The sequence below is a fragment of the Arachis hypogaea genome, chromosome 15 (assembly GCF_003086295.3).
Source record: "Arachis hypogaea cultivar Tifrunner chromosome 15, arahy.Tifrunner.gnm2.J5K5, whole genome shotgun sequence".
Lineage (NCBI taxonomy): Eukaryota > Viridiplantae > Streptophyta > Magnoliopsida > Fabales > Fabaceae > Arachis > Arachis hypogaea.
In genome coordinates, this window is record NC_092050.1 from 4,946,072 (window position 1) to 5,018,160 (window position 72,089).

Genomic DNA, 72,089 nt, shown 5'->3' on the forward strand with positions numbered 1-72,089 from the left:
AAAATGAAATGTAGGAATATAGAAAATAGTGACAAAGGTGTTTGCCTCAAACTAAGCCACACCAGGTTAATGTGTGTGTGTGTGTTTTAATATAAAAAAAAAAAAGAAAAACAAGTAGATTTGTTGATCTCTATACACTAAACATGAATTTAACTCATGTAGTGGAATATAAGAATTCATATATAATTGTGTGTATTTATATAGATAAATGGTAAGTTTGTTAGGTAATACTTAAAATTGAGAGTTGTTAAATTTATCTAAAAATAACTAATGTAATAGTTGGCTTATTCATCTAATTGCCACAATGTTACAAGGTAATGACTTTGTGAGAAGATGGAAAACCTGTCACTATTTTCAAATTATTATTAATAAACCATTACATTAAAACATATCAGTGATTTTTAATCAAAATAATAGAGATAAATATCAAGAAGGAAAACATAAATAATGACGCAATATTGTTAGCATGTATCATTTATATGTGATATAAAATATATATCAAATAAAGTTTAATAAATTTGACAAAAAAAATTAGCTAATTGTGAACGATTGACAAAAGGAAATTCCATCTTTAAATAAATATTTTTATCAAGTATACTCATTGTTATGTATGTAATATTTAATTCTCTATTATCAAAGTCACAGTTCTAAATTATTGTTCATAAATCATAATAACTATTATAATCATTTAAATTATTAATTATGGTATGGTTAGATACAAGATTCATCTCCTACGTAATTTATAAGTCATAATTAATTTAAATTGATTAAGTAGTTAATTTATTTATTTGCTATTTTAAGCAAATATAAAAAATTTATTTTTTTTATATATAGAGTAATTTATTATTAACAATAAACAAACTTTGAAATACAAGTTATAATCATATATGAAAAAAACACTTTTTTAGTGTCTATTTATTTATTTTTAACGACAATAAAAAATTAAAAATAACCGCTAATATATTTACTAACAATTAGATATTAGTCTTTTTATATTTTATTGCTAAAAAATTTTGATAGTAATTATATATTTGTCGGTAATAAAAACTTTTTAATATTATAAAAAATATATAATTGTCACTATAAAATATAGTAATAATGGTAAATATATAATTGTCGCAAAAGTATAAATTAAACAAGACATGTAATATAATGACCATTATATTATTGCTACTAAAAATATTTTTGTTATAGCGGGAATTAAGCTGTGTTGAGTTAGTGTCTTCAAGATACATGGATATAGAAATAAATATACCAAAAGACATAGATACAAATATACATATTTTTTTTATGTGTTTGACGATAATATATAAAACACAACAATTTAATTCAAATGTCAATTTTATTCTTATTAATTTTCTTTCATCATCTACTATCAACACTAACACCACCACCACCAAAATTTTCTACCACCACCATTATTGTCATCACCGATTTTTAACTTTATCACAAAATACTATCACTTTTATTCGTTCACCATTTTAACAAATTCAATTTTTTTATTAAAGAAAACCTAAAATAGGTTAAAATAAATAAAAAAAATGAAAGGGAGACAGATAATAAGCAATGTGATTGTCAAAACGAACATAGTGAAAACGGATAAATCTAAAAAGAGACGATGACCAATAACAATAATGAGCGCGGTGATGCAAAGAAAGGAAGATAAGAAGAGAGAAGGAGATGAAGAATAGAGAAGTAGCAACAACAACGGTGTGAAAGAGGAACACGATAATAAAGGGAGAAATAGAAGTGATAGGTGCAATGATGCAAAGTGAGAAAAAAAGGAAAAGAAATAGTAACATAAGTGATAACGTGAAAGAAGGACACAATAATGGCAAAAAGAAGAAGAAAAAGGAAAAAGAGAGGAGAAAGAAATATAAATATTGAAAGGAGTTGAAAAACAAAGAAAAAAATAAGAGGGAGTAGCGAATTAGGCTTAAATTAAATAAGGGACAAAATTAGAATTTTGAAACAAAAAAAGATAAAAATATAAAAAATTGTGTCTGAATGTCGTAACTTAAAAAAAAATTAAAAATACATATATTTTGTATGTACTTATGTATTATCATATTTATTAAAACTTTGTGTCTCAACAAATAAATCCTGGATATATGTCATTGTGACTATGTCTTTGGGGTACATATCTAGGGATGGTAATGGGGAGGGTCGAAATAAAAAATGCCTTCTTACTTCCCGTCCCTGCCTCGCAGATTTATTTTCCGTTCTCGTCTCGATCCTTGTCGTGGGAGAATATTTTCCAATCTCTATTTTCTACGGAATTTCATTTTATGTGAGGACCCTATTTTCTATCTAATAATAATTTATATAAAAATTTTAATAAAAAATTCACAAAATATTATTACAATATATAGATAAAGTATTGTCCAAGATTATAAATCTAAAAATATAAAATAACACACCATAATCATAAAAGAAAAGACTGAAAATGTAGACAATATAATATTAATATTATAAAAAAACAATTTTTAAATTCGAATTATGTTTTTCAATATATATATATATATATATATTATGTAAAATGAATAAAAAATTTATATTAAAAATAAATTATTAAAAATATTTAAATAAATTTAATAATTCAGAAACTAGTAAAAAAAAACAAAATCACTCAGATTTTTGCACCTGTTTTAAGAAAAATTTTACCCTCCATTTTTATCTTCATAAAAAAAAATTCTCCACCTTTAAATTCTCATTTAAAACGGTCTCCACACAAATTTTGACATTTCAAAAAATTTCGCCATCCTTATACATACCAACCAAACTCACGCTAAGGGACGCAGTTTGCACAATGCAACAATTATACCTGGCTCTTATCATTTGATTCCATTCACGTTCATACACCTTGTGGTAACCGGATCTTAGAGTGACATATTGACCAGACTTTGCTTGGAAAAGTAGAAAGCCTGCTTCATAACAATAGTAATTAAGCCATCAAACAGAATGTTACACTAATATTTTACTCAAATGAAAATATTATTTATATATTAAAATTAGACATAAAAATTAAGGTAGAAACTCAAGTGAAGTCGACTTCACATGAAGTTGATACTTGAAAGTCGTTGGATAAAAATTTAGTCAAATCAGTCAAATTATCTAACGACTCTCGGATATCAACTTCACGTGAAGTCGACTTCACCTGAGTTTTCACCTTAAATTAATAATAATATAATTTATATTTTAATATATATTTTACACTAATATTTAACTTTAATAACTAAATATATTATATATATCTAATATGATTATTTACTTAAATAATCCTTAAATAAATCAAATAAATAAATTGAAGCTTTAATTTTTTATGTCCACTTATGTCCACAAATTAACTATTGCATGCATATCCCGTCCTCATTGCTAGATAAAATGAATCTTTTTTATTTACAATCATTGAAGATTTTGATTATCTAATTTGAAATAATACAGGATTGAGTGGCGCACAAAATCTTAGAACTTATATTTTGAACTATTGCTAGCATGTATATTGAACATGCTCAATAGTGAATATATAAAGCTTTCTCAATTATTAATAAACTTTCCAAATCAGTTTGAAATGGCCGACAATAATATGGATAAAAAATTAGCAACTTGAGGGGATGGTGTATTTTTATATATATTGAATAGAAATTCAACTTGTTTGAATTAAGAGATTCACGCAATTGTGCCATTTAGATGCCGCCGATTTGTATAGGGTTTGGAATTTTCTTAACGCAACCACTTATTTTATTCATAAATCATAATAAGTAATAACAAGTTTTGCCAACCAAGTTTTGTTTAGGTGTTTAATCGGAGGTTATCAAGGGATTTTAATGGGCTGGTTTTAATTTTGGGTATCAGAGAGAATGTACGCAATCGAATATTTCATATGGTAAAAAAAAGGTAATAGCACGTTTAATTTACGAGTGCTAAGAGATTATCAGTTAGTTATTATAAATATTTTTAATAGTGTAAAATTTTATCACTACAATAATATAGATTATTTTTTAGGATTATATGTGTCAAAAAAATTAAAATTTGTCAAAAAAATTAATTTTGATACTATTTTAACTATAAAAAATATGTTAATAAAAAATTTGTCAAAAATAATATTTTAACATATAAATAATTGTAAAAAAAAGCTTAAATCTTATTTTGATAAATATTGGTTGTTAAAAATAATTTGTTAGAAAGATTTGAGAATATATTTTTTTATGATACTTATTAACTGCCAAAAAAACTATTTATTTTTATGTTTATTGACCATAAAAAATTCTGAACAGAATTTTTTAACAAAGAATGAGATGAGATCTTGAAACTGAAGTATAAACTAAAATTTTGAAGATGAAAGATGAATAGAATGATCTCAAACTGAGAGCAGTGTGATGCCAAAATTGACGGAGCTCAACAAAAAAAAGAAATAGTAGAGTAAATTAAAAATAAATAAGTGTCAAAATTGAGGAGTAATTTTCTACGATCAAATTATTCATCAAAAAACATAAAAAAATTGATATTTATAATATTTGTCAATAATATATATTAATTTTTATATTTAATTATAATTATTAAAAAAATATATTAAAATAACTCTTTTTTTATAATATATTTAATAATATAAAATTATTTATTTTTTTATTTAATTAAATACTAACTAAATTTTAATAAATAATTTTTTTTTTATTTATAGCCAACAAACAAATAGTACTGCTACTAGTCTACTCATACTAGTGTGAAAAATGATGGGTGTTGGTAAAACAAAATATAGTAGAAAAAGGAAGCTTACGGGCAACATCCTAATTAGGCACGTTGGGTTTTACTTTTAATTTATTTTCTACAGTATGAATGACCATGACCATTTTTACATTTTTTAAACTTGCAAAACTTGTACTATAGGCATTGTGGGGCCTCCATGTCGACATGGCATAAGAATAAGAATTTCAGAAAAGTGAAAAAAGACTCACAAATATAAATTGGGGGTGATGCGCACGTGGAGGTTGCGCACATGGATAAATAATACTAGCATTAGGTATAGTCAAATTACTAAAAATAGGAAAGAGAAATTTCAAGTCAAAGTCAAATGTGCCATTTAGTTCTTAGTTGTTGTGGTCATCGGTCAGCTTCAAAGCCTCTGGTTTCTTATGTCGGACTTTTCCCTCCTCATCATTGGTGCTACTACCATTTTTAATAATATATCAGCATTTTAATTATTCCTCTCAACTCGTAAGATTTATAAACATAATTATTAAATTGTTTTTTTCTCTGCTTTTTTTTATTTCAACATAAATATCTATTAAATTTGTATAAAAAATTTGGATTCGATGAACAGATACGATTCATTTAAAAAAAGTAAATTCAATTCAAAACTTATTAATTTTAATGTCAAAATATACTTTGTAAATAATAGAAGTAATATTGAAATGCTTACATTAATAATAATAATAAAGTGTACAAATAAAGAAAACTAGACATCTAAAAAAAAAAGAAATTACTTAAGCAAATAAAATGAAAAATAAAACTAAAAATTGAATCAAAAGAACCAAAATAAAAATAGTATAATTTGTGGTGTTGAATGAGTCCTTGTCCTTCTGTTATCCTCTAATTATCATATTTACAGGGAAATAATTCTGAGCTGACACTCTTTCTTTGACAGTTATTCCATCTCATCCACGTTCTCCCCATTACTTATTTCTCAAAGATAAAAATACCCACGTCTTTACTATAATTTGATAGTCAAATAATGCCTCATGTTCATAGTAATTAGATAAGATTGTATTTACATATGTACATTTTTCTTTAAATCTTTCTACTATCATCACTCATCACCTTATTCCTTACTTAGTCGAACGTCTTTTAAGTTTTATCAAACATATTGGTGTCGAAACCCACCAATTGACGTCGACATCTTTTTAGTCGAATTTCAAGTTTTGTGCCAACAGTGTTAAATTTAAATTTTAAAATTTTTATATTAGTTCAAGTATCAGCTTGTAAGTGATTATTTTTGCAATTTATTATTGTATACATATGTGTTTATTATATAATGTATATGTTGTGAAAATCGCTTTGTACGTTGTGTATATATATATGAGAGAGGACTAATATAAGCACGTAAAAATTCGCACAGATGTCTTTCATTCTCTAAGTGCGAATCTAGGTATGCTGCCTAACAGACATACACCAACTTTTGGGGAAATTGTTTATAAGTGTGTGCCGCTGCTGCACCTTCGAGTGGTTATTATAACGTGCCCCATTATTCTCTGTTTTTAGTTTATATATGTTTCCTTATTTTAAATGATTATTTTTGTGGTTTTGGATCATTTGAAGTCCAAGTAATACAGTTGGAGAAAATAGCTAAATTTGTAAGGACCTTCTATCATTGCCACGGTTAAGTTTCCTAAGTTGCCCTTATTGTGTGGCATCGACTGTTATTGTTCTAACATGGTGCACCTTGAAGTTTTTACAAATTAAGTCTAATTCTACGGAGAGTTAAATTTATCTGTAAATATTATGGTAAATTTTTTTCTATATAGCAGATAAATTTTTCAAAATGGTTTTTTTTAATATGAATGTTTAAAAATTAATTGTGAACTTCACTTGAATTTTGTTCAATTTCATTAACACAGGGTGTCGATCAAACTTGTATTATAGATCTCAATTCAGGAGTAAATACGACTCTTTTAAGAAGAGAGGTCAACTTAAGACTTATCGACTTAGTGACTAAATAAATTTTCTACACAATAAAAAAGACTAAAATTTTTGTATTAATAATAATAGATTAACATAACAACTACTTAAAACAAAAATGAGATTAAACAAACTTAAACATAGAATGAAAAGAAAAATAATGAAAAATGCTAGAATTCTGAAAATAAAAGAAGTAATGAAGAACAAAGCTAGAAATTGAAATAAAATTAAAAGAACTAACCTGAAAATGAAATGTTAAACAAAAGAAATGAACAATCAAAGAAATCGACTCGCTTAGACATAGAGTATTGATCAAGCTTGTATCAATGATTTTAATTCGAGGAGCATATATAATTCCTCTAAGAAGAGAGCTTGACTGAGACTTATTGACTTAGTGTCAAAATTAAATTTGCGCAGAGTGAAAAATTACTGAAATTCTTGTATTAGTAATAATAGATTTATTCATACTTTGTCCCAAAATAAAGCTAAATCCAAAAAGGTTAAAAGCCCACCAAATAAGGGTGGTCTCATCTACTTCTACCCCACTTCTACGTGACGATGGTAGTTTAGTTTTATTGAACTAAATAAGTAATTAACTCCTAAAATATCTCCCACTTACTTAAAAGGGAGATCTCAACAACTTTTCTAGAAAAACGGAACGGTTATCCACCATCAAAGGTGGAACTACACTAAAAGGTGGTTATCTATTTTACTATAAATATACTGACACGCTTAGGTATATTCAGAACCCAATCTACTAAAAATCTGTCTAAAACCTTTGCTAAAAGTATCGGAGTCACTTATAAATACCACCTCCTACCTCCTCAAGAGGAATTCGGACGGCGGTACCTCGACTCTAGCATAAGTGAGACACTGCCTCCGAATGAGCTTGGACCTCACATTCAATCCCAAACCACCGTTTTAGGTAACCTCCGGACTTCATGGTTTTTTTCAATTTCATGGTTTTTTTCTCGAAAAGGATTTTCCTGAAGGAGATTTTAGCGAGGCACCATAGTAAAGGTTAAGGATAAAAAGAAAATCCTTAGTAGTAAGCTGGCTTATCTAAATTTTTTTCTCCTTTATTAATAATAATTCATTTTCTACAACTTTCACATTCAAACGCATTAATTTAAACTAAAAAAATCGTGAAAATTATTGTCCGACCGGAATGGTCGGCAAGATGAAGCGACGAGGTACAAATTAGTGTAAGAAATTATATAAGCAGTTCGTAGTCTGACCTTAAACGAGTCAGACTTAAAACGAAATGTAAAAGTAACTTGATAAAGTCCGGCTACTTGAAGTCGGAACTCAAAAGGAAAAATAATACTTATACGTGAAAGGTCTAGAAATGACCGATTTATTTTGCCGATGTCTTTTCGAACATAGCAAAAAACATCATAAAAAATTATCAAAACAATGGAACTTTTTATTAAACTAACAACTGTACCAATTAAGAAAAGTTGTTTAAACACAATTATTCATGCCAAAAACCACGATCAGATAGCGAAAAAAAAGTTTTTAACAAAAAATAAAAGTTATTCAAACTACAACTATTATAAAAAGTTAAATTGTTCACAAAGACCTACAAGTCAGGCCATTCAAAGCTAGAAATTATAGAGGAAGGAGCTGTTCACCAATAATAGCATCTTTGGGCTGAGCAGAGAAGGTCAGGATAGATTCAAACCGCGACAGACCAGAAGTTGGGAGAATTGTGGAAGGAAGTGGCTCACCAACCAATTTAGAAGTGGAAACTTGGGAAGTCTGTCTGACTTGTGCCCCTGAGGTCTTTGGATTGGCCATAAGAGTGTCCTCCTCATCATCAAGGGCAGAAATAATTTTTCCGTCAACTACAATATTGTCAAGGCTTATGAGGGTGAGATCGACCATGGGAGCAAAAACTTGGAATTGAGCCTTTAGATTCGCCACCATCTCATTCATGCCTTCGGCTATGGTTTATTCAAGCTCCACATATTTGTCTCGGGATTTAGTGATCTCATCCACCAAGTCGAGCTTCTCCTTGAAGATTCTGGTGTAACTCTCATCGGCTTTCTTCTTTAACCCCTCTGCCATGGCTGAGGCGGGCTCCGCCTGCTTTACTGTAGCCCGAGCTTTGCCGAGGTCGGAAATGCGAGATTCCCTTTCACCATCCTACTCATTCTTTGACTCTCTGAAGGATGCCACTTTAGCCTGTAAATCGTTCAAAGTGCACTGAGTAGCACCAAGGGAAGTCTTCTCAATGTCTCTTAATAAAGCTGCGCAAATCCTCGGTAGTCCGAACTCCACCTTGGGCAAAAACATGAAAGTGGATCTTTATGGCAACATCATCCATGCTAATAAAGCTGTGGGGAAGGACGTGTTTTTTACTCCAAGCAATAGCCTCAAAACCCTGCTCATAAATACCCAGCGATTTCAAAGTCTTACGCCTCTTAGGCTTGGGCTCCAAAGAAGAAGATGGAAGAAGAATTGTCTGCTTTATCGAGCTTGACGGAGAAGGAGTTGGTTTGGGAGTTGGATCATGAATGATTTTCACTGAAGATGAAGTGCCTGAGTCTGACCTAGAAGGGGAGGAGAGGTCGCTCACTTCATCGGCCTCTCTCAGTTGTAGGTTTTGAACAACGGTATTCTTCTTGATAGTTTGGAGAGTTTTCATGATAGCCGACTTGGGAGCCATCTTATCCGCACGACGTCAAAGTCAGAATAAATTAGTCACTTACAAAAGTAAAACAAGCAAAAGGTGACTACAAAACTTAAAAGGCTACCTAACTCGGATTGAAGTTGGCTTGGGTTTCCTAAGAACCTATTAGTGTCCAGATAAGGAGCTTGACCCCAATACTCTTGGAATAGACCGACTACCTTCACCTCGACCTCATCTAAATAGTGCAAGTTATATTTGACTATTATAGGACTCTGCTCCAAATACAAAGGAAAGAGTGGCTCAGCCCTTTCACGCAGAAAGAAAGGTCGAGAACCCTCAACTGCTCAGATTTTGAAGAAATAATTTTTAAAGTCATGAAAGGAATCGTTGAAATTGGTGAAGATCTTCCTTTTCTGAATAGCTCGGAAGAAAATTCAGCCTTATTTCTTAGAGTTAAAGGGTTTGGTAAGAACGAATAAATAAAAGAAGACCTTTAAAGAATGGAGGACGTCAAGATCCAGACACAATAGCTGGTAAATCTTTAAGAAATTCCAAGAATTAGGGTGAAGTTAGAAAGGAGCAACATTACAGAGCTTAAGGACTTCTATCTCAAAGTCAGTAAAAGGAATGCTAACCCCCAACTTTGTGAAAAAACACTTATACATGTACATAAAGTTACGTTCCGACTTGTCAAGTCGGGAAAAATAAATTCTCTCTTCAGGATCGGCAACTATAATCTCGTACTTCCTCTCATCCTCTCGATTTTCACTCAACCTATGATGCCTATGAAGAGTCTCAACATACTCATTATCAATAACGAAAATGGGAGTAAGCACAGATATATCTGTCTAAGTCAGGTCGGAAGGTACTTTAGAGGACATGTTGTGAATTACTGAATGAGACATAAAAAACTATACCTACAAATACAACAAATATAAGAAAATCGTCACAATAACTCGGGATACCAAAGAAGCTACTACAATAAGTCGAGTCATCAACAACAACAACAACAGTTTATAGAATTTCATAGACACAACAATAATCACCATCATATTATCAATACAGAAATGGTGTCATCTTTAATAACTAAAATGACACTAGTTAGGGGCAACATAAACATAAAGATCCCACATTCAGATTCATTAGCAATAATAACAAACAAAGACCAAGGCCAAAGCAAAATTTCCAAGACTAAACCTCATTTTTAAAAGTATTTGCCAATGCCGATAAAAACAAAAAAGGTATCACCCGTAACGCAAGAAAATGACACCAGTTAGGGGCAACATAAGCATAAAGATCCCACATTTAGAATTCATTAGCAACAGTAACAAACAAAGACCAGGGCCAAATCAAAATTTCCAAGACTAAACCTCATTTTCAAAAGCATTTGCCAATGCCGATAAAAACAAAAAAAAGGTATCACTCAGAACGCAAGAAACAGAGAATAGAAACTCCAAAAGGATAAGACAACCAACATTGAAGAGAGTGCGATGTAGAGGCGGTGCACGACAACAGCAAAACACGAACGTTCCTCTCCAACGTGCGAGCAAATCTTCAAGCCTCAAGATGAAGAAATCTTGAATACAAGATAAAGTACACAAAAGGAAGTTGAATGGATATGGAAAAGAAGTTGAAGAAATGGCCCAATTGTTTCGAAACAAGAAGCAAAAAAGGAGATAGAAGAAGAATTTGAGTATTTATAAGACACAATGGGCAAAAGGGTAAATTCACGCCCCTCATTAATGACGTGCGCAATTCCCAAAGAAACTGCAAATATAACGTACATCGTGCCATAAAGGAATACAACATTTCAAAGTTTTTGAAAACACGTCGAGTATCTGACCTACCAAAAGCAGTATACCAGACGTGGGAAACTGAACTACAAATGCTCGAATCTGACCTCATAAAAGCTCGAGCTCAAGTAAGGGCACTGTTCATACCATGGCCTAAAATAAAGCCATGCCCAAAAAGGTTAAAAGCCCACCCAATAAGGGTGGCCTCATCTACTTCTACCAGACCTCATAGAGGTCAGGTGTGATGATGGTAGTTCAGCTTTACTGAGCTAAATAAGTAACTAACTCCTAAGATATCTCCCACTTATCTAGAAGGGAGATCTCAACAACTATTCTAGGAAAACGGAACGGTTATCTACCATCAAAGGTGGAACTACACTAAAAGGTGGTTATCTATTCTATTATAAATACACTGACACACTCAGGTATATTCAGAATCCATTCTACTAAAAACCTGCCTAAATTCTTTGCTAACTTAAATATCAGAGTCTCTTGCAGGTACCACCTCTACCTCCTCACAGGAACCTCGACTCCAGCACAAGTCAGACGCTACCTCAGAAGGCGTATGGACCTCACATTCAGGCATAAATAATTGTTTCAAGTAACCCCCAGAACAAGATTGATACAACAAATACTTGAGATGAAAATTGGACTAAATGAACTTAAACATGCAATGAGAAGAAACGAATTGAAAATGCTAGAAAACTGTAAATAAAAGAAGAAATGATGAGCAAAGATAAAAACTAAAATAAAATTAAAAGAACTAAATTAGAAATGAAATGTTAAACAAAAGAAATAAACATTTAAAGAAATAGACTCCTAACACTCACATGCACTTGTCCATAATCTTTCTCTGTGTCAGTGTGATTGAGACTTTTGTAGAGTTTTAGTGTGATTTTGTGGTGCTGAATGGAAGTCCATTTTTAGTTTCCGAGCCCTCTATTTATAAAGAAGAAAAAATTTTTGGTTTATATAAGCTATTTTGGTAGTTACATAGGATCACCCACGTTCTTCTTTTTACTTGCTCTAAGGACATATACCCAAGAGGAAGTGTATACGCGACAACCACAAGATTTTGAAATAGGTGACTCAGAGATTGTGTGTAAATTGACTTGGTCGCTCTTTGAGCTGAAATAAGCATCCAGATCTTAGTTCAATATACTAAAAGTAGCTTTATATGTTATGGGATTCTCTTCTACTAAGGCTGATGTCTCTGTATTCTTTAGACACACCAAAGAAGCTACACTTTTACTTGTGTATGTGAATGCGTTATAGTCACTAGGACTTCTCAAAGAGTAATTGTCGCGTTGGTACATCATTTGTACTCTACCTTTTCACTTGAAAATGTGATATTTTTAAAGTACTTTTAGGGATTGAAGTTGTTAAAACACCATCTAATAGTTTATTGTTAACACATCGAAGTACATTGATGATCTACTAAAAAAGGCCAAGATGGAAAATTCAAAAGTAGCGCCTACTCCCATGACTTTAAACCTGAAGTTAATTTCTACAGATGGGACACCTTTTGAGCATGTAAGTTTGCATCGATCCATTGTAAGTACCCTTCAATACCTAATCTTCACCAGACTTGAAATTGCTTTTTGTATCAAAAAAATTTGTCAACTCATGCAATGTTTTCTTGACAAACATTCGAAGATAGTAAAAATCATTCTCAGGTATCTATAAGGGATAAGATCCTTTGATTTACACCTTAAAAAACCTCTTAAACTTAGCCTTACAAGATATACCAATTCTGACCAGATTTCTAATATCTAAGATAAAAAAATTACTACTAGATACTATGTTATGTTTGACCAAATTCTGTGTTTTGGTGCTCTAAAAAACAAATTGCAGTCTCTTACTCTAGCACGGAGGCTGAGTACAAAGGCATTGCAAGTGTAGAAGCGGAATTGTTATGGGTTCAAAAATTTCTTGTTGAAATTTACATTATTGTACCCACTCCGAATATATTGTGACAATACAGGTGTCATATTTATGTTTGTGAATTTTGTTTAGTATTCTTGATCAAAATATCTTGAGATTGATCTCTTCTTAGTTCGAGACCATATTACTAAAGAAAGAATATATTTTCATCATATTTTAAGGGATGTCCAAATTGCTGATGTTATGACTAAGTTCATTAAATTTTGCAACAAACTCAATCATTGAGTTTAAGAGAGGATCAAAGGATAAAATAGTAAGAAGCTAGTTAGAGGAAGTGAGTAGTTAGTTAGAATTTGTTAAGTGAGTTATTAGTTAGTTATTACCGGTCCTTGGTATAGCAAGTTACAAGCCAAAGTGTGTATGTATACTCTTGTAAATAACTAAAGCTAAGATGTAGAAGGCAATAGCGGAAATCATAATAAATTTCTGGCAAACACAATACTAATGTGATTACTGTGTTTTGGTGACCTAACAAACCACCCACAAAACTCCCTTCCTAATGCATATTTCCTCCCCTTCTCTCTCCCTCCCCATTGCAGGCCCATCCCAGCGCACACTCCCCCTTCCTCTCCTTCCTTATAGCAGTCTCCTCCCTTGATGGTTGAGGTTGTTGATGTTAAAGTTGTTGTTGCTGCGAGTGGTGGTGTTGAGGGAGGGAGGGAAAGTGTGCGTTACAGAGAGAGAGTGATAGAGGTTGCGATTGCTGTTGTTATTGATGTTGAGGAAGGGGGCTGCGATAGGGAGGGAGAGGAAGGGGGAGTGTGCATTGGAGGGCTGCAATGGGGAGGGAGAGGGACAAGGGAGTGTGCGTTGAAGAGGGGGCTTTGGGGTGATTTGCCAGGTCACCAAAACACGGCGACCACGTTAACATTGTTTTTACCGGAGATTTATTCCGGCGAGCTCGATGACACGATTGTCAAATTTTAAAATCTTTTAGGAACTATTTTGTCAATAACAAAATTCAGGTACCATTTGTCAGCGCCAAAATCTTTCGGGTACTGATTTGGTATTTACTTCTAAATTTGAATTTGATCTTTAACGTTTTAAATATTCTATTTTTATCCCAAAAAAATTCAATTAGATTTAATATGGTTCTATGTTAAATTTGACACTAATAGTTAACATAATAAGTGACGTGGGTGTTAATAATATTATTAGTTAAGTTATATCTTCTTACATGTGTAAAAAAAAATATAACTAGAATTTTTTTGTAATACTTTTTTTTGTCAATTTTTTTGACAAAACTTTAAATCTTAACAATCAATCATAACACTTCAAAATCAAAAGAAAAATGTTTATATTAATGATTGTTGATGAATTAATTTTACTTATATTTTGAAATCAAATACCATCAATTGTCAAATTTAATGATGGGATAATATTAAATTTCTTTAATTTTTTTTGGGATTAAATATGATATTTAAAATGTTAGAGATCAATTCGACTTAGAAATTAAAATAATCTTTTGTTTTTTTTATTGGCTTTACTTAATTTCTTCTAAATTCTAAGAGTGATAACTTTAAATTTTTCAATATTTCGAATTATTGACAAATGTAATTTCAAAAAACTACTACACACATAAAAAAAATTAGGAACAAAAAATTATATGATATTTTCAAAGACTTGGTTCAAAGGACAATTGCACACGACATTAATATTTTACAGTACTATTGTTGGTAAACTTATCCATCAAAATAACTTTTGAAGATACTAGATAAACTTTTATTTTTTCTAGTTTTCTTTGTATATATATATATATATATATATATATATATATTTGTGAATACTTTTGTATATATTAGAAATGATGTTCTTAAAGTAAATTTGTCATTTTACCTTAAAAAAAATGGGTGTTAGAATTTGATTGGGGGAGAATGTTTTCCACCCACCACCTTCCAGGAACAAACACACAAAAAGCAGAGTTACTGTTAGATTATTGGAATTGGAAATTAAATATAAAGATGGCGGGGGCCTCTTGCGCACATAGCTTAATGGGGAGTTATTGACTTTTTTGGATGACACTTATCCACAACATGCCATCACAATTTGCAATTTGCAAACCTAGCTAGCTAGAAACATGTCCACAACCTCTGTATCCAATTTAGCCCATCACGTCTCTTTCAACCCCACTCCATGTTTTTCTTTTCCTCACTCCTCACTCCTCAACCATCTCTCATCTTTATCAATTATTCTTAATTTTCTATTTTAATTTTTAACTTCTACAACATATATATACTCGTAAAATTAAATTATTCAAAATACATTTGCTAACCTAATTTAATATATGAAGATTTATTTTCTCGGTTTTTAAGTTTTACTAGTAGTATTGGTCAAGAATCAAGATGAAATACAAGAAAGAAACTATTGAAAAATAATTTAAAGGTAGAAAACGAATTTGATAGTAGACAAAATTTGCGGCACAGAAAGCGACAAAAGCAGGAGAAGCAAGTTGTGTGTGGTGTCATGGTGTGTGCACATGAGAGAGACGAATGACGTCAGCGACGGGACTTATTTAATTAGAGAAAAAACTGAAAATATTAAGCACGTGATAAAAAGACCACCAATGACCAAACTGTGCCTTGCAATTTACACATGCGAAGCTTCATAGAAGCTTAGTTGGCGACCATCGTAAAAATAAAAATTAAAAAGATCTATGGTCGTACATAGTGATTAAAAAAGTTTCATGTCCAAGTTCACGAACCTTGCACTCCTATATATACCCGTCTCCTTCTTCCCCTTCAAAATTCGAATATTCAATACCCACAATTAAAAAAAAAAAACCTAATAACACCTTCCTTAGCTATCTCTCCTCTTTATTATTTCTTCAGCAGATTCAGTTATAACTGAAAAACAAACACACTAACAAGAAAAGAAATGTGCGAACAAAGCAGTTACGAGGCCGATTTGGCGCTACTGGACTCAATTCGTCGCCACTTGCTGGGAGAGTCCGACCCTTTTATATTCGGAGCACCGAATTGTCATTCGGGTAGCACACCGGTTTTCTGCAGGAGCTCCAGCTTCAGCAGCTTGTACCCTTGCCTGAGCGAAAATTGGGGCGAGTTGCCGCTCAAAGAAGACGATTCAGAAGATATGGTGCTCTACGGCGTTCTCCGCGACGCCGTGAACGTCGGTTGGGTTCCTTCTCTCGAAGCCGGATCACCCGAATCCTTCTCTTCGGGTTACTTACCCGACGTAACGGTTAAATCAGAGCCGGATGTATTTCATTCGGTGCCAAGCTTGCCGGAGCCTGTCATCTCCGCCGTCGTAGCCCCGATTGAAGAGAAGCCTACGCCTGTTCCGGTTCCGGCGAAGGGGAAGCACTACCGCGGAGTGAGGCAGCGACCGTGGGGGAAGTTCGCGGCGGAGATTCGTGACCCGGCGAAAAACGGTGCTAGGGTTTGGCTAGGAACATTCGAAACCGCCGAAGACGCTGCTTTAGCTTACGACCGCGCCGCGTACAGAATGCGCGGGTCGCGAGCTCTGTTGAATTTCCCACTCCGGGTAAACTCCGGTGAACCCGACCCCGTGAGGGTGACGTCTAAGCGGTCGTCGCCGGAGCCTTCATCATCGTCGGATAGTGTATCCACGACGAAGAGGAGGAAGAAGACGGTGGGACCGAGGGTACCGGTGGTGACAGGTCAGGTTGAGATGAAGACGGGGCAAGTGGGGAGTCAAGTGGCGCATTGTACACGTGGCGAGCAGTTATTGGTGAGCTGAGTAGTGCAACCACTCACTCGTCACTATTCACTAAAAATAATACAGTTGGGCCAAGATAAAAAAGAAGATGGATTGAGAATTTCAGATAGTGACTAAAAGAGTTGCAAGGAAACAAATGGGATAAGTTAAAAAGCCATGTTTGGTAGAGAGCAAGTAGGGCTCCATTTTTTTTCTTTTTGGGTTTTGTAAATACAATATTTGTTATTTCTTTGTTCAACATTTTGTGTATGAAATCAATGAATCGCCTTACATTGCATGAAATTAAAGCCTTTGTTCCCTAAATAGACAAAAAAATACTAGTATTAGTTCGTCTATAAGGCAAGTGGCAACTCTGGCAAGATAAAACTTTTCCGTTTTAGGTGATTGAATAGTAATTAGATAAAGTAGTCATAGTATCCGATAAATACAAAATGAAAAAAAAATGAAGAGGGAGAATCACCAAATCAGATACCAATAATTGCGAGGGAACCCAATTTGGATGGAAGTAACTGAGTGAGGTAGTGCTTACAATTATGCGTTCCGTACCAAAGGCTTTACTTGAGACAAAATTTAGGAAAATAAGATGCCATTCACACATTATGTCGAACAATTACAAGTGTTAAGGACGAAAAAATATAGACAAAAAAAACAAGAAGGAAAAATAGCATGTACAATAGCTCTCTGAACTCATGATCGGAAATAAATGCGAGCTCTAATAATTCTTCTATTCTTAAATCTTAATTACGTCAGTATTTGTTTCCACTTGCATTTGGTTTATTTAGATAATAAGTTAGGAGCATTTGGTTTGTTAATGGAATTTAATTATTTTCATGTTGCATTGCATTTTCTTTTTCACCTTGAAAAAAATTACATACAAAATCTTAATTTTATGATTATAAATATTTGATTAAAAATACTACATGCACATAAAAAATTAGTCACTACATGCACATTAAATATTTCACTTGATTTTTGGGAATTTAGATCGGATGTCGAATCAAGTTTGTATCAATATCTCAATTTGGGGAGTACATATAACTTCTCTCAAAAAGAGTGAACTCGACTCATAAATTACTTAGCATTGGTGTCGAATTGACAGGTGTCGAAATATTTGTGACAAATTATAGTGCAAGAGAATAAATAGAGCTAAAAATAGACAATTAACAAAGTAAAGAACGTGAAAATAAAACGATTGAAGAAAAAATATCGTAAAGATAGAAATAAGAGATAATACTCAATTTGGTCTCTGAATTTACATGCAAATCTCAATTTAGTCCCTAAGGTAGCGTTTGTTTTGAGGTATTAGGACAGAGACTGAGAGACTGAGACTCAGTATCATCTTTGTTGGTTCAGAGACTGGTACTAAAATTTTTGTCTTTGTCCATAAAATTTCAATATTTCAGTACCTCCAAAAAGTGAGGACATAGGGGACTGAAATTTTTAAAGACATAGACTGAAACTTTAATAACATTTTATACCTAAAATACCCTCATTTTAATTAATTAATTCCAATTTTATCTTTTGTACAAATTAAATTAGAGTTTCATTCTTATTTTAATTTCTGTCTTCCACTTTACACCAAACAGAATGCTGAGATTTATTTCTGTCTCTGTCTCTTAGTCTATGTCTCTCAGTCTCAGTCTTTTGGCCTCTGTCTCTCCACCAAACACTACCTAAAGTTTTAATTGTCTTTATTTAGTCTCCAAACTTTGTGAACATAACTCAAGTTAGTCCTTGAAACAATTTTCAACGTACAAACATTAATGGAACATTGTCGTGGACAGCCGGATGCCACACTAAACTTTGTAAAATGATGTCGTTTTAGTTTTGGCACTCAAATAATCCAAAAACAACATCATAAGTGGTGTTTATTAAAATTTTACTTAACAAAATAAGTGATACGATGCCGTTTATGAGCTATTTGAATGTTAAAACCAAAACTGCATCATTTTACAAGTTTTAACAAGACATTTGACGGTTTATATCAGGGCTCCATTAATGTTTTTGTACTAAAAGTCGTTTCAGTGATTAATGTGAGGCACGTTTATAAAGTTTGGAGACAAAATAGAGACAATTGAAACTTTAAGAACTAAATTGAGACTTGTGTGTAAATTTAGGGACCATATTAAATATTAACTCTAGAAATAACAAGAGAGAAAATAAATAAACTAAACAAAGAATATAAATGAAATACTAAGGGACTTCAAGTTTAAAATAAAACAGAAGGAAATTAAAGTGCTTAAAAAGAAAATCAAAGTAACAAAAATAATTAGAACTTAAAAAGAAAAATAAAGAAAATAAATAAAGTGAATAAAAAAATTGATTTCAGACATTCATATGCATTTGCATTTTATTGATTTTCGTTGCATTAATATAACTGAAAATTTGCAGAGTTGTGTGATGATAGTGTAGTGTTTCGATTAAAGTTTTTAGATTCTTTTGAATTTCTTTTATTTATAGACCACAAAAAGTAAACTGCAGAATGCTCCTTTCTCACACTATTTGACTCCCTCCTTTTTTTCAAGGTTTTTGTGATCCACAATTTTGTCTTGACCACGAAGAATTATAACTCTCAAGTTTAAAATTTCGCATTCTTTCTTACTTTGGTCTCCAAATTTCGTATTTTATATAACACTTTTAGAAAAAACCACCTGTAATTAGCGCATTTCAAATTTTAGAGGCTTCCGAATTAATTCATCTTATATTTGACATTTTACTTTTTTATGATTGAATTTTTATGATAAGTTAAAACTTCCAATATAAATCAACTCTTGTGCCATATCATTTTGACCTGCACAATATTTCGACTTTTATGGGTCGGTCATATGCTTTATTCTAGTCGAATTGTTTGTTCTGTTAACTTTTATACCAATAAAATATATATGTTATATTTAATTCATTTTTAATATGTATTATTTTATATTGTATTATATTATTTATATAAATAATTAATTTAGTAATTATTTTTAATGTTTCCTAACATAGTTGATGTTTGATTTGTACTGAAAGTTATTGTAACCACCAAATTTTTCTCCCAATGGCAACATACCATTAAATGGTTTAAAAGTGTTTAGTTGTATCCAGCTATATTGACATTGGATTAAGATTAATTTTTTAAATAATATTTTTCGTATACTGAAATCAGCTATTAAAATTAGTTATTAATGTATTTGTATATAAACGTATATGTGGTTTAATTTTTTTTAATATATATTTATATTTTAACATATATTTTATATTAATAATTAATTTTAGTGTATACGTAACATAGTCATTTTCTAAACCATAGTGTTTCGGATTAGCTGTAGTAAATTAAGACAAAAAGTACTCTCTAAATTTTATAAGGATAGTGGCGGGATATTATTCTCCACATATAAGTGATTTTTCCATACAAGTCATTACAAGTCATTTATATTCACGCGTGCACATTTTTCTTCGTGCCGTTATTGTACGTTCTTCTTATTCTTCTTCTTGCTGTACGTTCTTTGTTATTTTTCTCTTTCGTTATCGTCGACCAACACCACCTCTTCTTCCTCTCCTCTTTCTCCTTCTTTTTCCTCCATTATCAGTTATCTCGTTGTTGAAGATAATGAATAATTCAAATTCATATTGTCAATTGAATCATAATGAATTTATTATTGTTTTGAATCCAATCAAGTGACTGAGGCGTGGTTTGATTCTAGTTAATATTTTCATTAGTAGTTTATGATTTTATAGGTGAATAATGTTGTTTTTGTTTGTGAAATTTGTTGTTCATCGTTGATGGTTTGAATTGAATGTAATGTAAACATTTTGCCTTAAAAAAATATTTTTTTGTATTTGTAGCAAATTTGGGTGTAGCACGAAGATATTTGGGTGTATTGTTTAAGAATTTTTGGTGAACGTGTGCTAATAAGTTCTGCATAATTCAAAACTCTTCTACTCCCTCCTTCTCATCTTTTGCTTCTTCTTCTTCTTTTTCATCATCATCATCATCTTCTTTTTTTTCTTATTCATCTTTTTTTTCTTATTTTATCTTCTCAAGTTTTTTCTTGTTTTACTCTCTTAACAAGAATAAAAAAAATAAAATAAAACAAAGAAGATGAAAAAATACATAATGCTATAAAACTACTTAGAAGATGATAAACTTACATTCATTCAATTGAAAGAAAAAAGGAAATAAGAAAAAAAGAAGAAGAAAAAAATGAAGCATTAGAGGAAATATTTTTTCGTATTTGTAGCAAATTTGGGTGTATTGTTTAAGAATTTTTGGTGTATGTGTACTGATAAGTTCTGCATAATTCAAAACTCTTCTTCTTCCCCCTCCTCATCTTCTGTTTCTTCTTTTTTTTTTATCTTCTTATTTCATATTCTCATAATTCTTTTTAGGAGAAAAAATTAAATAAAGAAAAAAATACATAATGTTACAAAATCAATAGAAAAAAGAGGAGAAAAAAATACAGAAACAACAACAGTAATAAAAAAATAACAATAAAGATGAAATACGTGAAGAAAAATAAGAAGAAATACAAAGAAAAAGGAGAAGAAGAAAAAATAAGAAGAAAAAGAAGAATGTAAGATATCAAGAGGAACGTAATTTTCACGCGCATGTTATGAAAATAAATTTTAATTTGTTGGATTTGGATTAATTTATATCTCTTATATGAAAGAGAAAATTATATGTATAACGGTACCCGAGATATATTTATAAGCACTATTTAATTTCCACAATGCAATAATAAACACTTCTAAATGAAAAAATTTAAAATTATCAATTTCCTTTAAGGAACAATCTGTGAAGAATATCCTTCGTAGAATGTACTCGTGTTTATCGGGAGTTGACATAGTTCGATTAAAAGAATGACAACGACTAAAGATTATAACTTTAATTATTTGTAGTTGACGTTAGTGATCTTATCCTATTGAGCTAATTTAATTCTGGAAATATAGGACTTGTCGATCTCTCACCACCACTGATCACACAAAGCATTATAACTATAATACTAACTATTAATTGCCATATGCATTGCTTATTTGCTTAATTGAAATTAATAATTTAAATAAGTCATACGATGAATAATACAATTTGGCGTATCTCCTTGTATTCATCAATGTAACTCCTATCACATTTTTCACAAGCATTTGGCTCTCACGCTCAACTTATTGTCCTTTTCTTTTTTACTTTTGTTTTTTAACGGCGGCGAAGAGTCTTAGTTCATACTTTTAATTATTTTTTAAAAACATAAAAAATTAAAAAAATCAAGTTTTTTTCTTAATTATCGATTAAAAAGATAATTTAGAAAAGAATAGTGTTAGAGAGTCAATGGCCTAAACGTACAATGTGTATAATGGGCTAAATTTTGGTCCATGAATAAAATGAACATCACTCATACTATCTAAAATAACTATTCGGATACCAAGGATAATAAACATCTCATGTCATAAAATTACTTATTCCAAAAATTTAAGTTGATTTGGAGTTTACCAAAGATTGAATCCTTGACCTTTCGAATCTATAATTTTAATACCATGTCATGAACTCACTCATTCCAAAAGCATAACCTTAACAAAACAATGTAACACTAATGATCATATCTCTAATACTTTCTAAACTTCTATTATACGCATTGTACGCTTAGGCCATGGACTCTCTATACTTTCTCTTTAGAAAATGACATAGGAGTCTCAATTTTTTTTTAATTACTGATGAGAACATATTGTCTTTATGCATATTAAACAATGTACCGGTTCGGATGGGCAACCTTACATAGATCAGATTATGTGTATCTGTCAATTCATCGTTGTGATTAAAGGGCTATAGCCCGCGGTTTTCGACGCACGGACGAAAAAAAAATACAGCATTTAACTTGTGGTTGAAATTATTATTATAAAATAAATATAAATTAAAGATAACTGGACAATCTTGTCATAAAATTATATAAAATTAAATAAAAATATTAAGTATATATTAAAATTAACAATCAAAATTAGGCAGGATGTATTTTTGTATTTTTATATGTATACAAATTTAATACAAATTAACTACTAATTTTATGTGTCACAGGCTTTCTCTTTCTTTTTAGATTTGGCACCTTCTTCGGACCTTCGATCCTTCGGTCCCACTTTTCATCGACCACATCGTCCTTTTGTCACCACCATGTCAAAGTCTATATGGCTCGCTGTTGGCACTAGTTGAGTTGTTCGTGGTTTTTTGCCGCTCGCTATGGTTGTTTTTGCTTCTTCGTCGCTCGCCCTGTTCAAAGTTGTTGGGATTAAATAGTATAATCATAATCCAATTAATCATGTGTTAAATAATTTGTTATTATTATTATATTAAAATATTAATATAATAAGGTCCTTGATTAAATTTAGAGATTTATTATTATGACAGTAATCATAATATATTGAGAGATAAATCTTTTATAATTTAATTTAAATTATTCTTAATCATAGAATTATTGAAAAGGACGTTAATAATCTGAAAAGATCAATATATATATAATAGTCTTCATTAAATGAAGATTAATAAATCTCATTTATTAAATTATATATATAGATGGTGCATATAGAAATGTAACTATTGAATAGACTCACTTTGAGAATTCCTAATTGTTATAATTACCGCATATTAGTCAATAGGATATTCTCAAGATGAACATGGTAATAGAGTTTCCTTTGACCTGCGACTATCATAATAACTAACAATATATTTATTATATTTTGATTTCGGACACCTAATACCCTAGAGTGCTAGTTGAATGGATATTGGGTATGATTTAAATACTTATAGAATTAATGATTAGTCAATAAGGAATCTGTCAATTCTCGGTAAAGAGTTTGAGCTCCATGATTATAATGACTGAGATGAATAAAACCTTGGTTAATGGATTTTGAATGAATGAATGAAGAAATAAGTTTTTTAAGTCATTCACGGTTCACTATAATAATGGTAACAAGTTAGAGTTTGACAATTAAACCATATTCTAAGGGTTAACCAAGAGATAGAAAAATGGAAGAAATTATACTTTGTTCTTCTGAGGTTTTTAGTAAAAATAGATTACTTCATACTATCGGGTTATTGAGGAGTGTTGTTAGGCGCCAATCTTGATTAGTAAAGTTAGTATGACTAGTTTACTACCCGCTTAATATTGAACCTATGGGGTCACACACTAACAAGTGTTTTAATCTTTTTATAGAATTATTTAATTATTATTTTGATTTGATCAAATAAATAATTATATTAATTCAAATGGAATATTATTATATTCTTTTCTAGCACCAAGAATATAATATAATAATAATATGATAATTGAGAATAATTAGTTATTCTATTTCTAAGTTTGAGTCATAAATTTGGATGAAATCCTAACTAATTCTGTTTCAAATTGAATTATGATATGATTTATAAATTTAAAAGATTCAAGTTTAAAATAAAAAGTATTATTTACATTTGAATTGAGATTCAAATTTAAAATAAGCAACAAATATCATACTACATATATGTATATCAAGAGTAGAGGAAATAAATGAAATAAAACAGAAGAGTTTTATTCCTATATCTCTACACACATAAATGTATGTGAGCCTAATTATTGGGGAAGAATTTTATGGCGTGCAAAGAGTTGCAAGAGGTTTCTCAATTTAGATCAGATGTTCACTGATCAAGGAGTTGACAACAAAGGTTGGTCACGGTGTGGATATGCATAGTATCTTCGTATCATCGAAGAAGAAAATGATTTTTACGAACATCCACAAGTATTTAGATCTAATCTATATATTATTTATTTGAATAAAATTTAAGCACAAAATAAATTTTTATAATTGCTTTCTTTTCTTTTGCTACATATTATGAACATTGCATATTATGAACATATGGTAATTCTTCAAAAATCAAGAGAAAGAAACGACGTTGGTTTGAACCATATAAGGTGAAAGTCCAGCAGATCCGATAAAAGGTACGTGGAGAATTTTGGTCGTGCGAGACTTTATTTGTATATTGTTTGATTGATGAAAGAATGGATTCGATTGCATTTAAAAAATTTTCAAAAAGAGCCAACTACCACTAATCGCAATGCACAGCGAGAACCTACCATAACACTAATACATTTTGAATATAACGTGATTAAAATATTAGAAATCTCATTTTCTGAATCATAATTATTTTTTTAGTCATTGCATGAATTTGCTTAGAGCCATTAAAATAGACTAAATCTATCAGACTAGTCCAATTACCTTTTTAAATAGATGAATTTTGTTTTTAAAATTAAGTCAATTTAAATTTCAGGTTAAACGGACTGAGCTCGATTAACCCAAAAAAATGACGGGTTAAATAGACTAATCCGTGAGTTAAACGGGTGGTCCGTTTAATTTTTTGACATTTTCTTTTGAAAAAAGCAGCACTTTTAGCAGATAATTTCTCTCGATTCAACCTGAAAATTCGACCTATCAACTAAAAAAATATTATTTTTAAAAGATTTTATTTTATCTAAAAGTGATATTTTTTGTTAAAATAATTTTTAAAAAATAAAATTAAATGATAAACGAACTGGCCCGTTTAACCTATCAAATTGACCATAAACAATTCGAGCTAAAAAATTATGACCCGCGAATAAAACAAACTTAAACGGGCCAACCCATTTAACCCACAAACTTAACAAACCGAACTTAAATGAGCCAGATTAGCTTGTTTGATGACCCCTAAATTTGCTTCCCTCAGGTAACATTAGTAACATTGGCAGTAGCATTAAGTACATAACCAGACCTGAATGAATTGATTTTCTGTCTAATTTTACACATTTGAACAATTATTTTAGTACTTCTTTAAAATATCTACTTTGTCAAAAATCTGATACCAATAAATTTTATGATATATTGTCTTTGACAAATATTTTATTAAAGAGTTATGCTACACATACAAATTTTTTTGTCTTACAAGTTTTATAAGTTGGGCTAAATCTAATAAAAACTATATTCACCCACTGGAACGTGATAACATGCGCATTACTCAACCGTTTTTAAAGCGCGCTCTCATTCACCATTATGGAAGATACTTCTTCTTCTTCACGTTCTTTCTTCTCCTCCTCCTCTTCCTTCTTCTTCTTCTCCTTCCTTTTTGCGTTCCTCCTTCTTTTTCTTCGCGTGTTTCATCTTCATCGTTGGTTTTTTATTATTGTTGTTATTGCTGCATTTTTTTCTTTTCTTCTTTCTATTGATGTTGCAACATTATGTATTTTTTTTTCTTTGTTTGATTTTTTTCCAAGAATAATTATAAGAAAACGAAATAATACGATGAGGAAGAAGAAGCAGTAGAAGATGAAGAGGAGGAAGAGGAAGAGTTTTGAATGATACAGAACTTATCAAAATAAAAATACACCAAAATATCTTCGTGTTACACCTAAATATCTTCATGTTACACCTAAATTTGCTGCAAATACAGAAAAATATTTTCTCTAATGCTTTGTTTTTTTCTTCTTTATTTCTTTCTGTGTTTTAGTTAAATAAATGTAATTTGATCCTCTTCCAAGTAATTCTGCAGCATTATGTGTTTCTTCTTCTTCTTTGTTTAATTTTTTTATTTTTATTCTCGTTAAGAGAGTAAAATAAGAAGAAACTTGAAAACGTAAAATAAAAAGAAAAAGATGAATAAGAAAAAAAGAAGATGGTGATGATGATAAAAAAAAGAACCAGTAGAAAATGAAAAAGAGGAAGGGAATGAGTTTTGAATTTTGCAGAACTTATCAGAATAAAAATACATCCAACTATTTTCGTGTTACACCTAAATATCTTCGTATTACACCCAAATTTGATGGAAATGCAGAAAAATATTTTCTCTAATGATGCGTTTTTTTCTTATTTCTTTCGTTTTTTTAGTTAAATGAATGTAAGTTCATCCTCTTCCAAGTAATTCTGCAGCATTATGTGTTTTTTTTTTGTTTGAATTTTTTGTTTTTATTCTTGTTAAGAGAGCAAAACAAGAAGAAACTTGAGAAGGTAAAATAAAAAGGAAAAGATGAATAAGAAAAAGAAGAAGAAGAAGAAGATGATGATGATAAAAAAAGAAGAAATAGTAGAAGATGATAAGGAGAAAGAGGAAGAGTTTTGAATTATGTAGAACTTATCAAAATAAAAATACACCTAAAAATTCTTAAAATACACCCAAATATCTTCGTACTACACCCAAATTTACTGTAGAAAAATATTTTTTCTAATGCTATATTTTTTCTTCTAAATTGAACCACACCTTAGCCACTTCGTTGGATTCAAAATAATAATCAATTTCGTTCTCGTTCAATTGACAATTTGAACCTGAATTATTTATTATTTTCAACAACGAGATAACTGATGATGAAGGAGAAAGAGAAAAAAAAAAGAGGAGAAGAAATTTCAATAAAAAAAGAAGGAGGAAGTGGAGGAGGAAGAAGAGGTAGTGTTGATGATGACGATAACGAAAAAGAAAAATTGTGAAGAAGAAGAAGAAGAGGCACATAAGAAGAAGAAGAAGAAAAAGAAGAAAAGACACAGAAAAAAACGTAAAAGCGCGTGAATATAAATGACTTGTATAACTTATCTAAAAAAATGCTTGTATATGGAGAATAATCCTTTATCAAAAGTAACATGTGCTTCTTGTACTTCACCACTCTTAGTATAAAGACTAATAAGTGCATTATTAATTCAAATATCAGAATTACCAAGAAACACATGACTGTTTTTGAATCTGCCACCCTTGATCAAGTACTTTTTATATATCTTGTTTAGATTGTAAACGAGATATATAAAAAGTTATCTTATTTATAGTGTAAATCAAATATATGTATATATAAATAATTAAATATAATTTTTGAAAATAATAAAAATTATTAATAATTTAAATTAGACTAAACTCTTAAAAATGGAACGTTTCAAATAATAGAAAAAATAGACGATTTTAAATGATAGAAAAGATAACAGTACATTTTAAATAATAGTGAAGATGAACTATTTATTTAAAATAAACACGTTAATACATTTACTTTTAATAACCGTTGAAATAAATGAAAGCATAAATAAATGTACCATTAAACTGTCTACTATTAACACAATTATTTTTTTTCTAACATTATTAATAATACAATTGTTTATTTCATTCACTTAAAACTTTAACTAATATTCTTAGTATATTGTTAGAAATAAAAAACTAAAAGCTTTCTATTGAAAAAATAATTTTAAAATTCTAATGATAATAATTAAAAAATTAAACATACATAGGTTTACTTTGTTTATAAAAACTTTTTTATATTTTTATCTCTTTTCTAATAATATTTTTTGTACAAAAATAATTTGAAATAATTAAAACTAATATTTGCATTATTGTTTGTGTCTATTTTTTATATATTTTTATAATATAAAAATATTTTGTTTTATTTTTTTATTTTAAAAATAATTTGAAAGTAGTTGAGCAGAATTTACGATAGAATAAAAATGAGGGATACGATAATGAAAGAAGCGGTTGAGAATGGAATGCAATTTCCAAAGAATGAAGGGTTAATGTATTATTTGGATATTAGCGGCCACGATAAAGAGGCCAACATACAATTTAAACAATGGGTAGTTAAAAGAAAGTAAACGTATTAACGTGTTTATTTTAAATGGACAGTCCATCTTCCTTATTATTTAAAATGCACTGTTTGTTTTTTTACTATTTAAAATCATTCACCTTCCTTATTATTTGAAACATTCTATTTTTAAGAGTTTGGTCCAATTTAAATTATTAATGTTGTTTACACTGTAAACGAGATAATTTTTTATGTACCTCGAGATATATGAAAATTGAAAAAATACACATAGCTTGTTTACATTGTAAACGAGATACACAAAAAATGATATCGTTTACAGTGTAAACGAGATAGGAGAGGAATATTTATTTTGATAAATATTTTTTAAATTATTTATTTCAATAATTATTATAATTATTTTATTTATTAAAATAAAAAATTCGATTTTTAATGCTTCAATCGCAATAAACTTTGACTTGAATGACTGAATTTGATTATTATCTTGAGCATATTTGATTATAACTATATTTCGTAATTAATAATGCTAGGAACCAAGATGGTTCTAGCTAAAAACAGCCAAATGCCTCTGAATGAATTTAAAACCTTTACGTGGATGTTGTTTATGTTAGGCATGATGATGTTTTTTTTCTTTGTAAATTGGATGGTTTTGAAATTATTTTTTTTATTTATCATCTTTTAGGCATTTAGAGAGAGAGGGGGTGGAGAGACCGAAGCTAATTGAATAAGTTTTCGTGATTCACATTACTGAACGTATCTCCTCCTAATTTGAATGTGGTGAAACATTTAATAACCAATATTTTAAATCATAAATAGATAAAACTAATTACTATATTTATAATTAATTAAATTGTTCTATTTTTTGCTAATTTAGAATTGGTTTCATATACTTTTCTTTTCGTAATATAATTTAGAGTGAAGTTGAATATAATCCGATTATAGTGTGAATTTGAACTTTGATTTGGATTCTAGAATTTGATTATTACTTTTGTTGTATGTGTTTGATTATAATCAGTTTTGAAGTATGACTTGGTATATGTTTGATTATCTAATTGTAACATTGAACTTTGATTATTAACTTTGTTATGTTTGACTATAATGGGATTTTGAAGTATGATTTGGAACATGTTAGATTATAATCTAATTATAACATTGAACTTTAATTTGAATTTTTTAATTTAATTATTACTTTGAATGCAGTTGATTATAATTGAATTTTGTAATATGATTTAAAACATGTTTGATTATAATCTAATTACAGCATGTGTTTAAATTTTGATTTAAATTATTAAGTTTAATTATTACTTTAAACGCATTTAATTATAATCATATTTTGTAACATGATTTGAAAAGTGTTTAAAATTATAATTAGGGATATGCAATTATTCCAAAACAACTTGTCTAAAAACACTAGAATTTAAAATAATTTTATAATAATCAAACATATTGTGTATAACTAAACATAAAATCAATCAAATTATTGTAGTAGTAATAATTTATAGGGCAATTTACATATTTAAATAAAATTAGAGAAACTTTTACCCAAATACACAAATCAACAAATTGTTATTTGTGCAAAATACATTATTATGTAAACCGTAGGAGCCAACCACGATTTTTGATTTATACATAAACCGTGGCTGGTAGGAACGGATTACGTGTTAAAACAAAATGACCATAAACCGTGGTAGGCTATCACGGTTTATGAATGCAAGAAAATCTTCATAAAACCTTACTGCCAGCAACGGTTTACGAAGGAATGGTAATTGGCATAAACCCTTGTAGCCTACAACGATTTATGAGGAGGAAATATCTATATATATGTGGGTGAGATTCAACCTGCATGAGAGATACATGTTTACATATATTTTTAAAATATAATATAGATACATTTTTAATTATATTAATAAGACGATTAATTTACGTCTGAATTCACAATATAAGAGTAACTTTTGTGAAACACGTTGAAGAGGATAAAAGTGTGTTTCAATACTTTGAATGATGTTCTTTGATGTTTGACAACTTGTTTTTTTAACGCCAACTTGATTCTGCATCCCAAAAACTCGTTCATTAGAAGCAAAAAATTATAACTTCTGCATTTACTCAACCCACGTTTAGGTTGTTGCTTGTTATTATTGGTTTTTCCCTAATTTTTTCTAAATAAATGCTAAGAATATTAAAATAATTATTCTAATTTTTATGCACTGTTTACTATTTTAATTTTTTATAATATGTATTATTGCTCCTATTAGAAATGATAAATTAAATAAAAAATTAATTATAAATAATAATAAAAATCTAACTTGTAAAAAATTAGAACTTAAAATAATAATAAAAATAAAATTATTAAGATTACTTAAAAAGATTACTAAAATATATTATTTTATATATTATTTTTAATTTAATAAATAAATATTACTTTTTACTATAAAAAATACTTAAAAAATTGTCTATTTTTATATGTTATTTTTAATTTTATCAATAAATATTAATTTTTATTATAAGAATAAAAAATTATAATATACTAAAATAAAGTACTATAAAAAAATACTATATAAAAGATACTAAAAAATATAAAAAATTAAATATATTTAAAAATAATATTATAATTTAATATTATATTTTTTTAATAATTAATTATTTATTTATCTAGAAGTGATTTTAACTAATATTATCCAAACAATATTTATTTTATTAAAATCAATTTTAGTAAAATTTGTCAAACATAAATCATGTTGGCACAAACTCACTTCTACCCAAAATCAATTCTACAAAATCACTTCCATTCAAACTCCAGTTTCCCCAACGTGAATCCAAACACACACTTAAAAGTTACTGTTGATAGAAAAATATTTTTGATGAAAATAAATTGATTCGGAGTAAGTCAGAAAGAAATTTTAATGCATTTTGAAAATATTTTTAATGCAAACGTGGGGCGAGTAAATACAGAAGCTAAACGTGGGTTGAGTAAATGCAGAAGCTATAATTATTCTAATTATTTTAATATTCTTAGCATTTATTTAAAAAAAATTATGAAAAAACCAATAATAACAAACAACCACCTAAACGTGGGTTGAGTAAATGCAGAAATTATAATTTTTTGCTTCTAATGAACAAGCTTTTGGGATGCAAAATCAAGTTGGAGTTCAAAAAAAAATTGTCAAACATCAAAGAACATCGTTCAAAGTACTGAAACACACTTTTATCCTCTTCAACGTGTTTCACAAAAGTTACTCTTATATTGTGAATTCAGACGTAAATTAATCGTCTTATTAATATAATTAAAAATGTATCTATATTATATTTTAAAAATATATGTAAAATCTTCCATGACTCCACCACTCAAACCTGACTAAATCCTCCCATCCTCTCTCTCAAACTCTCTCAACTATGAAGGTTTCAAAAAATTTTATTGCTTCCAAATGATCTGTGTTGAGCGTCACCGGATTATGTATATATATACATATAAACGTAAACCGTGGGAGTCTAGGAGGTTTTACGTTTAATGCAAAATTCCTCATAAACTGTGGTAGCCACCCACGGTTTATGCCTAACACTTTTCCTTCCTAATCCGTGGTTGGTGGCCACGGTTTACAGCCAAACTTTTCTTTCCATAAAACCTCTCTGCTAACCACGGTTTATGTACAAATCAAAAACCGTGGTTGACTCCCACAATTTACATAATAATATATTTTGCATAAGTACGTAACAACTTTTTAATTTGTATATTTGGATAAATATTTCTTTAGTTTTATTTAAATATGTAAATTGTCCCAATTTATAACTAAACTATTATACATGCTCAATGTTAAGTTTGTGTTTTCTCAACCTCCTATATAGTATTAGTGGTTTTAACATACGAGAACTGTGTAATCAATACATAAATTTCATTGTGTAAGAATACAAGCTAGTTTAAGAGTAACAAATATTAAATAATGTACATCAATCAAACATCATCCTAAAAATTAATCATACAACAACATACTGATAACCTAAAACAAAAAGTAACAAATTGACACTAATACCCACAGAAAAGAACCCAACCTCATATTTAATATGCACAACTCTTTTAATGTAGCTATTAAAATGACATTATCAAATTTAGTTTCACTTAAAATGCCTTAAAAGCAAATCTTTAACATTAATGTCGAGTATATACTAATCTGAATTTAAAAAAAAGCATATATTCATTCACCATAACTAACTAGAATTTAAATTTTAATAGATATAAAAGGATTTTGATCTTCTAAAGTTTGAATTTTAATTTAGAGAGTAAAATGTGATATTCTATTTTTGAATAATTTCTCTTTTATATTTATTTTTAGCCTCACCTATAAAATCAATAATAAAAAATCACACTTTACTCTTTAAAGTAAAATTTAAATTTTAGAGAATAAAAATCTAATATAAAAATATAAATTTTAATGTTATAGTTACCGGACCCATTGGCTCCCACGAGGAGGCATCGAGATCAAAAAAAATGTTGAGCATGAGCAGAAAATCAAACGACTGCCTAAGAGAATTACGATCCCTACACTCTGATTTTTCTAGAACCTTATTTTTCTTCTTTAACCGCCTCTTTCTTTTTTTTTTTTCTCTCTCTTCCTCTCTCCACTAATATAGTGATGATTGAAATTTTTTATTAGTTGCGATATTCTTTTATACACAAAAAATATATAATTTATATATATAAATTAATATAATTTATTAATTAAAAATAATTTAATATTTATATTGACCAAATAATAGTCAAAATTATTAAAAGTTGTTACCCAAAATTTTTCTATAGTAAAATAAATGGATATTATAAAAGGTGCCATTTATAGTGGCAGTAAAGGTTCAATGGCTACAATGGCTAAGTTTGCTGAATCAACCGGTGCCTGACACCTCGAGAGTTTAGAGGTCACTTGATTCTTGAGTTCACTATGTCAACAACAGTAAAATTGTTAATGAAACATAATAAATATGTTACTGTAGTTAAAACTGAATTAACAAAAATTTCACCTAAAAAATTAAAAGAAAATTAAATTTTTTTTCGGTATTTGATTTGGAAAAAAATAAATTATGCTTCTGTTGTGCTGTTCGGATTCAAGATAATCTGTCACGAACAAATAATAATAATAATAATAATAATAATGCATGATTGAAGTAAAAGAGTTTAATGAAAAAATGTGAATTTGCTCACACCAAGAGATCAAAAGGTCTTTTATCTTGAGCTTCAGCTTCTTTCTCAGTGTTAAGATCAATATATTTTTCTTTATCTTCCAAAACAATTATCTTCACAGAATTAACGAAAATTAAAATGAAATTACTAAGACTGGCATTGAGATTGTTAACAGAAAATGGAAGAAAGAGAAAGTTGGGGATACCCTTAAAGGAAGTCCAATCTGAGAAGTAGCGAGGCCAACACCAGGGATTTTTCTCATGACCTTGATCATGTCATCGATAATATTCTGCACTCTTTCTGACTTTATCTCTTTCACATTTACTTTCATGGCACGTTCGTGCAGAACCGGTTCTCCAGCTTTGGAGCCCGCGGAACCACCCTGATCCTGCTTTGGAGTTGAAACATCTCGCCAACGACGTCGTATCTGAGTTCCGTAGTAGTGATATAGGAGCTTTATGCGAACGGAGCAACCACAACTACTGCACCACTGCCCCCATCACCCTATACAGATCGCCCCCATCAGACAAGAATAAATCTAATTTTTTTCGAGTTCATTTTCTAGACGTCCACTGCAAACTTAACCCATTTCTTGTGGTAGCCAATAACGTCGTCTCTCGCCGATATTCATTGACATTCATACTCTTGCTAAAAGATAGCAATTTCCACTAATATCCCGAGTAAAAGAGATAAGAGTTACCGTAATTAATTCCTTAAATAAAGATTAACCTAACTAACAATGATGCCATTTGTCATCTTTTTATTTGATGGTCAATAGATAGCCATCACTAGTCACCAAAATTGTGGCTACCAAAGGCGTGGCCATTATAAATTTTTAAACTTAACATATACATGTATACAACTATATTGAATGCGAGAAAGCTTTTATTTTGGGGACGTGGACAAAAATATATATATTTTAGGATCAAATTAGGAGATTCTTCGGCATCTTTAAAAAGTGAAAGAGTATTAATTCCCTTTAGTTGTTAATTAGTGGCTAAACATTAGTCATATTTAGCTCAGTATTTATTTTTAAATAGCACATATATAAAAGAAGACTTTTATTTTTCACTTAAATACTTATGGATTCCAAAAATCCAAATTTCAATCTTCAGATATTTTAGTTTATTAAATTTTAACATTTATACATGGGCAATGTAAAATAATTTTTATTTCTCATTAATACTATAAATTTGTCAAATTATTTGGTTGTAGTAGTAATAACGCAATTAACTACCATTATGGTGTTATATAGATCACTTTCAAAATAATTTTTTCGCCAATATAAATTAACTTTGCAGTGAAAATATAGAAATTGATGAACACTTTATTTTGGAGAGAAACGAAATTAACTAAATTTGATCAAGTGAACTTAAGTACTAACGCATAAATTGATAGCACAATTCATAAAAATTAAATTCCGATGCATAGTAATTGTTAAAAACAAGAGACTAAAACTGGAAAAATGATATGTATATTATTGAGTGTGTGCAAGTTGTCTACTCAAGTTGTCTACTTAAGTTGTGTGAAATGATACAATATGAAAGGGTATTTATAGGTACTAAGAGAATCGTAATAATAAGGACGTAATCTCCTATAATAAATATTCAGATGTACTAAATAATACTAATTGATCCTAATTATATTCTAACAGTAATAGTCCAAACGGGTTTAACTAGGTCAAAATAATAGTCCATTCCATTTACAAATCAGCCTCAAGTATATGTTACCACCCGAATCTAAGGTAGGACTAAAATTTAAATTCAAGTTTGAATAATCCACGTTGGAATGAATGTTCAAACTAAAAACGAATGCGTTCCCATGCGAGCTAAGGTGTGTTATAGCAGACATTTATACTAGATTCCAAAACGAAAGATGAAGCTATATGCCATGCATGCTATGACCACACGCCCATACCGCACGAGGGTTATTACTATAAACTATAAACTATATTATATATATGGCGGTTGTAATTCATATTAATAATTTATTAATGTATGAGCTTGCGGGTTGCCGCAGCCATTTTGCTTATTATTATCCCAATCACTTCATTCAAACTTTGACCCACGACTTTTCTATATACAGAATATGTTCAACCTTTCTTAAGATGACTGCAACCTAGTTTTTTAATTAATATTACTGGAAAATATAGCTACCAAATCAACTTTCTTTTGACCTTTTATTTGTTTTTCGATTTCCTCATAGTTTACATTGTCTACATTTAAATTCTATAACCATTCGTGTACACACTTGGCAATATCTGCCAAAATACTATCTGTATATTAAAATTAATTATTATATATTTATATATAAATATATAATTTAATTTATTTTTAATATATATTTTATATTTTAATATATATTTATATTAATTATTAATTTTAATAATTAATTTTAGTGTACATTTAAAATAATTACTGTGTGTGTGAAAATTGCTGTGATCATTGATCAATAATATTCAGTATAAAATAATCTTATTTAGTTATATTATTTTAACATAAAAATTTAACACGACATGCAACCTTTTTTTTCTTTTCTTTTTCATTTATTTATGCAATGATTCTTGCTACCTTTAACATGAATAATGAAAAGTTTCCTTTCGTTATCATACCTTTATTTTTTATAGGATTGAAAATATATATTTTATCTACGGGTATTTAATTCGGATCAATTCGTTCCAGTAGGGTTGTCTATTCGATTTGCTACGGATAAGGTAGGATGTGGTACGAATTTGTTTGCGGGTAAGGTAGGATACAGGTTCAGAGTGAACCCATAATCTACCCTACCGGCACTTCTAATATATTATATTATATATATGTAAAAGTTATGTATGTAGTGAAGAAAGTGAGTGTTGAATTTACAATCGTTTTCTTATAAAAAATTAAAGTAACTACTAAATTAATTGATGATCACATTATTTGTAATTTTATGTTAGATTTCTTTAAGATTTTATTGTTTTTAATTTTAATTTGAACTTAATTTTTTATTTTATATTTTATTAATATGTATATAAAATTTGGAATGGTTAAATTTTATATTTACTTAAAAAAATTTTATTTTTCTGCGAATAGTATCGGGTAGAATATGGTTTAGAACTTTAGGGTGCGAGTAGGATTAAAATTAAGAGATTCTAAACCCGCAGATAAAATAAAATTTTAAAAAAAATTTCAACCCGCAGATAGAGTCAGACTCTATCCTACCTTACATATTGCCCGCACTAATTATTTACCAACATATGATACTAAAATTACAAACAAAAGTATATGCCAACAGTTGCTTAAATTCAGGGATTTTTTTTAACAAAAAATAACACATATCTTGATAGTATTAAAAGAGAAAAAACTTTACAACTTAGCATTAAATTTTAAGGTTTTTTTTCTTATATAAGATATAAAATATAAAATATAAAATATAAAAATTATATATTTATATTGTTTGGCTAATAACATCAATTATGGATTGGGATCTTCAGTGATAACATCAATAATTCTATAGAATATTATTTACCAAAAATATATAAAAGAATCCTCAGTGATGGTAACACGAATGAATCTATTATCTATAAAGAGCGAATGTTATTATTTATATACAAAGAAATTATAAACACTATGTAATCATATTCGTATAACAATAAATAATAATATGGTCACATGCCATTTTTTGCTTAGGTTACTCTTATCTTGGTATCATATACTATCATACAAAGATTAGATTCGTACTCTACAACATTTTGGTTATTTTGAAGTCCTAAACTTAAAATGCTAATAATTAATAATAAAAACTATATGATTAAAAGTTTGCGAAGTGATTGGGCCAATCATGTTTCAAGCCTAGAAGTGATTGGACCTATTGAAACGTAACCAATCTATTTAAATAGTTCAGACATAAACGTTACGACTTCTACGACCCAAAACACAAAAAGAAGCTACGACTTCGCAGGCCCATTGTTGACTGGACCTCGAGGGTTTCATTTTCCTTGATAGTAATATCTACGTAGATTAATTAAATTGGATTGGTCTAATGACAAGCTTATTAACTCATTTAAATAAATATTAGGGGTTTAGAGTGGGATTCTAATATCGTATTGTCTATATAGCAATTTGTTGACTAATAAAAAACTTTTAAATAGAATTCTGTACGATAACAGATTATTCAACGAATTAGTCTTTTATCGTAGAAAAAAATGTAGATTCTTATTAAAAAAAAAAACAAAAGGATTTAATTTGTATGTAGACTTAATGATTGTGATCGATCCTTGAATAAACATGTACAATTGATTTTATAGTTCTCAGAACTGAATTGATAATCAAATCAATCGTGTTACAAATTTGTTAGTTTATTAATTTAATCAATAAGTCACTAATTAATAAATATAAATTTAAAAAAATCATTTAATTTGTATATGTTATATATTTAAAAAAAAATTTGTTAATTGTTACCTTGTAATTTTGACCGATTTTCTTTCTTAAATAATAAGAATGATGGACTGAATCACTTGTAATTTTGACCGATTTTCTTTCTTAAATAATAAGAATGATGGACTGAATCAGTTTAAAATTTAGTTTACCAATTATCCGATCAAACCAATTGGTCTAATTCAGTTTTAACAACTATGTTTAGTTTACTTGCCTCACTGAGTGCTGCACAAGGGTTCGAGACCCATAGCAGTAATAGTGTCTATCGTGTGTAAGTGGGTGTGTTAAAAAATTACACAAAATTGAATATATAATTGAAAAATACATAAAAAGTTAAGTCTCATTAAGTAAAACTTAAAAAAAAACTTTAATGTTGATCAATTTTTTTACGAAAAATAATAAAATTAAAGCTATATATATAAAAGATAGAGGCCGAAATATCGACAATAAAAAAAACAAAAGAAAAAAAATTAAAGAGCAAGCTAAGAAAAAATATATATAAAAAATAAGAGATTGGTGTCACTTTCAAAAAGGGAGAAATTGTTCCCAAGAGGGAGAAAGACAACCATTGGAAAAAAAAAAAAAGTAAAGCTAACTAAATAATGAAAGATCATGGAGAAGGACTTAGCAATAACTAACAATAAAGAAGAGAGTATTATTGATGAAAGTGAAGCACTCAAGACTTATAGACTTGGATCCTAACTCATGTTGCATTATAGTGATGAAGATGCAACGATGAAAAGTACTTGAAAGAAATTAGAATAATAATTAGAAATTTTAGGATTATAATAATGACCATTCTCTATTATGTATTGCATGTACTAGTGACATGTTTATCTTCTTTTGTGGCGAGGTTTTGAAATCTAATTGTTGAAAAAAAAGTATGAAAAATAAATTTTATATGATGAAACTATCTAAATATTTAAAAACTACTTCAAAATTTTAAATTATCCTTTTGCTTAAATCCTGAATTATAGAATTATTTATCCATAAACTCTTATGAAAACATAGTTTGCTATAGAATTCTACAAAAGAAGATATATTTAACGTTAATCTTAGTTGCTTGTTTTTTATTAATTTAAATATTACTTGCTTGTTAGCTTCTATATATTGGTCCTAAATTAAATATGAAAAGATTAATCTCTGTTCTCTGAGGGTCTTGTACGCAGTTTACTTTAATCATTGATCTAGTCATGTGGAGCATTTTTTTTATTTTTCCTTTTCTGACGATAATCGTGTGAAGCAGAAAGAAAACATTTACTAGTCTAAAGTACTGTGGTAACGTTTTTACTTTTATTTTTTTATTATTTTTATTTTTGTGAAATCAACACATTATATGACTAGCACTGCATAACTTAGCTTCAACATCTCATTAAAAATTCATATCTTCTTTTATTCAAATGTTACTTTGACTTTCCAAATTCTACGCTCAATGACATCCTACATAATATAGGAAACATTTTAAGTGTACTGAATGTATCGGTACTCTAATTATTTTAACCGTTAATCTGAATTATAAAAAAAATATATAATATATATTAATTAAAATCAACGATTAAAATAACTGCTACACCGATATTTTTCGATTTACTTTCCTATAATATATGCCATATATCTCCTGTCTTAAACAATAGACATTCGTGAGTTAAAAACTAAAAATAAAAAACATAATTAGTAGATTTTCGCTCCAAAAGCCAAATGTCACCCGAAGAAATGAACAATCCATCATCGAAGCATGTTTGGCATCTTCTCTTCCAGCGCTCTTTTTCATTGAATTTTCTACTTTTCCAAATCTTAGTCATTCACTAAGTAATAGTTAGTCAATTACGTGCACCATTTGTTTACTCATCATTTTTGCACTTTTCTGTTGGTAAAATTTATAGTGATTATGATATGGAGTTTTAGACACGTTCTAAACACTCTTATTTATTTAGGATTAATAAATATTTTAAAATTTAAAATATAAAATTTGTATGATATCTTTTTTTCATATGGAGTTTTTGACACGTTCTAAAGACTCTATTTATTCAGGGCTAGTAAATATTTTAAAATTTAAAATATAAAATTTGATAAAATAATACTAGAGAAACATTAAAATTTATTATTTTTATTCATTAATTATCTATTAATATTTAAAAATATACGATAAAATATGTTATTGAATTACTAAACCAAAAGAACTACATTTAAAGAATCAAATTAATAGTTAAGTGATGACAAAAAATAATAACATATTTTATATGATACTTAATTAATATTCATCGATATATGTGTCTTTCATGTATTGTTATATTTTCATAAAAAAAATATTGTTTTGAATATATTTAGATACATTCAAATATAATTACGCGTTAACATGATTTTATTTTTAATTTATATTCTTAAAATAAATTTATAATATATTAACCAATTTTTTATTGTAAAATTATTTTCAACTTTTTTTTCTTTAAGAATTTAGAATTTAAAATTTGAATTTTGTTAAAAGAATGAGCTGATATCGAAAAAGAAAAAATCCAGTTAAATCGTTTATATATTCATGCAAATCACATTGTTAAGATTTCCACAAATGTGTATATAATAAGTAATTTCTCAAACATGTAGCAGCATCAAAATTTCCATGGCTTCAGCAACCTTTTTCATCGCTTCCCTTCTCTTTCTTCACATCACACTAGCCTTTGCCAACATTACCATAAATTCAACACTCTCCACCACCAACAACAACAATGCATGGCGTTCACCTTCAGCTGAATTTGCTTTTGGATTTCACCAACTCAAAGACACAAATCTCTTCATAGTTGCCATATGGTACGACAAAATACCAGAAAAAACCATAGTTTGGAGTTCATATTCACTCAGCAATCCAACACCAACAGGATCAAAGATTCAGTTAACACCATCAGGTCTAAAACTAACAACTCCCAATGGTGAATCCACATGGATAGCACAAACCAACAACCCTGTTTCCCATGGTTCTATGCTTGACACTGGAAACTTTGTTCTTGCAAGCAGTGATAACAAGAAACTTTTGTGGCAAAGTTTCAAGAACCCCACAGATACTTTGTTGCCAAACCAAACTCTTGAATCTGATGCCACTCTCACTTCTAGATTGAGTGATACAAACTACACAAGAGGGAGGTTTCAACTCTATTTTCAGAATGACACCATCTTGTTAAGTCCTCTAGCATGGCCTACCGAATTTCGCTATGATTACTACGATGTTTTCGGACATGCTGCACGCTTGGTGTTTGATGAAAGTGGTGAGATATATCTGGAGACAGAGAATGGTAATAGAACAACACCACAAGCTCCTAAATGGCAACCCAACTTAGCTCTTGATCCTAGGAACAATTACTATAGAGCTACACTTGATTACTATGGAGTTTTAACTCAATATGTTCATCCAAAGGACTCAAATTCTCAGCAAGGGTGGAGAGTTTTAAGGTACACTCCTAGTAACATTTGCACAAGTATTTTCAATGATTATGGAAGTGGTGCTTGTGGTTACAATAGCTATTGCTCCATGGAAGAACAGAGGCCTACTTGCAATTGCCCTGATGGGTATACTCTGATTGATCCAAGCAATGTTTTTGGTGGATGCCAACCGAATTTCACTCTTGGTTGCGGAGCAGATAATTATGGCAAAGAATTGCAAGCGCGCCCAGAAGATCTATATAATTTTAGTGTTTTGAGTGATGTGGATTTTCCTCTTAATGATTATGAGCAGATTCAACCTTATTCTCAAGATGAGTGCCAACAAGATTGTTTACATGATTGCAATTGTGCTGTTGCAATCTATACCAACAATCAAACCTGTTGGAAGAAGAGGTTGCCTCTTTCTAACGGAAGAACACAAAGTGGAGGTCAAACAATACTTATCAAAACAAGAGTTGCACCTCTTGGCATTCCCACTGGTGCTGAATCAAAGAAAGATCATAATAAGATTAAGCCAGGTTTTCATGGATTACTTATTGGATCGCTTGTCATCAATGTTGTACTCCTGGCTGCAGTTCTTTTGGCTTTTCACCTGAAGAAGCGAAAAAGGGACATCAAAGTCTCAAGTCTTCTAGAAACAAATCTGCATTCTTTTAGCTATGAAGCACTGAAGGATGCAACACGGGAGTTTAGCGAAGAACTGGGACGGGGTTCCTTTGGCATTGTTTACAAAGGAACCATAGAATCAAGGTTTTATAATGTGGTGGCAGTCAAGAAGCTTGACAGATTGGCACAAGAAGGAGAGAAGGAATTCAAGGCTGAGTTGAGTGCCATTGGTAAAACCTGCCACAAGAATCTGGTAAGGTTGATTGGATTCTGTGATGAGGGAACTAACAGAATGCTTGTCTATGAGTTCATGAGCAAAGGTGCTCTGGCAAACTTCCTATTTGGACAAACCAAACCCATTTGGGATCTAAGGGTAAGGTTTGCTTTGGGGATTGCAAGAGAGTTGGTGTACTTGCATGAAGAGTGTGACACTCCCATCATTCATTGTGACATAAAACCTCAGAATATACTCATAGATGATAACTTCAATGCAAAGATATCTGACTTCGGGTTGGCCAAGTTGTTGTTGTCTGATCAGAGCAGGACCAACACCATGATCCGAGGAACAAGAGGTTATGTTGCTCCGGAATGGTTCAGGAATGTTCCTGTGACGGTTAAGGTGGATGTTTATAGCTTCGGCGTTATGTTACTAGAGATCATTTGCTGCAGAAAGAGTGTGCTGATGTTGGAGTCCGGGGAGGAAGAGAAGGCTGTGCTGACTGATTGGGCTTATGATTGCTTTGTAGAAAGGAAAATAGATGCCTTGGTGGATGATGATACGGAGGCTATAGCTGACAGTGGAAGGTTACAAAGGTGGGTGAAGATAGCAATTTGGTGCATTCAAGAGCATCATGAAAAGAGGCCAACAATGGGGATTGTGTTGCAAATGCTTGAAGGCTTGGTTGAAGTCTCGGATCCACCATCACCCTTTTCTTTAAATCCGGTTTCTTCACTGCCCCACAGCCAAGAACCAAAATAAAAAGGGGACAAAAAGATATCCCTGCCAGTGCTTTGATTTTGATTTTTATTTAGTATGTACAAATTACATAGCGAATGGTTATCTTGTATTTTCAACTCTCTTAACTATTTGTAATTCATGCATAATGAAAAATCCGTACTTTTTAGGCTCATTTCTGATTCTCTGAACACAACTTATGATCATATATTCATATCTTCATCGGTAACGTTTTTTGTAATATGCTGTTAGTTACAGGGGCTGCCTGTTATAGACGGTGTCCTTGGACCATGCACATGCAGCCATATTCGCATGATTGAATTGTCTCGAAATTCCATCCATTAATCAACGATATTTTTACATGCACTGCATTAAATCTTAAATCGAAGAGCATCCATTTCCTAGACGCTTTATGAAAATAAAATCCGAGCATAGCACTGGCACATTCAGTAAGCAGATACATGGATTTCTTCAACATGAAACTTGCAGCCTTAGCCCTTAGAATCCATCCTTGGATTTCTTTGAGACAGCAATGACATTGAAGTTGATGGAGTCTGGATTTTTCTGGATCATGCTGTTAATCACTTTAGCTGCATCCTGTTGTAATTAAGAGACATTAGTTTTTTTGAAAAATACAACTAAAAATAGAAAAGAGAGAACAGTTATTGCAACTTAGAAGAATGCATCAACACAACACAACACAAAAGGAGCATACACTTGATATATGCAAATTTTTAAGCACAGTCTGTGGCCAGATTTTCCAAGATGATTCCTTTTTTTTTTGGGCAGTCCAACAGTCAAACAAACTCAACATTACCAATTCCTATAAAATTGGTCTTAAAAGGACGAATGTTTCAGTCAAGGCAAATTGTCCGAGCCATTTTAAAAGAACTACCAGTCCGTTGTTTCTTCATGCATCATTTAAATTCAAAGCCCTCTACCAGGACAATAAAATCATTTGGCAACGCTAACGATTTCGTTTGAACATCTTTAGGGAACAAACAATTATTGCCTATGCAATATATTTACCTTCAACAAAGTACTTGGCGAAGATGGACCATGAGATATTGGCTCTGACTTTCTTCCATCAAGCTCATAAAGTTGACCTGAATGGGTTTAATTACACAGAAATTAATCAGGTAAATGTAACCAAAATAAAGGGGATGAGGGAAAAGCCTCATATATATGCAGTTATATAAAGAAATTACCATCCACACAAGCAAAGCAGATAAAATGAGCATATGCATTATCTGCTGCCTGCATTACAAATATTTGAAAGACAAAAAAAGGGGGTAAGTTGACAGATTGAATTAAATATAAGCATCATACTAACAAGGCCTAAATCGATTCAAGTACATCGGATTAAATTTTAAAGTGAAAAAAATGACCATTTTAACTACTATATCAGTATGACTGAATCACTAATATATCATCTTCACATCATTCTCCATTTACCTCTGTATCGCCAGCATTTGCTGCCACTGAATGAGCAACTTCCATTTCTCCATCATTCTCAAGGAATTTTGCACGCTGTACGATACAAAAGTTCAAACAAGTAAAATTTAGTAATATTTCAAGCTCATCAATAGCATGTTTTCCCGGCAGGACATGTGGATATACATAAAGAAATATACAAAGTCCAGGCAGAGAGGAACAACCTGCATTGGATCCATGCTTGCAGTAGATTTAAAGAACTTATCCAAGAATGACCCCTCAACTGACAAAATCATCGCTGACCGAGGTGAGAAATAATGGTTGATGTCTTAAAAGTCTATTCCATCTACTACCGAAGACTTACCAAGCTTAATCTCAGACGTGGGGTTGCCAAGAGCATGAAGCAATCCTACTGTACCACAAGCATTACCCACAGTTTGCTTCATAAAATACACTTTACTGCTATATTCCTAAAAAAAAAACCCCTCAAAAAAGGTTGTTCATAATAAAAAAAATCAAGGATAATGCGCTATGTGCTAACCAGAATAGAATTTTATTGTTTGTCAGTTTGTCTGAATATTGAAACATGCATTTAAAGTGTCTTAAAATTGAAAATGAATATCCACAAACAGATGATGTGCACTCACCCTTTTTTCATGTTCCTGTTGCAACCTCTCTTCTTCAGTCTGGTAATATCAAAATGTTTTAAAAAATCAGAAGAAAAGAAACAGCATAGTCACATTCATGTGCATAAAATAAAAAAATAAAATAAAATAAAAAGAAAAAGAAAAGGGAAACCTGAGTGGTTATAGGATAAAGGAAAAGAACAGCAAGAACAGGCTTAGGAACCATTTCGAGAAGCTGATCATCTAAGCCATAAACATCACAGCATTCTGCTTCATCCTGTGGAAGCCCAAGCCCCCATAGGAACTGCAACAATCATCCAAAAACAACACACTTAAATTATGCGTTCATGTTCAAAACTATTCGACAATAAAAATCTGTTACTGTCATAATCTTAATTGCATTAGAAACTAACTGCGAGAGAGGATTAGTAGGAAAGAACCTGGTTCATGACATCAGGATTAGCTTCGAGAGGAAGCCACCTTTTAGAGGAAGCAGAAGAGGTGCTTTGTTGTACCGACGCCATTGTTTTTGTTAAAAGTTTTTTTCTTCTTTCCTTCCCACTCCAGACACACACTTCTCGAGTTCTCGTTTTCATTATTATTTATACTTTTATTTAGTCTTCTGTTGGGCCTTATTGGGCCTGAGTCTACACTAGCTAGGCCCAGTATTTCAACAACCGAAGCCTAGCCCATTTAACCACCTGCCCCTCTCTTGTTTCAGCTTTTCAGTTGACATACATATTCTAGTATTCTACGGATATGCACAATGCAGCAAAAACTGTTACTTCGTTTTTATAATATTTCTTGATGGCTTTTATTTATCTATTCTGGAATAAGTAGAAGTTATTATAAAATATCCCTAGATATTAGAAAAAACAAAAAATATTTTTTCCGTTTTTATAAATTTTATATTGACTTTTGTTTCATGAGTGAAAGTGAGGAAATAACTAGAAGTTTTAGGAACCAGAAAGAGTACTGGAACAAAAATGTTTGCTACTAAGTGTGACTTGGGTAGTTATTCAGTTAAAGTTTTTCGTTGCTTGGAAGAACAAATCAGCGTAGAAAAATTACAGATGGATTCAGTGCTGGAGTATTCAAGTAAGGTAATAACTAATAACAACTATATGTCTAAAGCATAATAAGAGGCAAAAAATTGATGTTTGAAAAAGCTTTATTAAGAGGTGAAAATCGATATGTCTAAAATATTTAGGTTGTGTTTGATTTGCATTTTTAAATTTGTTTTTATTTTCAGTGTTTTTTTTTCTAAATTTCGTGAAGGAAAAAATGAAAACAGGAAGTAAAAACAAAAAACAGAATTTTATTATTTTTACTGTTTTCACTTTTTGCTTTACAAAATTCAGAAAACAGAAAATACTGAAAATGAAAATGCAAATCAAACGCACCCTTATTTTCTGCTTTTATAACAAAACATTAACAATATGACACATTTTACTAGAAGGATTTGGCTCTTCATGTTGTTGCTGCACTTTAGAATTAGAAAGTAAAACACCTTAGAGGCTTAAATTATTGATGAGAGCATCTTAACTATTCGCCATATTTTGCATGACCCTCCTGAAAGGCCATATCTTTTACTTTAAAATTATACTGATATCACAAGTTGAGGTGAGAACATAAAAATTGGTGGTGTTATATAGTTTTACAAGAACACAATTGCAAAAACAAAATCCATTAGTTCTTAAAGGACCACACAACCATCGGTATCAAACATTACAGGTGGAGAAGAATTGAATTTATTGAATGTTTGATTCAAAACATCAATGACCACCTCATAATTTAACCTCCCTAGCATTCAAGAAACAACTAGCCATGGTGGTACTCCTTTCATTCACCTTTGTAGTTTGGCTTTCTCTTCTCAACAAATGCAGCCAAGCCTTCCAACCTATCTTTGGTATTCAAAGTCATCTCATAGCATGCTTCTTCCAAATCTGCAGCTTCTGCCGGATCTATTATCAGAAGTCCCTCCTCAATTGCTCTTTTACCAGCCCTTACGGCAATCGGACCCTGCAAGAGAATTTATTTGCAGTTAATGCTAGTATGCTGCTTGCTTTGCTTTCAATTCCCAAAAACCACAATTTAGTAAGTTTCTTTATGATTAGTACTCGAATTTAAACTAACTAAACTTGCCAATATACAGGACCAAGTAAATAATTGGCAATTACAACACAACTAAAAATAGGGATCATCTAGAAGGGAAAGAAAAGGCCAAATGAATTATAACCTGTATTAAAGCAAAACCTAAGTAACAATGCTTCTGTCACTGCTTCCAATTTTCACTTCAGAGCCTCTTAGGACAGAAAAAGCATACTCAATGCCCATGGTTGGTAACTAGTTTTACTTAAGACCCCCCAATGTTTTAATATCTTCAAAATAAAGAAAGTGAAAAGACAACCATAATTCGGGGAAAAAAACACTTTCTCTTGAATTTTAATTGATGCTGCCCAGTTACAGTGCATGATTCTCAACATGAAAGATATTTTCAGTGATGTTACCTTCTCATTGATGTTCCTGGCAACCTCAAGTGCCTTTGTGTAAGCTTCACCAGCAGGAACACAGTAGTTGGCAAGCCCTGCAGTAAATGGAACGGTACACAATGTGTTATGTGTTCAAAGATATTCTTGTACCTCCAAATTAGTTAGAGTTTATTAAACAATGATAAATATGGTGGGAACTAATCAGCGTACCTAGAGCCTCAGCTTCTCTGCCGTAAACCCTTCGACCGGTCAATATAAGATCCTTTGCTATTGCCTTACTGATCAATCGAGGTAGTCTTCTTGTTGCACCAGCCCTGTCCAAATAATAATTCTATTAAGGCATTTCATTTTACACCATATGTTGATAATTGGGCTGTTGGTACACTCGTTTGAACTTGCATCAGCAGGAGAAATAAGTTGTTCTCAAAGCCAAAGCATTAAAAACATATGATGATAACCAAATCAAACAATAATTGAAAAAAGTAAAAGAAAAAAGATTCAAATTCCCTACTTCAATTCATCTTATTTAACAAGTATATTCTTCATTAACTATCTTGAAATTGTATCATTCATTCATTATTTGTTGGAAGTGAGCAGAACTAGTTTAGATATAGAGTTGAAAGTCACAATAGAAATGATGCAGTATGGCTATGTGAAGATCTAATGATCTAAATAATATATACCCTGGGATTATAGCATGTCCTGTCTCTGGCAAACCCAAGACAGCATCTTCTCCTATAAGCCATGAAAGGGGAAGAAAATCAATTTATATAATATTTCAATTTCATTATAAGCATATAAAATATACAGATACAGTTTGTGATTAATCTGTCATGTTTAAGTACCGCATATTCGAAAGTCGCATGCCAGGGCCAGTTCAAGCCCACCACCCAATGCTGCCCCTTCAACAGCAGCAATAGTTGGTATGGGAAGCCTCTGAATAGGAAATGACAAAGTTAAGTAATTCATACAAGTTTCAAGAAGGCAGGTTCACAGAGATGCAAAATCAGAACAAAAAGAGTAATTTCACTCACAGAACTGAAAAAACTAAAAGAGTAATTTCATAGGCATTAACACAAACAGGTTAAGGTCATGAAGACAGAGTTCGATTATATGACGTGTGGATTGTGTTGTTCTGTTGTTCAAAGTAAAATTAGCGAGTGTTAGATATATAATCGTTCATATACCTCTAGAAATGAGAAAGTTGCGCGAAGAGCTTTGGAATATTCCCGAACCTCAAATGCAGTAAACGTCTTGCGTTCCTATAAGTAACAATAGTAACACAATATTTGAATGAAGTTAATTTCGAAATGCAGAGGGTGATTTATATTTGTTATACCTTCAAATCGGCACCAGCACAATAGACACCAGGAACTGAACTGGTGATGATGGCAACATTAGTGGAAGAATCTTGATTAATCAACTCTAATGCATGCTTTAACCCTCTCATCAATTTGGTGTCTATGGCATTCTTATTTTTAGGCCTATCCAAAGTTACCTCAACAATCCCTGCCAAAAAAAGAAGAATTAAGTAAAATTACAGGTATACCCTCGGCGGTTACACCATGATCAACAAAGTTTAGTCTTACCAGAATCTGAGTGTAGGAGTTTTTGAAGCTTGACGAACTCAGAAGCGGAAGGCTCCAAAATGAGGGTCCGTTGGGTCTGATACTGATAGTGATGATGAGTGGCGATGTGGTGAGGTTGATGAGAAACTGTAACGAAGCTCAAAGAAGCTTTATACTGATAAGCTATCACATTGGAAATGGAGTCTCTACCCACACTCCTGCTCAGTGATCTCAACGCATGCATCATTTTTCTTCTTCTCTCTTGAGCTTTAGATTACTAACTAAGCCTTTTTTTTTTGTTTTTCTTATTTGCAGGATGGCAGCAAAAAGAGAGAATGATGAAATCGTTGCATTTTTATATTAATTAATTGATATCGATGGTGGTGCTGACAATGCGCTCATCTCTAGACAAGATAAGGTTCCAAACTGTAATAAATTCATTTATTAGGTGCACCACTATTATTGGCTGTTGTCTCAATTCTAAACTCAAGTGTCTCTCTCTTAGAATTTCCTTTTTTTTGTTCAAACACGATTCTAAATAAAATATTAAAAACAAGACATAAAATATAAAAATATAAAATTTTATATTATACATAATAATAACAAATATAATTATAAAAAATTAATAAAAATAATAAAAATAAATTATATTTTTATTTTTTATCATAATAGATATAAAATATAATAAATTAAAAATCAATCTATTATAAATTAAAATTTTATTTAAAAATTTATTATCACTAATTAATGAATTATTATATATGTAAAATGAGATACAAATCTTGACATTTATTTAAATAGATAAATAAAGTGAGCCTAACCTAAGTTGGTTAACGTGAGTCTAATTTCTATCCAATTCTATTCAGGTACTGAGACAAAGACCGAAAGACTGAGACTTAGTATCGTGTTTGTTAGTTCAGAGACTGATACTAAAATTTTTGTCTCTGTCTCTAAAATTTCAGTATTTCAGTACCTCCAAAAAGTAAGGACACAGGAGACTGAAATTTTTAGAGATGAAGATTGAAACTTTAATAACATTTTATACCTAAAATATTTTCATTTCAATTAATTAATTCCAATTTTACCCTTTGTGCAAGTTAAATTAGAGTTTCATTATTGTTTCAATTCCTGTCTCCCATTTTGCACCAAACAAAATACTGAGATTTGTTTCAATTCCTGTCTCTTAATCTCAGTCTCTCAGTCTCAAACTTTCTATCTCAATCTCTCCACCAAACGCTAAAAAGACTACAACAACTGCCACTTATACACATGCGTCAGCCACAGAGTTTCCTTCTTTTAGAAAGTTGAGTGGATGGGCAGCCTTTCCTTTTTTATATCCATCAGGAGACAGAAGATGGGCCTAATCCAATATATTGATATGATGGTACAAATTCGGGCTATAGAATCCCCCCACCCCTCATTTTTTTTTTTTTTTAAGATAACTTTGTATATGAAAAGCAAAATGAATTGCATAATAATCAGTTAATCACTAAGAATCAATTATCAAATAATTTTTTCGAAATTTCTTTAGTAAACGAATGAAGGTGGGCTAAAAATAATAATATACAACTAAGTTTCGAAATGTATGTTGTACAAGACATTTTTATTTTTTATTATAAAAAGAATAATTTTTATTAGTAATTAAAAAATATTTTGTACCATAATACGATTCTAATTTTTTAGGATAAAATGTTCTTTTAGTATCTAATATTTAGACTTTTTCTTTTAATTTTTTGATAATTTTTTTTAAAGTATTTTTTTTCAATTATAATTTTCTTTTAGATAATGACAAATATCATAATTATAGTCGTCATAATTCATAAGGATAGTTGTAGTGATTTGAGAGCGAAAGTAACAAAATAATAAAAAAACAATAAAAAAAGAATTTTAAAAATGCATTTTCTAAAGAAAAAACTTTAGTTTTAACTAACAAACTAAAATAAAACGAAATATAATATTTAGAATAAAAATATATCATTTCAAACATTAGAAAAAAATTAAAATTTAATCTGAATATTAGAAATTAAAACAATAATTTATCAAATCTTTTATCATTGTGTTAATATAAAAGAGACATACATTAGAGATAAGGTGGATACTACAATGAAGATTTTATTATTGTCTTCATATGAAGATGCTTCTTTTTTACCATTAGATAATGAAATGTATGGTTTGATTTTGATGTGTTACAAAAGTGTTATTTTTTTTAAAATGTAGCTAAACAAACAAAATACACTTTTAACACAAGAATCTTCATAAAAAGATGTTTTTAGCATCTTCATTTAAGTAGTTGCGTAGAGATAAAACGTTTTTTTTTTTTTTTTTTTGTCAGGAGATAAAACATGCTTAAACGGGAAAGAAACAAAAACTTAAAATTTACTTTCTCATTTGATCTTAAGACAACTTTGTTTTCCCAGCACGAAGAAAAAAAATATTACATAGACCAATCTGAATTTGGTGAACACAATCAAATAATAAACCTTTTGCTTGTTCAATTGATTAGTGTTACACACTTACACACCATTCGACAAGTACATTATCAACATCGATTTCGTCCGAAGACTAGAAAGTAATAAAAACTTAAAAACTCATTGCACAATTAGCCTTGAGCAGTTGAAGAACATGTCTCTAACAATATTTTCTTATAAAACCCTATGAACCCATTTCTCAAGCCTAAGTTGCTTCAGAGCAGGCCCAACATACGGTTTACCCTTTTGAGGGCATTTCCATTTCCCTGTAATCTCAATGACATTGGATTGTTGAACATTTGTTACATCTGTTAATGCCTTTCTCTTTTTGACAGCTTGCTTTTCACAGGCCAATGGAACTGTTCCTGTTTTTGTTGAACATTGTAGTGATACTATTTCTGATTTCTTCCAAGAATTTTCACCATTGGGTTTGGCACATTTGTCCTTCCTTGTTGAAATAAATCCATCATTTTCTTTATTTCTTGTACAAGTTGAACTCGTTCCTGAGGATCTTTTACATAAACTTATGCTCACATCAACCGTGCCATGTTGGATCTTAGCTTCTGCTTTTGCTTCTCTGATATCATTATTTTGTATCATTTCTTGAATTCTATAGCCTGAACTTTTCTTGACATCTAATGGCACTATCTGCGCTTCTCGGCTACAATTAATGCTTCCATGATTCATCCTTATTGTTTCCCCATACTCCTTTTGGTTAGAATTATGTTTCAATGTCTTATCCTGTATACATGGCTGCAAAACATTTTCCAAATGGGAAGTGCATGTAGTAGCTAAACTTTTTTCAACTGCACTACCATCGTTACCCTGTGATTTTCAGTTTTCAACACCAGAGAAAATTAATGAACACAGATAAGTTGGATGTGTTGATGTATTGCAAGTGCAAAGTAATATGTAATCTACTTGGTATGTATTAAAAAAGTGTTATGTATACCCTATTACTTCTATCATAGAAAGATTGTTGAAAAAGAAATATAGAATAGTACCCTCCTAGAAGGCTCTTCTACCCTTTTTTTTTCATCAGAAGGGCTATGATGTGGAAAACATGCTTTTGGATGATCATTCTGAGACCTGTCTTCATCTTCATTTATGACTTCTAAATCAAGCCTTTCCTTCTCACACTCACTCTCTTCTGAAACAACATCCTTAGTCATGCTATACGTATCCGGCACATAAGACTCGTATGCATAGCTGGAGAACCAGTTTCCAATATCAAGAGGCTCTGAATCAAAAGAGAAAACATAGCAAGCACAGATATACACAAAGTAACCACAGTTAACTAGTGGAAATAATCAAACATTTCACATTTTCTGTATGATTAAACGTTTCTTGGTAGCCAAATCAGAGTACAAACCTGAAAGGGGTGAGTCTGAGCTAAAAGAATCCAAACTCTGCTGGAAAAAAAAAAGATTTAAAACCTTAAAAGCCCCTTCTGAGCTACACACAATAATACAGTTCGTTAAATTCCTTTTTTTTTTTAATGATTATGCATTCAATTCAAAATTAGCAAGTTGAATTGAAAAATTTACCCTGGTCAAACACACTTTCTCATTGTGCTTATCATCCTCAACTACTTCATCTTGGATCTTATCAATTTCGAAATTCGCATTTTCTTCTTCATTTTTCTGGATATTGGATCCTCTAAACTCAGATTCTTCAAACCCAAAATTTGTATCCGGATCGGGAGATTGATACTTGTAGCTTGAGAACCAGCTACCAACATCAGGAGGCTCTAACAGATAACCCCACAAAACACATTTACCAAAATGAGTGCATATTTTTCTGCTTAGAGTTTAAAGAACTCCTAAGTTTCTCGTTTCTAACCCATTACTCGATTTCATGCTGTTACGAAAATTTCAATAAAAAATTGATACATACCAGAAGGGAATGAAGGTGACGGAAACGAATTGGAAATCTAAAACAAGCAGAAAGAGGGGGGGGGGGGGGGGGGGCGGAATCAAGTCAGAAAATTGAAAATGTAATTTTCTCAGCTGCCAAACAGTGAAAAAAGAGAACGGCAGAAGCAAAATGTGGTTGAGGATTTTACCTGGGAATCTAGGTTTTCAGGGCTCAGAATTGAATCCATGAAAACGCATCTGAAGAATCTAGGCTGGGAAGACACACGAGAAGCTGAAATAATAAAATTATGTTTAGTTCTCTTTCGGAATTTTGAATGATATGCCAAATTTTTGCTTCTTCGCGGCGCGGTATGGCGCCAATTTTGAAAAAGTTAAAAGAAAGAAATTATTTTTAATAAATATGATATTCTTTTATAGATTTATATAAAAAAATTTAAAAAAAAAAGTATGTTCTCAATTTTGTATAGAAGATGAAAAAAGAATTGATCTTACCACGTGTAGTCTAAAAATCAGTTTACAGATATATAAAATACATGTTAAAATATAGAATATATATTAAAAATAAATTAAAATATATATTTATACATAAATATATTATACCTAATTTTTTTGTGAACATAATATTTTTTTAAGGGAATTTCTATAAAAAAAAAAACCATATTCTTTTATAAGAAAAGAAACGCACTATGATAGTGAGTGGTAAATTCACTAAATGAAAAATACCCGTATAAAAATTTGGAAAAATTCTGCATCCATGTATTTTTTACATGGTTCATGGTTGTTAACCAAGTAATTTCCTTTACATGCGTGTCCCCTACCCTTCACTCATTTACACGCGCGTCCTCTATTCTTCACTCGTTTATCATACACGCGCTACATATAACGTGCTGCAACCTAAAGATTTGCTCAACGTAAACCTAAACCCTAAATCCTCTGTTGCAACGTAAACCTCCTCCTCCTTTTTCTCTGTTCGCGTTCTTCCTTATTGATCTGCATTGCCTTCGTCGTTCTCCTCTGATCGTGTTCATCTTCTCGTTTTCTTATTTCGATCTGGTTACGTTGCATTTATCTTCTTCTTATTCTTCTTCGTTTTCTTCTTCGATATGCATGTCTGAATCGAAACAATAAATGACTCAACTTCAAATCAGGATAGCGATTTGGATTACTCTTCTAAAACGAATCAAACTAACAAAATTTGGATTATTCAATTTTGAATCGAATTGAATGGAATGCAATTGCTAATTTGAATTGAATTAAATTGATGGAGACGTACTGGATTGAATTGAGTTGAATTGATAATATGTAAATTGCAGGCAGAGTTATTTGAATTTAATTTTATATAGTGGATTATGTTTCGTTCACTCAGTTCTATACAATTGTTTCACCATGAGTACTGTGTTCGGTTCATTCTGCAGAAAGCTGTTTGAATTTGATTTTATATAATGGATTATGTTTCGTTCACTCAGTACTATACAATTGTTTCACCATGAGTACTGTATTCGGTTCACCATGAGTACTGTGTTCGGTTCATTCTGCAGAAAGCTGTTTGAATTTGATTTTATCTAATGGATTATGTTTCGTTCACTCAATACTATACAATTGTATTGTGTTCGGTTCACCATGAGTACTATGTTCGGTTCACCATGAGTACTGTGTTCGATTCACCATGAGTACTGTGTTCGGTTCATTCTGCACTATTCAAAACTCTTCTTCCTCACCTTCTACTACTTCTTCACTAGAGAAAAAGAAAAAGACAAAAAAAGAAGAAGACGCTTCGTGCGTAAACGAGCGTGAAGAAGAAGAAGAAGAAAAAGCGTTGGGCAAGAGCGATTTCGTGTGTGTTGGGCGCGTGTATTTCACGTTTCATTTAATGGTATTGGATTTTTTTTGTGTTGAACCAACTTGGTTACATGGTTACATGGATGTGTAGCATCCCGCATAAAAATTAGATAGCGTTGGGGAGCTAATAAAGGATAATTACATCTTTAATTTGCTTAACATTTAGAAAAAAACGTTTTTTATTTATAAAAGGTTTAATTACTCTATTTGTCCCTATAAGTTCACGAAATTTTTAATTAAATCTTTATACTTTTTTTCTTTTAATTGAGTCCTTGCACGATTTTTTTAATTAAGTCTCTATACTTTTTTTTCTTTTTAATTGGGTCCTAGTACCAATTTTTTTTAATTAAATCCGATATAATTAAACTAAATACCGTTAAGAGGGACCTAATTGAAAAAAAATTGGTGCAAAGACTCAATTAAAAAGAAAAAAAGTGTAACGACCTAATTAAAAATTTCGCAAAACTATAGGGCCAACAGAATAATTAAACCTTTATAAAATATACACTTTTTCCATCAAAATTAAAATAACATATAATTTAGTCTTTTTGTTCAAAATACTATAATAGTGATAATAATATATTTATTATTATTGCAATATATATTTTTTAATATTTTTTATCACATGATACAAAATACTTTAATTTGTTTATTACATTAGTATTAAATAAAATTTAGACTCATTCTTAAATATTCTATATTCTTATTAATTAAACAAATATTAACTCTCTATTTATTATATATGGTTCAAATTTAAAATTTATGGTTTGGAGTTAAAAAATTTAAAGTATTTTATTTTTTTGGTTTTTCCTTTCTTAAATTTGACGGCAAGTTAATTTTAACGAAATATTACACTATTCACTTTTTCCGAACAAATTAGCCTTTGCATAAAATTTATTACATTAATAATCATATAATATATAAAAAATTTAAATTAAATATTTTTCTAAGTTATTTTTAGTAATCCATTTTTAATCAGGGCTGAGCAGGTCTCTTTTTATGGATTACTTTTTATAACTTTGTCGCTTTGATTAGTCTGGTCCGACTTTTTCATGTCGGTCCATTCTAAGTTATTTTTAGCAATTCATTTTTTCTCAGACCTCGTCAGGCCTCTTTCTATGGATGACTTTTTATAACTTTTGTAGCGTTGATCGGGCGGTGAATTTGGTTTTCACTTTGCCAACCTTGTCGTAATCGAACGATGAATTTGGTTTTCATCTTGCCGACCTGTAGCTTTGTAATCGGATGATGAATTTGGTTTTCACCTTGCCGACCCTGTCGTAATCGGACGATGAATTTGGTTTTCATCTTGCCGACCTTGTCGTGATCAGGCGGTGAATTTGGTTTTCACCTTGCCGACCTATCGTGATCGGGCGGTAAATTTGATTTTTACCTTGCCGACCTGTCGTAATCAGGCATCTTGGTAGGAAAGTTTTTAGGGAATCTGCAAACTTTTAAACAATAAAATGAATATATGAATAAGAGTGTGTACATGTTAGTGCTTACCCTTCTAGGTCGGACACTTTGTGGTGACCTTTCCCCAGTATCTCTGAACAACTTGGTATGGTCCTTTCCAGTTGGCTGCTAGCTTCCCTTCTCCTTACCGATCTTAGGTCCATTCGACGTTTTAGTGCTTCCTCTTTAATCCAAGCTCTTTCTCAGACTTCTGGAGGTAGGTCGAGCTCTTCCCTTTGAATTTTGGGAGTCAGTCTCTTCGTTGTTCTTGATTTGAGCCGTTTCTCATCTTCTTTTCTGCAGGTTAGTCGTTATTTTCTCTATCTTTTTTTACTTTCCACAACTGTGCATGCTTTTGATGTAAAGCTTTGACTTTGTATTTGGGTTTTTGCTCTGAAGAACTTTGGTTCTTTCTGCAAAAAGTTTGTGTCATTGGTCGTTTGTTGTGACTTTTCTTTTGTCGTTCGCCTTTGAGAAGAATGTGTGCTTTGCTTAGGATTTTGTTGTTGTTCCTGTTTCTTTTCATCGTTGCCTGACTTCTTTTGTATGAAAGTTCTAACTTTTGTTTTGACCTTTTGTTTGAGAGGTGTTCGGACTATTTGAGTATAGATTGTCGACTTCTCTTCTCTGTGTTCTTGCCCTGTTGTTGCCTCCAAAGGGTGCCCCTGGACTTTCGTGTGAGTCCTGGGTTTCCCTTTTACTCTAGTATCCGACACTTGATGTTTTGCTGTTATTGTCCGAGTTGTTTCCTTATTTGCCCGAGTTGTTTGGTAGTAACCCCATTTTTCTTTTTCTTACTGTAGGAATATTTGACCTATGTCTTCCCGCAAAAATATTGCTGAGATGTCTATTAAGATCCCGGACGGCATGTCTGACTGGCTGGATTCCATAGTTTTAATGTGTGTTCCTGAGTACTGTGTGCGACTTAGGAGGTTCCATAGAATTTGTAGGGATAGGGACAAGGAGAAGAATCATGAGTTGGTGTCGCCGGACCTTGAGGATCGGGTTTGTTTTCCTTCCTTGACTCCGGGGGAACGACCCTGACCTGATATGGTTAGGACCTTTATCCTTGTCCTGAGATGGGTTAGGAGAATCCGGTTTTTGAGCTGTCTCCCATTCGGGAGTTCTCCTCCATATTGATATATTTTTTCGCCCTTTCTTGAACCTCGTTTAGAGCTGTGGGGTACTTCTTGGATATTGAGTAGCTGAAAGGTCCTTCTCTTAGGTCATTGATGAGTCCCATGATAGCCGCTTCTGTTGGAAGACTTTGTATATCAAGGCATACTTTGTTGAATCTTTCCATGTACCTGTGAAGGCTTTCCTGTTCTCATTGTTTAATTCCCAGCAAGCTTGGAGCGTGTTTGGCTTTATCCTTTTGGATGGAGAACCTGGCAAGAAATTTGTTGGCTAAGTCGTCAAAACTTGTGATGGATCTTGGAGGCAAACTGTCGAACCACTTTATTACTGTCTTCGTTAGGGTAGTCCGGAAGGCTTTGCATCGAATGGCATCCGAGGCGTCAGTGAGGTACATTCTGCTTCTGAAATTGCTGAGGTGATGGCTTGGAACCGATGTGCCGTCGTATGGGATCACGTTGGGAGCTTTGAAGTCCTTTCGAACTTTAGCTTTCATGATCTCTTTGGTGAATGGGTCTTGATCTTTGTGGGGGCTATCTTCATGACTGGATCGAGCGGTCTTGGTTTTGAGATCGGCTTCGAGCTTTAAGAGCTTGTCCTCTAGCTTTCGACGTCGTCTTATTTCTCTCTGAAGGTCTCTGTTCAGCTTCATGTTCCAGCTGTTTAAGGCGATTCTGTTGCTCACGGATAGCTTCCAAAATTTGTGTGTTTGGGGGTTGCTTATCTCCCCCGCTTTGAGGTGTGTCTTTGGAGGTGGCGTCCATGTCTTTGTTTGGCCTTCTGTCCACCAAACCAGAGTTGTGATTGTTGTCATGGTCGTCCGCCATGGTGATGAGATGACTTTCAGGTTCTCCGAAAATGGCGTCAATGTTCCGAGGGTTACCTGAAACTGTAGGTCTATCTCGGACGAGATCTGCGGTAATGGCCGGAGCTGACGTGTCCGACTTGTTGGACTTGGTGGTGCTGTTGATCCTTCGTCACCGGAGGGTGGTGGTACCTGCAAGAGACTCCGATGCTTAAGTTAGCACGTGCTTTAGGCAGGTTTTTTAGTAGAATCAGAGTATGAGTTATACCTGGGTGTTCCAGTGTATTTATAATAGTGTGAATTGACCTTTCTGGAGATAAGATAGTTATCTTATCTTATCTTTGAGTGAAGTCATCTTATCTTTAAGGGGAACCGCCTTTATCTTTCTGGGCTTTAGCTGCCTTTAGATTGGGCTGTGTTCCTTCGTTTTGGTCCTGCTTTGGGCTCCTCTGGCGATTTGGCCGACCTCTTTGAAAAGAGGTCAAAGAAGTCGGTAATGGGCCAACCTTCTAAGAGGTCGGTCATGGGCCAACCTTTTAAGAGGTCGGCCAACCTAGTCCATTATAGCTCGAACCGATGCATGAACAGGTGCCAAGGGAGGTCTTATAGAAAGTTTTGGAAAGGAAGAGAGTAAGAATCGTATATATTCGTGCAATTAAAGACATGTATGATGGGGTACAACTAGTGTGAAAACTCAAGGTGGTCTGACAACAAAATTTTCTATTAGTATAGGATTACATCAGGGATCATCCTTAAATCCATACCTTTTCACATTAGTATTGGAAGTACTCACAAAGCATATCCAAGAGTCTGTGCCATGATGCGCTCTTTTTGCCGATGATATCGCCTTATGGGAGAGTCAAGGGAAGACCTAAATAAGAAGTTGGATTTATGGAAAGAAGCTCTAGAAGTGTATGGTTTGCACATAAGCCATAGCAAGATGAAATATATGAAATGTAAGTTCAGCCGCCGAAGAGAAAACTCTAATACAGAGGTGAAGATTGGAGAAAATATCCTACAAAAAGTTAAAAGTTTTAAATATCTTAAGTGCATCATACAGGATAATGGAAAGATTGAACATGATGTAAATCATAGGATCCAAGCAGGTTGGTCAAAATATTGGAGTGCATAAAAGTGCCTTTAAAACTCATAGGTAAATTATTTCGCACTGTTATCAGACCGGCTATGCTTTATGGTAAGTGGTCAAACGAAATCTACATGTAAACAGTGTCTCTGTAAACATGATAGAATTCAATGCATAGTTATTAAAATTGGACCAAACCGACCAATTCGATAAAAAAAAAATCGGTGAGCCGAACGCTATATCAGTCCAGTCTGATATTTGGACCGTACAAGACAAAGAATCGAAACGAGTTGGTCAAACTCGGAGTGAATCGATAAAAATCAGTCCAACCGAACCACTTGAAATTTAAATTTTTTTGAAAATGCTTAAGGTGGGATTCGAATCTCAATAAGAGAAATGTCTTTCACAACCACCGGACTATCATGCTTTTTATTAATATATATGCAAATTATAATACATATAGATATCTTTCATCAAATAGTTTACTTCTATTTAATAGATTTTAATTTTAGTTATAAACTCACTCATTCTTAAATTAATTATATTTTTATTTAACATTAATTATAAACTCATTTTTTCTTTTCATAATTATATAATATCTATTAATATTATTTTTTAATAAATACTTGTAGTATATAATAGTATAATAGATATAAACTAATTAATAAATTATTGAAATTTAAAATAATAGTTATTTTAATATAAAAACAAAATAAAAATATTTATGATAGAGTAAAATTAACAAAATATTTATTATTCTTGTTCCATATTATTTTAGAATAGCTAGATATTTTTAAAATATTAGTGAAAATATGTATATTAAATTTTAATTTTAAATTTTAAATTATTTTTTATTTTTTATTTACATGTGACCGATTCAACCAATATTGAACAAGTGATCCAGTAGCCTGACCGATTCGATCACCGATTTGGTTCCAACAACTATGATTCAATGACGGTCTGGTTCATGTAGTTGACCCTACCTATTGGGACAAGACTTAGTTGTTGTTGTATTATTATTTAAATCAACTAAATAATTATCACTAATTTGTATATAACTATAATAATTATTAATGTGCTTATGGAGGATAAATTACCTTCTATTTTATATTGCCGCATCATGATAGATTTATTATGCACATTCTCTACTATATCTCGTTCATCGTTTGATTCTTATTTTCGTGACATTTTACGATTGTAACAATGAAATAATAAACAAACAATCCAATTTTTTTTAAAAATATTTCATTTAGCTTTTATATTTCAATCGAGGAGTATTAAGAGATCAACAAATTTTGTAATTTATAGCTATCAATTAGCCATTATTGATGTTTTCAATAGCATAAAATTTCATCCAATAGTGTGAAATTACTCACTTTTCTTTTGTTAGTTAAATACTAGTCAGATTTTAATAAAAATACTAATCCTCTAAACTTTCTCATTTCAATATTCTTATAGATTCTATAGATCGAATAAAACGTTTTTAATTTGTCAGACAAGATTCAGCAATGGAGGTCATTGCTTTGAGGAAATCTACCTAAATTTCAGATTCATACATTGCGGAGATTAATACAATGTACAGTAAAATGATTAACAATAATAATAAATTATTAAAATAAATGGAAAATGGGGACTTGCAATAAGGCAGAATACAAGACATGTAAGACTAAATTTTTGTAGCTGAATCGATTTCCTCCTGATCTTCTAATTCTTGCCGTTATCCAACCCTTCATTTCTGTAACTATCTAATATTATACTACAGTTGTTCATTGTGCAAGCATCAAGAAGACCGTGATTCCAAAGTTTGATCATGAATAACCTCCAACACCTGTAGTAAATTATAGCACGATTTAGTTTCTGAAAAAAGAAACGAAAAAGTCATGGGTTTGGGAACATGTGAGAGACGCACATATAGCAATCACAACAATGGATCAATAGAACATCTGAGCAAGATATAATTCCTATTTCCTACACCGGGAAAAACCAGATAACAATTCTACCATACTTAATCCTGCAAAAGCATTTTATTTTTATTTATTTTTTTCTAATTGATGGATACCCACATCCTGTAGGAAGAACTGTCCAGATAATAAGTTTTCAGTGCCAACCATGCCTCTTTTCATTATCAAAGTCAGCTACATGAAAATGTGTTTTGAAAGTGATTAGAATTAGATAGTAAATTAGATGTGTTCATTTTCTAAAGCCACCCTCTGGAGCATATATATTTTTTTAATTTCAAGTGATTCATATTTTAATGTTTTAGAAAGACAATGTATGTCTCTGCATATAATTCGCTGATGATTTCTATCTGGAATCAAACTCCACAAGTCAAAATATTAAGTTGTTCTTTAAGTATGAATGCTTCAAGCACAGAAACTGCATGAAATTAGAGAAATGTAAATGGAAAAAAGCAGCAAAAAGAGTACCAAAATAAAGCTGGGGATGAGATTAGCTCTTTTCCGTGAAGCTTGGAAAATGCCTCACATGCCCACGAAACATGGCCATCAGCCAGCACTCTGTCATAGCAATTAAAACCAACATTAATTATGCAACAATTTCTTTATTAATCATGCAGGAGTCAAAAGCAATCTAGCTTGATAATGATAACCGAAGGTACACATGTGGAAGATTAATAGGGTGGCAAGCAGTAGATACCTTTGCTTCCTCATAAAAGAGTTCCACAGATGCATGAGTTGCTTTTCATCTTTGGAAACATCCACAAAATCATCAAGCATCTGCAACATTACAGTTCATTATCATGGTGATTCATATGTAGCGGCATTTGTAGCTCGATATACGAGTAAACAGCAAAATTTTTATAAAGCATTACTTGGGCAAATTAGGTGTTTGGTATTTTCTAATTAAAAAAAAATCAATTTCATTTGACTTGTCTTCAGAAAGAAGATAAAAATGTTGAAACCTTTGCTTACCCTTCGATCTTCAAGATCTGCAATGTCATCATCAACTTCATCTTCACTATCGCGATCTGATAACACTTGTTCTAGAGCCATAGGCTTAAAGTAAGACACACAAAAGCAAGAGATGAGACTTATAATCAAATCAATCATTACCAGCATATGCCTATTAACAGAAGGAACACCTCAAGTCTATTGGAAAAGAATGTCAAATTACAAAAGCTACACAAAATGTGTTAAATACCCCACAAGCCATATTCAACAAGTTAGCTAGAAACGCTAGAATCCAAATTTGTACATTTTATTTTCTTAATAAAAGTATTCTGCACTACTCATATTGAGTATAATATTCTATCCCTCCAGAGGGGCTAGTGAAACATCAATTACATCCAAGATAACCCTTGTACATCAAAATCAAACCATATTTTGTCCCAGGGGAAAAGAATTTAAGAGGAACGGAGAAAGATGGGGCCTTCAAGCTCCCATCAACAACTCTGTTCCAAAAAGAGAATATCTTATGAAGGAAATAAAAAGATATGAGAAGAATTAGGATCGTAAGGTATCCTCCAACATCAAAAAATCAACCAAGAGAAAGGGAATGCAAGACAGTTAGGAAATACATACAATAAAAGGAAAGATTGCTCAACCAAAACAAATGAACTAAGCTAACCAAGGCCTTAAGCATATCACAATAAAGAATTCCCATAATCAGTAGACTCGAAAACCAGCAGCCTGTCAATATAAACAGTAAACCAGCTAGTGATCATAGACTCATTACAATAAAGTTTAGCAATCTAGCACCATAGTAATGTATGACAGATGTTATAACATAAAAACAAGATCCTTTACAGCCAACAAATCAAAGCAGCCTTAAGTTAACTAGCATCAATGGTGCATAAAGTACACCATACATCAAACATGATAATATGCACAATTGCACATTATAAAAACTATCAAGATCTTAGATATCTTATCACGTACCTGAACTCTATGTGAGTGAAAGAACTGTCTCTTCTGCAGGAGCATTCGGCTGGAGAAACAAATTTGAATTAAAAAAAAGATTGAATTGAATTGGCCAAACACGGAGGATCAAAGGAAAAGAAATAAGAAAAAATATCATTATTTCTCTGACACATTATATTTTATAAGAATTACAAGGTGGGATAGTCAATAGCTGATAACGGCTCATAGGAAAGGGCCAAAAATCCACTGCAGAAATACAGCAGATACTGTTGCAGCTTATATCTACACATATTTATTATATGTAATAATGACAAAATCTAATAAATACTCATGTAAGACGTATATCAAGAACAATAAATCAGAGACATCTCAAGACTTACAGGAAATAAAAATTCATCAAAAGTTCACTAATTTTTCATTTATACAAAAAAGGAAGAAAAAAATGACATAAAAGAAATGCAGAATGGACAAAAAACAGAGAAGATAGAAGCAGAGTGCATGTGTGAAGAGAGAATACGAAGTTACTGTTATTATGAGTGGCAGAGTGGGCAAATTTATATAGAAAAAATAAGGCTTTTCAAAATAAAATTAATATCACAAATCTGCCATCCTTTTTTTATTATTGGAAAAGGAGTTTGCACTGATATTTCAACAAGCGGCTGCAATGGGTGTGGAACCACGGCAGAGAATAGCAGCTGCTATGACCAATGCAGATGATACAATAATAATGAATGCACGAGCCAAAAAAATCAAACACAGATGATAGAAACAAAACACAATGTCAGATACTATGACGTTGCCATAATTGTGTTACATAGAAACTAGTTAATCACATATTCATGTTCCCTTAAACAAGCATCAAGTATAAAATATCAGTTAGAGAAGTAACCATAGAGAACTCAAGAACTTTAACAAGTAAAACCTAAGCCTTCAAAAGGCAAGATATAGGTTTCTAAGAACGTACTTTTTTGAGTCAGATCGATCCATGTTTAACTTCTTTGTTTTAGCAGGCACAGCAGGATCACTTCTATATACTGACTTACTAGTTTCTGGATCTCCTGAAGATTGCGGCATGGCAATTGAAACACCTTGAATGTTGAAACTGGATGCAACATATTCGAGGCAGTCTGCAGTGCCAGGAACATTGGGACCAAATCTTTCGACACCTTGTTTTTCCATTTGTAAATTCTTCTGAATATGACATGTTTTAGACATATTCTCCCCTTTGTAGGAAAGGATATCTGCAAATAATTTTTGAGATTTTAGTCCACCCTTTTAAGGGTTAAAGTAAAGAATTAGATAAGTATACAATTGTCATAGGATTGTTACCATCATTCTTCTCTAGAAATCCATTCTGTGTTCCCTCTGGTGAGTCCAACTCTAGGAACTTTACATTGGCTCGTTTTTCATTTTGAACAGAGTCCTTTCGTAAACGTTTTCGGGGTCTTGAACTGTATAGATGTTGTTGTTTGAATAAATTAAAGTCAACAATCTTGCACAATATTATATGAACTCGTTCGAGATTGCATTGAATATATACAAACAACCAACCAGAAGATGAAGGTTTGTGATTGTGGATTTACTCCGTCAGCAACACTCTGTATACATATTATAAATTTGATAACAAAATAAGCAGCTAGCAAAACAAAAAATCCATTCATCTCAAATGAAAACGCATTGCCATAACATAGCTAACATATATACATAATCAACTGATGAGGCAAACCTTGCAATGTCCAAGACACACCATTGTTTGGTGCATAATTCACACACCTTCAATGACAGATTTTCAAACAAGTTCTACAGGAGTACAGGATAGGATTAGACATTTGACCTCTAATCCTCTATTAATTTATTTAGTGTAGAGCTCATGATCTTTTAGAGGATTTTTTACTCTCAGATTTGTTGAGATATTTGAAAACTATGCTTCATAAATAGCTTTTTTCATCTGATTGTTTCTTGCTCTTGTAAGGAGGATCTCTTATCTTCTCTTTTTCTTGTATTATTATTCTTTCCGTCTTAATTATATTGTTCAATTATCAATTAAAATAAGAAAGTTTAGTCAATATATTCTGGGGTTACAAACACACTAAGCTAAAATATTTCTCAAATAACAACACTTGTGAATAGCCAAACATCAATAAAGCAGTCAACAATGGAAATAAAGATCAATTAGTGGTAACCAAGTTGAGCTATCCAACATCATTTTAGCTTGTTACCATAGAATCCTGGCTCTTGATAAAACATTTTATAAAAATAAACAACAATGTATTACATGAACTTTCCTCTCCCTCCTTTTTAATCCCCAACATAGTCCCCAGTGAATTGCTTGATGATTTAATCAACAGTAAAATTGTAAGCAGTGTACAATCCTTAAGAAAAGCAAACCATTAGCCATAAGTCAAACATTAAATAAGGTTCCTACCTCTGATCTCAATATATCAATTTTTACAGAGACATTAACTGCTTGGTAATCATCAGTCACCTACAAAATAAAACAAGAATATGTCAAAAAAAGCTCTTACAAAATAATCCATGAGTTTAAAAGTTTAGTTCACAATAAAAATTGCGCACCCAGAACTCAAAGTTGAATAGATCATGTGATGAACAAAGATGAAATCGCAAACCCTGCATGAATAAACCAATGCTTTGATAAATTACCAAGTGAATAAATGTAACAAATACTGAATAAATTATTAAGAAAATGGCAAAAAAAAAAAAAAAACAGCTTATGACAGGGAAATCACATACCAAATCCACACATGTTCATATCATGATAACATGAACATAGCAAAAAGGGAAGTGTGGCAAACAACTCATTATTAATTTGTCCGGTTAATTCTAGCTGAATTATGAAAAAAAAAATTCCCAGAAAAGAGTGAAAGCCCTGGCTATATCCAATCAACATTTGTATTGAATATTTTACCACTTCAAAGCAACATTCTTGACCACTCAAACCAGAGTGGTACATAAAAATTTTGTCCATGACACAATTTTCAAAGTCTTCAGTATCCTCAATTTCAAACAAAGAAAAAGTAACAGCAGCCATATCATTAAATTATTAATGAAACAAGCAATGCAATAACCTATTTAAGTATAGACACTAATATGGAAATTCAACATGGACACAATAACATGTCAAATTCTCAAAATTGTAGAATCATAGATATGAGATATCAACTCTCACTTTTTCACTATTTTAAAGGCCCTATCAAAAAGCATGTAGCATAGTTTCTACTTTCCATTGGCATTTCCTTCCCTGAATGAACATGTCTTGATATAGCTAAAACTAGTCATGTACAAGTATATTACAAAAGAATAATCCTTTAAAAAAACTGAAAGGTTAACTTTTTAGGTCCCTCTCTATCATTGTTTTTATCTATTTCATTTACAACCACTCCAAAAAAATAGATATGAAAACGGTCTTGTATTGAATTAAAATCTAAGTTAGTCTATTAAAACAGGCATGCAAAAAAGTGTCCAACTCATGCCTAGTATTCAAGTTGGATCAACCCCTCCCCCCCCCCCCCCCTCTTTTTCTTCTCAATTGCACACAATTGGACATGTCTTCGGTGTGTGCCAAACAAAAGGCATGCTTGTGTTTATAAACAATAATAATACAACTCCCGGAGGATACCTTAAAGCTGGCACATTGCATCAAGCAAAATGGACAAGAAAAATGTTCAGTCACTGCATTTGACAAGAGACAGGATATATATCAGAATATCAGATTAGCCAGAGTCTTAAAGTCCAAATTATAAGTGGATTTAATATTCTGCACTAGAAAATGCTCAGCAATAGACAGTTGCAAGGATGTTGGAGTCAGTGAAAAGAAAAGAAATCATAGAACATTGACAGCAAGTTTGATTGCTTCTCATAAAAGGCATACATGTACTATAAGAAGCCAGTGGTATAGACAAAATGTTGAATCTATTTTATCATTGAAGGTATGATATACCTTCAGTCTTTCGTATCATGTTGTAACAATCCCTGTAGTTGAAAATCACAATTCCTCCCCTCAACCTAGAAAATAGAAGCGAAAAGAGCATAATTCATGAGGCACCCTTCCATTAATTCATGTTTGGAACGACTTGCAAGAATTCACAGCTGTTGAAAGCAAATTTAGCCCATCGTGATAATTGTAAATTCCCAACCCCCCCCCCCCCCCAAAAAAAAAAAAATCTACTTCACTGTGACTATAAAGGGAGGAGCAAATATTCATAAATAACTCTGGGACAATTATCATCAGTGAAGCTTATAAATTGCTCTATGCGCTGGGGCGATTAATGCAGAAATAAACAACTAACTAATGTTGCTTTCTTAAAAAGAAGATAGAGATGTGGCAAGATGCATTAACTGGAAATTAATTTAATTCCAGCAGCATAATTATAACAAGAAAGAAAATACTCTGAAAAGTTTGAATGAGCACATTAGCAATTAAAAAATGTAGTGAGTAGTGTGTTTCAGCAGAACTGCCTGAATGAAACGATATAAATGCACATAATGCTATCATATATAGCAGTAAGTAAATAGGAATACTTACCTCCTTTTACGCCTTGCTTTTATTTTATACCGCAGAGATCTCCTAAGAAATGAAGGCTGCAAAATTGAGATATGGCATGAGTTAAGAGAGTATAATCACGCAATGAATAATCTATCTATTCTATAATAACAATAATAATAATAATAATATAGTAATGTGGCATCCACGTTAATTCTAAGAATAACAACTTTCCAAATGTGGAAGGCATACACATAACAATGTCTAGAATATCTAATATATATGGTATTCAATTCATTTTCTATCAAGGTCAGCTCACCACAACAGTTGAAGCATTTAGTTAGGGCTTCCTTCAAATAACAAAGTTTCGGTTCTTCAAATTACAGGCAGAAACGAAAACTTAATTCATAAAGAAAAAAAAAACAAAAAACAAAAAACCAGTAAAAGGTTTGAAACATTATGCCTAAAATATCATATGGAATTATAATTGGAAGACGCAAAGTGAATTAATTAATAAATGGAAAAAAAAAGAATAAGAAGAAGGAGAAGAAATAGAAGAATACGTTGTGAAGAGAACGACGGTAGAGGATGTTGTAAAGCTCAACAGGCTTGCAGTAAATCAAGAGGCTCTCGTCGGCGGCGGTGTCTTCGTCGCCGGAATGGTGAACGGGAGAATTTTGGCGGCACATGTTTGGTTAGTCTGAATTTCAACTGCAAAGAAACTGTGTAGTTGCTAATCTGAGAGAGGTTTAGGTCAGAACGACGAGACGACACCGTATGGAAGCAAATGTTATTTATTGCAGAGAAGCTGAAACCGAATCCACGAGAGAGAGAGAGAAGGGGGGTGGGGGGCGATGAGGAGATCTGGCGGAGAAGAAGGAGGGGGCCCCACTCTGAGAACCTAATCCAAATTTTGAACCCAACACTCCTTAATTATAATTATGGGCAACGATGGTTCATTTACGATTGTTGTGGTCCAATTGAGCCCAAAATCATCATTTAATAATGGTGATTAGTGAAGAGTTTAAATGGAAGACTGGTATTCTTTCAAGACAATAAGAAAAAAACAAAAAGAAAAACTCATAAGTTGCTCCGTAGAAGTCACGCCTGTTCAGTGATTGAGCTAAACTGCTAAAGTGCTCGAGCTCAACCTCTTCCTAAAACAGACAAAAGTCTACCCGACCAAAATGTATCAATTTGCACCTCTCTAACCACCACGTACTTTACCTTTATTTTTTTAAAAAGATAAAAAGTTTATTGATTTTTTTATTTAAAAATATTTAAATTTTTTAAAATTTAAAAATTTATAATTTTTTTTAAATTTAGACCTATCAATTTTTTATGTTCACTTGAATTTGTCAGATCTAACGAAAAAATTAAAAGTAACTTTTGTTGTACTAACTTAATTGATACGGATGTACACGTAAAAATTTTTAAAATAGAACAAATTTAACATAAAAAATCGATGATCCAAATTTAAAAAAAAATTAAAGACATAAATATATTTTTAAATTTTAGAAAACTTAAATATCTACATATAAGAATTAATTTGTCTTTTTTTATTTTTATTTAGTATGCTTTTTTATAAGTAATATTAGAGTAAAAAGTAAGAATTCTTTTTTTGGAAATGAGAGTACGAAACCTAGATTCAAAAATAAAAGAATGTTGTGATAAGATCTTATATGGATGACCATTGACTATGTATGACTTGGATGGCTCAACTTTCCTATAGTGAAGTGCTATATTACCAAGGAGATTACATTTAACGAAAGAGGAAAAAGAGAACTATTGTACATGTATAAATAGGAGATTAAGCCTCCGTTGATTACACATCAATAACAATAATCTTCTTTTTCTATTATCTATATACCAAAATTTTCTCTCTCTCTTTCATACGCTACTATATATATATATGAATCATCTCTTTTATAATAATAATTATAGTGAATATTACTATTAGAGTTATCTAATTATATTTCATATTTTATATTTGTTACCTCTTATTTATTTATTTATTTAGTTATTTTATAACACGTTATTAGCACGAAACTCTAACGAAGTTTTAGGAAGACTCCAGGTAAAAATTTTTATTATGTCGAAACTCTTTCATTTTGAATATAATACTCTTGATATATTTGAAAATAATTATTTATCATGGATATAGATGTTGAAATCCATCTTGATTTAATGGATCTTGGAGATACCATTGAAGCTGAAAATAATGCATCCCAAAAGGATAAAGTCATAGCCATAATTTTCCTTCGTCATCATCTTGACGTATGATTGAAAAATGAATATCACACATTAAAAGATCATGTAGACCTGTGGAAAAACCTTGAAAAAATGTACAATCATGTGATACTTCTTCAAGCCCGATATGTTAGAGAAAATTTTCTCGACCTTCCATGTCTTGAATGTGCTCCTGCAGCAGCAGTATCGAGAAAAAGAATCTAAAAATATTCCGAGTTAATATCTTGCTTTCTTGTTGCTGAACGCAACAATGAGTTACTTTTAAGGAATCATGAAGCGCGCCCAGTTGGCGCCGCCCCATTTCCTGAAGTAAATGCGGCAATTAACCCTAAAAGAGGTAAATGGCAAGATTTTGATAACAAGAAAAATTATGGAAGAAAAATGAATTATGTTCACAAGAAATGATCTCACCAGAAGTGGGATAAAGAAAGAAACAATGGGCAAAGTCAATCAATTGAGGATAAATGCTTCCGTTGTGGTGGAAAAGGCCATTGGTCACGTACCTGTCGTACCCCAAGACACCTAGTTAATCTTTATCAAGCATCTTTGAAAAGAGATGACAAAGAAAAGGAAACAAATTTTGTTTCAAATGATGAAAATTCCACCACTCATTATGATGTATCTAATTTCTTTAAGGATTCTGAAGGTAATATTGGCTATTTGATCAATGATGGAATAGTTTGATATGTGTATGTGTTTGTTAAGTATTCATGTGAATAATTTGACTGTGCATGTACTTCTACTCATTTTATAATTATCATTTGTTTTTGAAGAAAAATGGCAAAGACAAATTCTGAAGATATTTGCCTTGCAGATAGTGCAAGTTCGCACACTATTCTTAAAAGTAATATATATTTTACCCATCTTGTGCCAAAAGATGAATATGTTAATACTATTATTGGCTCAGGCAATGTGATAGAAGGCTCCGGAAGAGCTATAATTTTGTTTCCTGGAGGAACAAAATTTATAATAAATAACGCACTATTATCTACCAAGTCCCTGAGAAACTTGTTGAGTTTCAAAGATATTCGTCGAAATGGATATCATGTTGAGACAATGAATGAGGAAAATCATAAGTATTTATGTATCACAACTCATGATTCAAATAAAAAGGTTATATTAGAAAAGTTGCCCTCACTTTCATCTGGGTTGTATTATACAAAGATTAGTGTAATTGAATAACATGCCATTGTAAACCAGAAGTTTACCAGTCCAAATGAATTCATAACTTGGCATGATAGATTGGGTCATCCGGGAACAACCATGATGAGGAGAATTATTGAAAACTCTCATGGACATTCACTAAATAACCAGAAGATTTTTAAATCTAGTGAATTTTGTTGTGCTGCATGTTCTCAAGGGAAGTTAATTCTAAGGCCATCACCAGTAAATATTGGATTTGAGTCCCCTGAATACCTAGAAAGGATTCAAGGTGATATATGTGGACCTATTCATCCACCATGTAGATCTCTTAGATATTTTATGGTCCTGATAGACGCATCTTCGAGATGGTCACATGTGTGCTTATTGTCTTCTCGCAACCTGGCGTTTGCGAGATTACTGACTCAAATTATTCGATTAAAAGTACAATTTTCAGAAAATCCAATCAAAGCAATTCGCCTTGATAATGCTGGTGAATATACTTCCCAAGCTTTTGATGCTTATTGTATGGCTAATGGAATAAGTGTTGAACATTTAGTAGCTTATGTTCACACACAAAATGGGTTAGCAGAATCACTTATTAAACGCCTCCAATTAATAGCTAGACCCTTGCTTATGAGAACAAATCTCCCAACCTCGGTTTGGGGGCATGCTATTTTACATGCCGCAGCACT

General features: G+C 31.3%; 5 protein-coding genes and 1 pseudogene across 6 annotated transcripts; 2 read left to right on the top strand and 4 right to left on the bottom strand.

Annotated features, from left to right (window-relative positions):
• The first annotated feature begins 15,618 nt into the window (after window positions 1-15,618).
• On the top strand, window positions 15,619-17,025 carry LOC112747769 (ethylene-responsive transcription factor 1A-like; annotated as a pseudogene).
• A 23,442-nt stretch (window positions 17,026-40,467) lies between these two features.
• Window positions 40,468-42,867, top strand: LOC112747776 (G-type lectin S-receptor-like serine/threonine-protein kinase LECRK3). The gene has a single exon (XM_025795963.2). It carries the CDS (start codon window positions 40,468-40,470, stop codon window positions 42,865-42,867), a length of 2,400 nt encoding a protein of 799 aa, XP_025651748.1.
• Window positions 42,868-43,018: 151 nt separating this feature from the next.
• On the bottom strand, window positions 43,019-45,615 carry LOC112747777 (ubiquitin carboxyl-terminal hydrolase 3-like). Its single transcript, XM_025795964.2, has 9 exons — window positions 45,344-45,615; window positions 45,076-45,207; window positions 44,925-44,963; window positions 44,642-44,747; window positions 44,502-44,560; window positions 44,299-44,373; window positions 44,052-44,100; window positions 43,873-43,949; window positions 43,019-43,440 (listed from the first exon to the last, which is right to left on the bottom strand). Exons 1-9 carry the CDS (start codon window positions 45,497-45,499, stop codon window positions 43,342-43,344), a joined length of 792 nt encoding a protein of 263 aa, XP_025651749.1. The 5' UTR covers window positions 45,500-45,615; the 3' UTR covers window positions 43,019-43,341.
• Window positions 45,616-46,527: 912 nt separating this feature from the next.
• On the bottom strand, window positions 46,528-49,439 carry LOC112747780 (probable enoyl-CoA hydratase 2, mitochondrial). The gene is made up of 8 exons (XM_025795967.3): window positions 48,985-49,439; window positions 48,735-48,904; window positions 48,583-48,657; window positions 48,241-48,331; window positions 48,079-48,130; window positions 47,606-47,709; window positions 47,414-47,490; window positions 46,528-46,925 (listed from the first exon to the last, which is right to left on the bottom strand). Exons 1-8 carry the CDS (start codon window positions 49,208-49,210, stop codon window positions 46,746-46,748), a joined length of 975 nt encoding a protein of 324 aa, XP_025651752.1. The 5' UTR covers window positions 49,211-49,439; the 3' UTR covers window positions 46,528-46,745.
• A 1,996-nt stretch (window positions 49,440-51,435) lies between these two features.
• Window positions 51,436-53,595, bottom strand: LOC112747783 (uncharacterized). 2 transcript variants are annotated; one of them, XM_025795970.2, is made up of 6 exons: window positions 53,497-53,595; window positions 53,328-53,364; window positions 52,979-53,181; window positions 52,804-52,840; window positions 52,436-52,671; window positions 51,436-52,256 (listed from the first exon to the last, which is right to left on the bottom strand). In XM_025795970.2, exons 1-6 carry the CDS (start codon window positions 53,533-53,535, stop codon window positions 51,606-51,608), a joined length of 1,203 nt encoding a protein of 400 aa, XP_025651755.1. In that variant the 5' UTR covers window positions 53,536-53,595; the 3' UTR covers window positions 51,436-51,605. The 2 variants fall into 2 exon arrangements, with proteins under 2 accessions (XP_025651755.1, XP_025651754.1); XM_025795969.2 differs by having other exon boundaries at window positions 52,804-52,843.
• A 7,464-nt stretch (window positions 53,596-61,059) lies between these two features.
• On the bottom strand, window positions 61,060-69,208 carry LOC112747784 (polycomb group protein VERNALIZATION 2-like). The gene is made up of 14 exons (XM_025795971.3): window positions 68,568-69,208; window positions 68,047-68,102; window positions 67,462-67,526; window positions 67,141-67,193; window positions 66,078-66,131; window positions 65,929-65,988; window positions 65,055-65,101; window positions 64,833-64,954; window positions 64,468-64,744; window positions 63,522-63,570; window positions 62,556-62,639; window positions 62,281-62,360; window positions 62,052-62,141; window positions 61,060-61,453 (listed from the first exon to the last, which is right to left on the bottom strand). Exons 1-14 carry the CDS (start codon window positions 68,691-68,693, stop codon window positions 61,330-61,332), a joined length of 1,287 nt encoding a protein of 428 aa, XP_025651756.1. The 5' UTR covers window positions 68,694-69,208; the 3' UTR covers window positions 61,060-61,329.
• Between the last annotated feature and the right edge of the window lie 2,881 nt (window positions 69,209-72,089).

Excerpts from the sequence above, each read along its gene's own strand:
- LOC112747776 (XM_025795963.2), top strand. The coding sequence starts at position 40,468 with ATGGCTTCAGCAACCTTTTTCATCGCTTCCCTTCTCTTTCTTCACATC.
- LOC112747777 (XM_025795964.2), bottom strand. The coding sequence starts at position 45,499 with ATGAAAACGAGAACTCGAGAAGTGTGTGTCTGGAGTGGGAAGGAAAGA. Across the intron at positions 44,101-44,298 it reads CAAATGCTGGCGATACAGAG|GCAGCAGATAATGCATATGC; the intron begins GTAAATGGAGAA and ends TTTGTAATGCAG. Across the intron at positions 43,441-43,872 it reads CGCCAAGTACTTTGTTGAAG|GATGCAGCTAAAGTGATTAA; the intron begins GTAAATATATTG and ends TAATTACAACAG.
- LOC112747780 (XM_025795967.3), bottom strand. The coding sequence starts at position 49,210 with ATGATGCATGCGTTGAGATCACTGAGCAGGAGTGTGGGTAGAGACTCC. Across the intron at positions 48,905-48,984 it reads ACTCCTACACTCAGATTCTG|GGATTGTTGAGGTAACTTTG; the intron begins GTAAGACTAAAC and ends TTTTTTTGGCAG. Across the intron at positions 48,131-48,240 it reads ATGCGACTTTCGAATATGCG|GAGAAGATGCTGTCTTGGGT; the intron begins GTACTTAAACAT and ends CATGGCTTATAG.
- LOC112747783 (XM_025795969.2), bottom strand. The coding sequence starts at position 53,535 with ATGGATTCAATTCTGAGCCCTGAAAACCTAGATTCCCAG. Across the intron at positions 52,672-52,803 it reads CTCAGACTCACCCCTTTCAG|AGCCTCTTGATATTGGAAAC; the intron begins GTTTGTACTCTG and ends CTTTTGATTCAG. Across the intron at positions 52,257-52,435 it reads TAGAAGAGCCTTCTAGGAGG|GGTAACGATGGTAGTGCAGT; the intron begins GTACTATTCTAT and ends TGAAAATCACAG.
- LOC112747784 (XM_025795971.3), bottom strand. The coding sequence starts at position 68,693 with ATGTGCCGCCAAAATTCTCCCGTTCACCATTCCGGCGACGAAGACACC. Across the intron at positions 66,132-67,140 it reads TGCAATGTGCCAGCTTTAAG|GGTTTGCGATTTCATCTTTG; the intron begins GTATCCTCCGGG and ends TTATTCATGCAG. Across the intron at positions 62,640-63,521 it reads TTCACTCACATAGAGTTCAG|CCTATGGCTCTAGAACAAGT; the intron begins GTACGTGATAAG and ends TCTTACTTTAAG.